The sequence below is a fragment of the Manis pentadactyla genome, chromosome 4 (genome assembly GCF_030020395.1).
Source record: "Manis pentadactyla isolate mManPen7 chromosome 4, mManPen7.hap1, whole genome shotgun sequence".
In the NCBI taxonomy this organism is placed as follows: Eukaryota; Metazoa; Chordata; class Mammalia; order Pholidota; family Manidae; genus Manis; species Manis pentadactyla.
The window spans coordinates 189,988,743-190,049,796 of NC_080022.1; the positions used below are offsets into that span (position 1 = coordinate 189,988,743).

At 57.2% G+C, this 61,054-nt stretch overlaps 4 protein-coding genes and 1 long non-coding RNA gene across 11 annotated transcripts in view; 1 reads left to right on the forward strand and 4 right to left on the reverse strand.

Annotated features, from left to right (window-relative positions):
• Positions 1–2,268, reverse strand: part of CSNK1D (casein kinase 1 delta) — a 32,992-nt gene extending 30,724 nt beyond the window's left edge. For 2 of the 5 annotated variants that reach the window (XR_005029919.2, XR_005029917.2), the window contains exon 1: positions 1,868–2,268. Coding sequence is in view for 2 of the 5 variants with exons in the window: in XM_036910722.2 (XP_036766617.2) it covers positions 1,868–1,943 (76 nt within the window). In the remaining 3 variants the exon portion in view is untranslated. The remainder of the gene's footprint in view (positions 1–1,867) is intronic. The other 3 variants (XM_036910722.2, XM_036910723.2, XR_005029920.2) reach the window with 2 other exon arrangements.
• A 27,632-nt stretch (positions 2,269–29,900) lies between these two features.
• CD7 (CD7 molecule) lies at positions 29,901–33,520 on the reverse strand. The gene is made up of 4 exons (XM_036910734.2): positions 33,347–33,520; positions 32,107–32,421; positions 31,756–31,871; positions 29,901–31,399 (listed from the first exon to the last, which is right to left on the reverse strand). Exons 1-4 carry the CDS (start codon positions 33,417–33,419, stop codon positions 31,286–31,288), a joined length of 618 nt encoding a protein of 205 aa, XP_036766629.1. The 5' UTR covers positions 33,420–33,520; the 3' UTR covers positions 29,901–31,285.
• A 3-nt stretch (positions 33,521–33,523) lies between these two features.
• SECTM1 (secreted and transmembrane 1) lies at positions 33,524–43,969 on the reverse strand (the record flags this gene model as incomplete). The annotated part of the gene is made up of 7 exons (XM_057501883.1): positions 33,524–35,264; positions 35,705–35,896; positions 35,989–36,045; positions 36,788–37,120; positions 37,902–37,972; positions 38,976–39,107; positions 43,842–43,969. Coding segments are annotated over 7 exons (1,095 nt in total), but the record flags the coding sequence as incomplete, so codon positions are not given.
• On the forward strand, positions 43,970–49,269 carry LOC118925156 (uncharacterized). 3 transcript variants are annotated; one of them, XR_008997521.1, is made up of 5 exons: positions 43,970–43,988; positions 44,097–44,218; positions 45,205–45,281; positions 46,856–48,005; positions 48,710–49,269. It is a non-coding gene; the product is annotated as an uncharacterized LOC118925156 (long non-coding RNA). The 3 variants fall into 3 exon arrangements; XR_008997520.1 differs by lacking the exon at positions 43,970–43,988 and having other exon boundaries at positions 43,995–44,218; XR_008997522.1 differs by lacking the exon at positions 43,970–43,988 and having other exon boundaries at positions 43,995–44,218; positions 48,786–49,269.
• Positions 49,270–56,922: 7,653 nt separating this feature from the next.
• LOC118925023 (collagen alpha-1(I) chain) lies at positions 56,923–60,183 on the reverse strand. The gene is given in 3 exon segments (XM_057499548.1): positions 56,923–58,378; positions 58,410–58,992; positions 59,023–60,183. Coding segments are annotated over 3 exon segments (1,557 nt in total). The 5' UTR covers positions 59,213–60,183; the 3' UTR covers positions 56,923–57,594.
• Between the last annotated feature and the right edge of the window lie 871 nt (positions 60,184–61,054).

Sequence of the window (61,054 nt, forward strand, 5' to 3'; positions counted from 1 at the left end):
TACCCATGAGCCAAGAGCCAGAGCTGATGGAAAGACGGGTCATGCCCAACCTCACAGAAGTAACGAGGTGCACCATGATGGGTGGGCCATGGGGGTGCTTACAACAAGGGCCTGAGAGCCACAGCCATTAGAACATTAGAACATGCACAGAGGGGGAGCCTGAGGTCCCCCTGCGTGGTCAGCCAGATGGGTATGAGAGCTACTTAAGTGCCCAGCATGAGGTGAGGCCTGAAGACCCAGCAGTGAATAAGCGGACAGGATCCCACACAAAGTGCCCACTCCCAGTGACAAGAGCTTGTAGCCGGTCCACACGTGACTGTCTGCACCCAGCTTCAGGAAGCAGAGCTGTCTGGCAAGGGCTCTTGGGCTCTCAGACCAGAGGACAGGAAGTTCCAAAATACCTACTTTTTGATGCCTGAGTAAGATGGCTAATGGATTGGCTTTTCAGCGCAGCTCCTAGAGCCTATATTAAAACTTTTGCCAAAATCTATTGTTCTATAAATAAGGCAAACAGCCTGCATTTACTAAACGTTGCTGAGAATGCAGCCAGCTGACTACTGGATATAAATATTTAAACAGTAAAATCCAAACATCTCTAAAGTGTATTTTACTCTGCTGCACAGTAAGGCAGAAGTATAGGTTCAAAGGCATGGTATGGCACGTGACAAGGTTACCCTGCCAGGTAACTAGGTTCCAAAAGCAGTCAGAACTCCCCACACACGTCCACTCCTGCTAAGGCTGTCAGTCCCCGAGGTCTTGCATCCTCTCCAGGTGACAATAAGGAAGGATGGGGTGGTGAGCACACACACCTGGGATCATCTGAAAGGCATAACCAGAAGCATTACTGACATAACCTATTCCTGACCCTCCCTGATGGGTATGTCAGCCAAACAGAGGCACCAGAGCAAGGCTGAGCAACAGAACGTGTTTACCCAAATTGGGCAACAATCCCTCAGCACACACGCGCGTGCCAGGATGGAAGGTCCAAATCCAGGGGTATGGAATAACTTAGGCACTACTCCTCTCAGAAAAGCAGAAAAGTTATTTTAAATTCCCACCTCTGAGGTTCAACCTTCCAACACCCATGAGCATGTGCCACTCTTTCGCTGTAAATGTGAAACAACCAAGAATGTTCTGATCCCAAGCACTTTTTCCAATCTGCCTTGAGAATTTTAATACCCAAAAGGGCGAGCTCGTGAGGAGAGCTTTGCCACTTGATTTGCCTCTAGTTTGGCCAACACCTTAGCACTGACTTCGTCTACGGTCAACTGAACCTCACTCTTGTTGACGTCAGGGTACCCAGGACAAAACTTGGATTCGCACCGTGTATTCAACTCCCACCCGGTCAGGCCGAGGCCCCGGCCCACCCGGGGCGACCCCGCACTCAGTCCTGCGGCCCAGCGGCCCAGGTCCCCGCCCAGAGGGGCTGGTGAGCCGCAGCTGCATCGTCGCAATGGGCGCCCAGGGCCGCGGAAGCCTCGGACAGGCCCTGGGCTCTGCCCGTGAGAACCGCCACCCCACCCCCACGTGCCAGGCCGCGGGGATCGCTCCCGCGCCCCACGGTCTTTGTCTGCCTTCGGGGACACCCAGGCGCCGACACCCGACGGGCGGGCGGCGAGACTCTCGGGCCGCTACTCCCGGCCACTCCCCAGCGGGCAGGGGCGCGCGCTGGGGCAGGTGCCCCCGGGGGCGCGCGCCAGGGCCACGGGGAGGCCGCGAGTCCCCGCCGCCCCAACCCCGCCCGGGTAGTCCGCCCCCAGGCGCCGGCCGGAGACGGAGCCCCGGGCGGGGACCGCAGTGGGTCCCCGAGGCGGGGTCCGCGGGCGGCGGGGGTCCCGGGGCGGGCCCGGGGGGGGGGGCGCCTCACCGAGATAGATGTCTCCAAAGGAGCCGCTGCCGATCTTCCGACCCAGCCGGTACCTGTTCCCGACTCTGAGCTCCATGGCGGCGGCGAGCCCAGTTGACGCCTGCCCTCCCGGCCGCTTCCTGGGTCTGAGCTCGGGGAGGCGGCGCCGCGGCTGCCCTACTGCGGGTCCGACTGCCGGCTCCGCCCCCCTCGCGGCCCGGCTTTCACCATCGCTTTCCGGCCGCCCCGCCGCTCCCAGAGCCTCAATACGCGGCGGATGGGACAGACAGAGCGCCGCCGCCCCTGCTCCAGCTCCTACCGACCCCGCTGGCCTTCTCCCAGCCGCGGATGGACTCGGATCTTCCGGGCCTAATACCCACTTCAGCTGCCTGAAGGAGCCGCCGCCATCGCGTTGTGACGTCACTTCCCTTAGCAACCCGCGGGGCGGGGCCTGACTGCCGGGGGCGGGGCCTAGCGGGAGCGCCCCCGCGCTTTCCTGTCTTTGCCCCCAGTGCCCGTTAGCAGGCCCGGCCTCTTCCGCAAGCAGGCTCCATGTGTCCGCGCAGGTGTCCCGGAAGCCAGTGGCTCCTCGCGACACACCTGGGACGGGCCCTTTGCAGCGGGGAGGGCGGCGAAACCCGACCCCGGGCCCCGCGCCCTCGGGAGGGACTCTCCAGGAGGAGGCCGCCCGTCTGGCCGGCGCCTGAAAGGAGGCGCGCGGCGGGTCCCGAGACGCAGGTGTGCTGCGGGGGTCCCCTCCGGCTTTCCGTGCGGCGTCCCGGGCCTGCGGCGCGGCTGCTCCCGCCGTCTCCACTCTCAGACCTGGAGGGCAAAGGTGCGCCTCCAGCATTCACGGGGTGAGAGGCCCGGCCTCCCTGCCTCTCCAGTCCCATCCTCCTGAAACGGAACCAACGTTTTATCTAAAATGTTCTTCCTTGAAAAAGAAAACAATGTTGCAGCTCAGACCGAGGGCCAGCTTCACAGACCCGACTTGATTCCTATCGCTGGGAAGGGAGTCCTCCAGGGGGGCACCCTCACCGTCATGCTTCTCCCGCCCGTCGCCCACACAGCAGGCTGTCAGTACGGCGTCTAGCAAACACACTGCTTGTGCACAGGAGTGAAAGGGCGTGGGGCAGACAGCAGCCCCCGCTGATGGCTCACGACCCAGTGGTGGACTGCAGACAGCAGCCCTGGGTGAGCGTCTTAGCGCTGCGAGGAGCAGGCGAGTCTCTCCACCCCTCCACTCAGCCTGAGTACTGCAGCCTCCGCCCAGAAAGAGTTAGCTGTCAGGTTGGGGAGGCTACATCAACTGAGCATCCCACAGCGGTGCCTGGAGTCAGAAACAGGCCACAGGGTCAACCAAGACCAGCCCCCCCCCCCCCCGATGAGGGGTGGGCAGCAGGGAATGGCCCTATCTGTGCACAGTGGTCTGCCTAGTTTCTCAGTCTTATGTCTTAGGGAGGCAGGGGGAGGGGATTTTGCCAAACTAGTAAAAATAACCTCATTTTCAGTTTGCCGATGAACAGTGCCTGGTCCCTCCACCAGAGAAAGGCATGCGTGGAAACTGGGTTGGAGGCCCCATTAACCCAGCGCCACACTGCTGGCAGCCTGCTCCAGAGTCTACAGCCAGTCCCTGTGCACACCTCAGTTTCCCAATTGTGACCCACCCGTGCAAGGCCAGGGCTTGCAGAAGCTGTGCCATGACCACTACTTCCCTACCTCTGGAGAGGGCCTCTGGAGAAAGGCTGGCCAGGCGTGCTCTCCAGAGCCAGAGCCCTTCGTGCTCGTGGGCTTCGTTCTGATCCTGCTCTGCCGTGCACTCGTATGCCCCCTGAGAAGGGCCGAGCTCTGGCGTGGGGACCAGGAAAACAGTGGGAAGGCCGGCACTCGGCTCTCCCACGTGTGTGCTCTTGGGAGTGGCTTTCATGTCCTAGCTCATACTGACCTCAAGCAACCCTGGCCCCTGCCACCAGCACACAGCAGGCACTCAGACATGGGCCTTACGAATGGCTCATGGGGATGAATGCCCACCTGCTAGGCCAGGCCGTCCCCAACAGAGCCCTGAAGCTCAGACGCTGCCTTCGCAGCTGGGAAGGCCTCCCTGGGCCTCACCCCCAGCTGGGCTTCACTGCCCCTCCTGGCCTGTGCCATCTCCTTCCTCCACAGACTTCTCACGCCAAGACTCCCCAGGTGAGTTCCCAACAGGGCTAGGGGCCATCCCGTGCCTGGGGTCATTTTTTTTTTTTCATTTTCCAGTTCGTTTATTTTCATTTCTCAATGTATTAAGATTAACATTCAAGATTTGCTTCAATTTCCAAATTGCTTTTGTAACTCCAGTAAGTCCAAATATTTTTCCAATCGTCATTATTTGTATTCTCTCCTTTCAGATAACATTTTTTGGGGGATCATCTTATTTTAATCCAAACTGTAGTAGAAGGAAAGTCTTACCCAAAAGGCTGGGGGTGGGGAATGGAGGCCTTTCTGGCCAGACCCCTCCTCCTCCCACAGACCCACCAGTGTCCCTGATGCGTGCCACACGATTCAACCATTTAGTGTAGAATTCAATGGATTTAGGCAACAAGGTGCACAACCATCCCGCAGTCAATTTTATATTTCCATCACCCCCAGAAAAAGCCTGGACCTACAGCTACTCCCCGCAAGCTCCACAGTTGAGAGACAGGTTGTGCCGTTATTTACTGGCGTGGGCAGGGCTTTGAGGTCGGGCCAGGGCTGGCTTCAAGCCAGTGGCTTGTTTCCCTGCCCCCTGAGGGTACATGGCCACCTCCTCCCATCCCAGCCTCACCATGGGCTCCTGCTCCCTCTGGGGACTAGGGGCAGATACTCAGTTCCCAGAAACAAGATGCAGGTTTGCCTGTGCCCGTGTCCTCGGAAGGACACCGGACCTGGGACTGGACGTGGCCTGGGTCTCCTCGCTGTCTCTCATGGCAGCTCTGCAGGCCCTGGCCACGTAGCTCAGTTCCCCTTCCTCCTCTGGCTTCTGGTACTTTCTGCCCCTGGAGTTCCCAGACCTGCCTACTGTGCCTCCATTCAGCTTCCTGAAAGAAGGTAACTGGCTGGTCCTGGTTGGCCAGTCCTTTTTCTACCCCAGGTCACAGGTCACTGCTAAGCCCAAGGATGACATGCTGGAACCAGTTAAGGGGGGCAGGGGTACAGGGTATTTACACAACAGTAGCGACCTGTGGCTTCCCCTTGGCCAGAGCTTGGGACAGCCCAAGATCACTGGGGAGGGGCCTCGCACCTGAGGCTCACACCCTGGAAAGAAGCCCCCGGCAGCCACCCTCCTCAGCTGGCACCCACGTGAGCTCCCAGGGGGCAAGTGTCCTCGTTTCCACTCCTGCAGTGTATGGACAAACAACAGGACAGCCGACCTGTGGTGTTTCCCTGGAAAAGATCACTGAGAGGTGCAGGAACAGGCGCAGAGAGGCTGTCTGTTTAAGTTTTCTAGATTTTTCCAGGGCAGCAGCAATTTCAAATATTCTGTATGATTTTAACAAAGACTAGCAAAAAGGGGGCCCAGAAGATGGACACAACCCCCAGCATCCATGGACTGATGAATGGATAAGCAGAATGGGGTCCATTCACAGAGTATTTCTCAGTCTTCCAAGGGAAGGCAGTTCTGACACCTGCTACAGCACGGACGGACCTCGGGGACATACACTCAGTGAAGGAGCGAGTCACCAAGGGACAAACGACTGTGATTCCATGAGGACCCCAGAACAGCAAATTCAGAGACAGAAAGTCGAGCAAAAGTTATTGAGGGGGGTGGTGTTTGACAGGACAGAGGTTGGTTTGGGGAGATAAAAGCCCAGAGGTGGGTGATGGGCGGCAGTGCACTGAGTGCGCTTAATGCCCCTGAACTTTATTCTTAGTGGCTAAAATGGTAAACTGTATGTCATACATATTTCACCACAAGTTTAAAAAATCTGTGGAACAAAAAAGCACAAGGGGGTGGGTGGAGAGGCTGGAGCAGCCAGCTCTCTGTCCTCAGGGTTCCGCGAGAGGTGGCTTGGGAGCCTCCCTCCTGGAAACCCTCCCCTCCCGCCGCAGTCCCCCGGGGCTCAGAAGGCCCATGATTCTTGCTGTTCTCATCCAGGGTGTCAAGAGCTTCAGACAACAGTGTCCTGTCATCTGCCTGGGTCTCGTTTGTGCCTCAACTCTTGACACACAACACATGGACCCTGTGGAGGCAGTGAAGTTGGAGGGGGCTGGGAAAAAGCTGGCTGAGGTGAGCTCTGTGCCACCACCAGCCTGAGGGCAAGGTGACCACTCTGTAATTATCCCCAGTGAGGCCTCAGACAGCCAGGCTCCTCTGCCGCCAGACCCGGCACCAACGCTCCGACGAAGGGGCTGCAGGTGGAGCCCAGCAGCCAGAGAGGCCAGGCCACCTGTGGAGGCAGGGTGAACCCCCACGGAGAGAACAAGCACACCCACAGCAGAGAAAGGAGAGTGGGGCACCCTGAGTCCAGCCCAGAAGGGGCCCAGGGAGGCCCACTGGTCCACAGAACACAGAACCCAGATCTCAGTGTGCAGGGAAGGGGAAAGGAGGGCAGTGGTGAACGGTCCCTGCCAGCTCTGCCCCTGTACCCTTACATATGCCTGTGTGCACACTGGTACACACAGATCTTGTGTGTACGTGCATGTATGTCTGTGTCTGCACTACATACCATGTGGGCGTGGTGCACAGCTGCATGCGTTCATGTGCAGGTGTGTGTGCTACACAGGCACCACACACGTGCATACATCTGCACCTGAGGTCACACATGTGCTCAAGGGTGATGCATGTGTACATACATGCATGTGCATGCAGATGACATGTAATGGAAAACAGGAAATAATCATCTGTAGAACTGGGGAAGAATTAAATGTTTCTTGATACAGAATAGGCTGCTGCCAGGATCCTGTCAGTGAACCAGCACCAAAAAAGCTGGAAGCCCAGAGGCCTCATTACTAGCACCACAAAAATCGGAAGGTGGGGAGGGCAGGAGAGAAGAGAAATAAATGTCTCGCACAGGTCTGGTCTTGTTAGTGGCACAGGTGTAAAGAATGGGGTCTTCAGAAGCTCCGTGCTACCAGGGGAGACGCACGTGACTGCTGCCTTCCTGGCGACTTAGGGGCTCTCCAGCACCTCCTGTGGCTCCGCACAGCCAGCAGCAAGAAGTCAGAACTCCCTCATCTGATCGGAGCTCATCCCCAGCAACCGGTCTCACTCCTGTCCAGCCAGTGGCCATAGCACCCTTCAGGAGTCCCACGCAGCCTCAAGCCTGGTGGGAATGCCGAGCGATGCAGGCACTTAGGAAAAGAGTTTGGTGGTTCTTCAAAAAGGCAAAAGTAGAGTCATGGTGTGACCCAACAGCCCCACTCCCAGGTCCCACCCCAAGGACACTGAAAGGGTCAGTCCACACAGAAACTTGCACACAAACGTCCATAGCATTGTTACATTATTGTATTATATGTAATTATATTATTGTAGTCCAAAGTAGAAACAACCCAAATGTCCATAACAGAAGAATAAAGAAAATGTGGTGCATCCACACAGTGGAATGCTCAAAGGGAAGGAAGCCCTGACATGTGCCACAGTGTGGACGGACCTTGAGAACAGCACACGAAGGGAAGAAGGCAGACTCAAGGGGCTGCACACTGTGTGACTGTGTTCATAGGAAGCGTCTGGACCGGCAAATCCATAGGCAGCAGATGAGGGGCTGGGAAGGTGCTGATGGGGCTGGGGTCTCCTTCTCTTCTAGCACAAAGCCATTCCCAGATTATGGTTCTGGTGATGACTGCACAATGTAGTGCATTCACAAAAAGCCACTGTACATTAAAAATGGTTAGAATGGGGAATGTTATGCTGTGCGAATTTTACCTCAAAAAACAGACACAGATTCACCCTGGGTCCAAGACTCCTGGCTAGGGCTAGGGGGTCCTCCCACCCTCTTGCCCCCACAGGAATGGCTCACAGGTCCCTGAGTGCACCCCTGCCCCAGGGCCTTTGCACAGGCTGCCCACCACCTGTTTTTTGTCTCTGGGCCTTGCTCAGCTGAGTTCCCTCTGCCCACCTGTCCCCAGTGAGGGACACTGTTGTGGTGTCCCGGTGGGCTCATGTGACAGATGTGGCCAAACAGGAGCACAGAAGCCGCCACCTTCATAAACAGGGTCTGGGAGGCTGGGCTCAAGGGCCAGGGGCCCAAAATCCATTCCTGCTCTGCCAGCAGCTGTGCAGCCTTGGACAGGTGGCTCACCTCTCTGTTTTTCTGCTTTCCCACCAGTGAAACAGGGTAACAATAGCACTGAGTCCCTGGAGTGTGGAAGTTAACAGGGACCACACACACAGTTTGTAACAGGGTCTGGAACCAAGTAGTCACTGTATCAATAGTACTGTTTATATAATTACTGTTTCCTTGGGAAATAGACTGTCACACAGGCAGTAGGGTGGCATTTGCCAGCAGAGCAGCTGATGGTGCCCAGGCCTGGCAGCTGCCTCCCGCTCAGATCCATGGGTGAGTTGGGACCCCTGCCCACCCCTTGCCCTTTGACCTGTGTCCATGAGCTGAGGAGGTGGGGCCCAGCACTAATGATTATCCCCCTTTAACTAACAAAATTCACCAACTGAGTCCCCACCTGAGGGAGTGAGGAGGGACAGGCCAACCGCTGTACAGTGAGCAGCAGTCACCACCCAGACACGGGGTGTGCAGGTCCAGGTGGGAGCTTGCACAATTGCACGACCTTCCCCAGAGATCTGGAGAAAGAGGGACCTCAGCCTGGGGGAGGGGAGCCAGCCAGGAGGACCTGCATTGGGACCTGAGGGTCTCCCAGGGGCAGGAGGCAGTGTGTGTGTGCGCATACACACGTGAGTGTGCACACGGGCGTGTGTCCTGCACAGCTGGGCCCCAGCTGCTGGTGGAGGGGAGTCCAGAAATGCTGGGTCACCCAGGGCCCCGGCTGGACACAGGCACCTGTGGGCTGGGAAGAGTAGCAGCCAACTCACGACTGGTTGGCAGCCCCAGCCCACCCCAAGAGGAAAAGGGAGGTCAGCTCACACCCCCAACCAACCTGCCCCCATCAGCCTGGGCCCAGATTCTAGCACTGGCCATGCCTGTTGGAAGGGCAGCCACCAGCCACACAACTGCTTAGATTCATTAAAACAAAATACAAGCAAAAGTCTGGCTCGGCAGCTCACGAGCCACATGACAGCTGCTCAGGGACACCTTTCTGAACAGCACAGAATGTTTTCATCATCCCAGGGAGCTCCCCTGGGTAACCTGCTGGAGACCAGAGTGCGCCGACTGCAGTGTGGGGTGGGGACACTTGGCAGTGTCTGGTTGTCACAGTCAGGGGGCTACTGGCACCTCATGGGCATACTAGAGTGGGCAGTCAGGTAGGCGAGCAGGAGGGGAGAAAGGAGGATGGCAGGCTGCCCAGTCCCCACAGAGATACCTCCCTGTCTCCCTTAGACCAGCCCTTTCGCAGTTCAGCACAAACTGATAAGCAAAGTTACAGGTCACGGGGACCTTCCCAATGGAGCATGTGCACCTGAGGACCTTGTCACCGATGACCCCAAGGCCATTATAATGGTGGTGTTGTATCATTTACAGTTGTTTTGGCCCCAACATGGGTTTCACTTAGGCGCTCATGGAAAAAATGACAACACAAAATTGTGCAGAGGCTGAAGGGGAGGGACCAGGGAAGATCCAAAGGATGACGTAAGAATGACAACTGGGAGGGAGGAGACCAAATAAACCCATAGGAGACACAGTGTAAAGCCTGGGCGGATGGCTACCCCCCTCGGGCAGACCTCTCTGTCTCTGGAGCACACTTTCCTTTTGCTTTGCTAAATAAAAAACGCTTTGTGGCTTTATTTCTCTATAGGGTCTCTCGGCTGAATTCTTTCTTTTGAAAAGACGAGAACGGAGGAATTCCCAGCCAGTAACAGGTAGAGGTCGGGGGTACTGCACTACACCCTCCAGTGCACATGGTGACCGCCACACAGAATGATCCCCAGGTGTCAGTGGGGCTGTGGTAGAGAGCCCCTGCCCTAGACCCAGCCGGCGCCTGATGCTTGTCCCGGCCCAGCCGATGGAGGACTCAGGGAACCTGCCTCCTGCAGGCTCATTCACCTGGGCCAGGGGACGGAGTGGGCCAGGAGGCGGCCAGGTGGGGCAAATTACAGATCCAAGGGGCAGAGGGGCCAACAGGGGCCTGAGGCAGCCTGCCCCAGCCTCACTGCGCCTCCGGCAGGACCTGTGTGGAAGCCGGCCAACCCTGACCCTCAACCTCAAGCTCGGCCCCTCTGTGGTTCTGTTTACTCCTCAGCCGCAGGGAGCTGGTCTCCCATCCAAATCCGAGGGCTTGGACAGCCTAAAAACGGCAGGTGTCTTCTGGAGCTTGCCCTGCTGTCACCCATGGCCCGTGGACTCAAGAGGGCCCCAAAGTGACCCCAAAGCCTGCCCTGGCCGGGAAGCAGGCCCCACAGCTGCTTCTGGAGTCTGGGGGCAGCGCCTCTGCCCCCAGCCCTGCTCTGGAAGGATCTCCAGTAGTGGCCCTATCCAGCCCTCCCACAGGAAGCCTTTCTCCTGGCCTCATCCCCTTCACCTCTGCCCTCAGGGATAATGGCCCCTAGTCCAGTCCCCGAGCCCCATGCTCTCTGCCAGCCTCTGACCTCTGGCACCTCCTGCCAGGAGTGGGGCAGGCAGCCCTTTAGTTGGTCTAGACCTGCTCCCACCCACACTGCTCCCCAGAGAGCCCCTTCCTGCATCCCTGGGGTCAGGCCCAGGTGCGGGCACAGTGGCCTGTGAGGAGAGGCGATGCCCTCACAACTGGAGCTTCTGTGGTTCTGGCCTGGCCTGAAGGAGGTCAGGGTGACCCCTGTGTCCCTTCCCTGATGGCTGCTGGCCTCCCAGGGCAAGGCCAGGAGGATCATGCCCATCCCTGACCTCGGGGTAGTCTCTGGCGGCCCAGCCTGTGTGCCCACAGCCAGGCTGGCTGGGAGGGCTGTGTGGCGCCTGGCACTCCTGCTCAGGCCGAGAGCCTGTGTGCCTCTGCATGTCCGGCTGTGCTGCATGACTGGGGAGCAGTCCAGGGCCTACTGGGGGACCCCACCTACCCCAGGCGAGCAGGGCCCTGCAGGTGCCACCCAGCACGCTGGTGGCTACAGGAACCTCTCCAGCACCACTTCCCCTGAGGACTCACAGGTCTTCCCACCCCAGGCAGGCTTGGGGTTCCTACAACACACCCCAAAGGCTCCACAGAGCAGTCCATTGTGGAGTGGGAGCCCAGGCCTCTGAGGACAGAGGGAACCCCGGCAGCCTCCTCCAGTGAGGACACCCCACCATCTCAGCTGACAGAAGGTCGTTGGGTCCAGTGACCCAGCTCTGAGCAAGTTCCCCACTGAAGCCTCTGGGAGGGCGTCCTGGGCATGGGGGCAGGACTGAGGATTTAGGGGTCAAGTCAAGGCAAGACTTGGGGTACTCTCAAGTGGGTAGGCTTGCGGGGCACAGGCAGAGAAGGCAGCCCTGCAGGAGCAGGAGCAGTGGGCGGGGTCAGCTGTCATGATCCAGAAATGACCTTGGTGACAGCGAGAGGGGCGGCTCCTGCAGTGTGCGACTCAAGCCCAGCTCTGCCCCAACAAAGCATGGATTCCAGAGATACAAGTCGATTCGGAGCAAATCCAAAACATGAATAAAAAACAGATTAAAAAGGATAAATCAATGGAGGAAGGAGGAAGGGGCACAGCAAGGTGGTGTGGCTACAACATGCCAGGTGGACAGTGATGACACAGCGCAGACTTCAGAGCTAACAGAATTAGGAACTCTCACATACTAATAAAATTGAACACCTAAACAATGTAGATAAATTCCTGGGAAAATATTCCTGCCTGGGGCCCAGGCTGCTTTGAGCGAGTCCCACCCTGATTCCAGGCACCAGTTCATTCCTGTCTTGAGCAGATGTTCCAGAACGTGGAAAAGAGGCAACAGGCAGTGTCTCCTAACCAGACAAGGACAAGGAGAGAGCAGGAGATGTTGTTTCATGCAGGATCTTACTTAGGTGCAAAAGATCTGAAAAATATTAGGTAATGGGCCCAATTTATTAGAGATAAATAGATCTCATGGTCTGGGTTTCTCTGGTTTAATGTCAAACAATATCAATGAAATTCATCCCATTAATAGACTAAAGAAGACAGACCCTGTGGTTAACTCAACAGGCACAGAAAAGCACTTGATGCTCTGTTGAATACAATAGATTCCATCTATGTTGTTACTGATTAAAAAGGTCTCAGCGTGGTAGAAATAGAACATTTCCTTCAGGTGGTGGTGATAGAGTCCCAGACCTGCAGCACCCGTGTGAGCAGCGGAGAATCGTGGCACCAAGATCGCCACCGTGCCAGGCTGCCTTGTGACGCTCTCCACAGTCCCAGAGGCTCTGCTACTGATTAAAGTCTGTGCCCCTCTGGCTCCTGTGTCAACACCCTGACCCCCATGTGGCGGTGCTGGGAGTCGGTAAGGTCCCGACAGCCGGACCCCGTGACGGGATCAGTGCTGCGTGAGAGGCTGGGAGCCTGCCATCATCGCTCTGCCCTTGAGGACACCGCTGACAAGGCAGGCTGCCGGCTCTCTTCAGGTGCTGGGTCTGCTGGCACCCTGATCTCAGATTTGGGACCCCCAGAGCTGTGAGGAAGAAGGGTCTGTTCTGCAGTGCTTTGCCACGTACCCCTGGCTGACTAATAGACCTCCAAAGGAAGTGCTCAAAACCAAAATGGAACCATATCCACGACATGAAGCTCCAGATGGATGGCTAACACTGGAGTATTTGAGCAATAAAATAATGACAGTGCTGGATCAAAACACAAAGCGTAAAAACACATACCCACGAGTCTGTACAGACATAAAAATGAATAAAGACACAGGTGATGAGACAAGTCCCCCTCACAGGAGGATCCCACGCACTGGGTGCAGACGCTCTGCGTCAGGAGGGGCATAGCCCCCTGAGGGGGCGCTGAGGCCCCAGAGGCTCCGGATGGATGCTGGGCAGGAGGGGGTAACCGTGGCGGAGACACCGCAAGCACACCCCAGTCAGGTGACCAAGGTCACATCACGGTGCTGAGTCGGGCTGAGGGCCCCACCCTGGCTGGATGTGACGGGGGCAGCCCGTTCCCTCCCAAACCCACAGGCCCAGCCCCACCAGGGGAGAAACATCAGGCAGCTCCCAGCAGAGGGACAAGCCGCAGAATCGCTGCCCAGTGCTCCTCAGGCTGCCACGGTCGACCGAGACAAGGTCAGCCTGGGACATGCCACAGCCAAGAGGAGCTGGGGAGACGGAGGACCAGACACCCCGTGGGCCCTGGGACTGGATCCTGGAGCAGGAGAAAGGCATTACATGCAAACCCAGGAAATGTGAACAACATGTGGACTTTGGTTGACAATCAAGTACTGGCTCATGAATTTTAACAAATGCAGCACAGTCATATCAGATGTTAATAACAGGAAAATGGATGTGGGGTATTTGAGAACTCTGGTATCTTTACAGCTTTCTTGAAAACCTAGATCTGTTCTAAAATAAAGTCTATTTGAAAACTAAAAAAAAAAAAATGAGGTGGCGGAAAAATATGGCAGTGTGAGAAGTGAGACAGAAACCTCCTCCCAAAACCACATGTAACATGAAAATACAGCAAATATAACTAATTCTGAAAGAGCAACCAGAAAGAACACTGCAACAGATGGCCTACATCTGGGGAAACAAGAAGACCTCATGGAAAACGGTGAAGGAGCAAAGCCATGATCCAGCAGGACCCAGGCCCTTCCCCGCCCCAGCTCACCGGCAGGAGGAAGAGAGCCGGAGCGGGGGCGGGGTAGAAGCCCAGGACTGCTGAACACCCGGCCCTGGAGATCTGCCCTGGGGGCACGAACCCACATGGTGCTCTGGAGACTACAGGGCTTGGAAAGCAAAGACAAGCAGAAGACTTGGAGAGACTGAGATTCCAGCTGCTTGGGGAGAACAGGTGCCCACAACCAGCCACTCTGGGACAAAAGAAAAGAGGGCACTTTGAAAAACTTCCCAACAGCGAGAGGGCTGTTAAAGGGGCAAGGATTACACAGAGCTTGCTGCTCAGGAGAAAGACAGGTGGGCAAAATCGTCCCAGCACACTCAGCCCAGCAGGTTGGGAACTTTCAGGGGCTTCAGGCGCCCGATCCCCCTGGCTGGCAATGCAGCCCTGAGGCCCCCCACTCCCACGATACGCAGCCTGCTGCTGCTTCCTCCCAGGTGGCACCGGTCTGCACATCTGCTGCCCCCGCCACTGCACCAGGCCAGCCTGAGGGCAGCCCCGCCTACAGCAGCTACAGCGGCATGACACAGAGGCTCCTCCCTGCGCACTTGGCCCACTGGCCCTGGCAGTGCAGGTAGGCACTGCAGCCAGGAAGCAGGAAAGAGCTCTGTCCTCAAGGCAGGTGCTGGTGCCTCTTGTCTGTGACCCCCGCCGTTGCTCCAGGTGCTCCAAAGCTGCAGAGACCAGAGCTCCTGGACACTACAGGGCACCGCCTACACAAAGGTATTCCAGGGTAATCAATACAAATATAAGATGGCAAAAGAACCTGGTACAAATCAAAATCCCTCAAACATGAGAAAGAGGGCTAAGTGAAACTGAAATCACCAATCTTCTTGATAAAGATTTCAAAATAAAAATCGTAAACATGCTCACAGAGCTACAGAGAAATATTCACAATCTCAGGGAGGACTTCAAGAAAGAGATAGAAACTTTGAAAACTACAGTATCTAAAAGGAAACATACAATAGAGGGATTTAAAAGCAGATTAGATGAGGTAGAGGAGAAGGTAAATGAAATAGAGAACAGGAATAAAAAACGCTGAGGCATAGAGAGAAAAAAGATCTCTAGGAATCAAAGAATAATAAGAGACCTGTGTGACCAATCCAAACAGACAATATTCGCTTTATAGGGGTACCAGAAGAAGAAGAGAGGAAAAGGGATAGAAAGTGTCTTTGAGGAAATATTTGCTGAAAACTTCCCCAATCTGGGGAAAGAAAAAGTCTCTGAGACCATGAAGGTGCACAGATCTGATCTCCCAACACACGGGACCCGAGGAGGACAACACCAAGACATATAATAATTAAATAGTAAAGATCAAGGATAAAGACAGACTATTAAAAGCAGCCAGAGAGAGAAAAAAGATCACACACAAAGGAAAACCCATCAGGCTATCATCAGACTTCTCAGCAGAAACCTTACAGGCCAGAAGGGAGTGGCATGATGTATTTAATGCCATGAAGCAGAAGGGCCTGGAACCAAGAATATTCTACCTGGCAAGATTGTCATTTAAATTTGAAGGAGGGATTAAACAATTCCCAGATAGGCAAAACTTGAGGGAATTCACCTCCCACAAACCATCTCTGCAGTGTATTCTGGAGGGACTGCTTCAGATGGAAGTGCTCCTACAGCTAAATATCTGCCACCAGAGAAAATAAAACCACAGTAAAGGAAGCAGACCAAATAAATACTAAGCAAATGCAAAATTAAATCAACAACCCACAAAATCAGTCAAGGGATACACAAAGAGTACAGAATATGATGGTTAATATATAAAAAGAGTGGAGGAGGAAGAAAAAGAAGAAAGAAAGAAAGAAAAAAGAACCTTTAGATTGTGTTTGAAATAGCATAATAAGCAAGTTAAGTTGGATTGTTAGATTGTAAAGAAGCTGCCCTTGAACTTTTTGGTAACCAATCTAAAGCCTGCAATGGCAATAAATACATGTCTATCGATAATCATCCTAAATGTAAATGGACTTAATGCACCAATCACAAGACAGAGTTACAGAATGGATAAGAAAACAAGACCCATCTATATGCTGCCTACAAGAGACTCACCTCAAACCCAAAGACAAATACAGAATAAAAAGAGAGGGATGGAAAAAGATATTTCATGCAACTAATAGGGAGAAAAAAACAGAAGTTGCAGTACTTGTATCAGATGAAATAGACTTCAAAACAAAGAAAGTAACAAGAGACAAAGAAGGACATTACATAATGATAAAGGGGGCAGTCCTACAAGAGGATATAACCACTATAAATATATATGCACCCAACACAGGAGCACCAGCATATGTGAAACAAATACTAACAGACTTAAAGGGAGAAATAGAATGCAATGCATTCATTTTAGGAGACTTTAACACTCCACTCACTCCAAAGGACAAATCAACCAGCAGAAAATAAAGAGACAGAGGCACTGAACAACACATTAGAACAGATGGACCTAACAGACATTTACAGAACACTCCACCCAAAAGCAGCAGGATACACATCCTTCTCAAGTGCACATGGAACATTTTCCAGAATAGATCACACACTAGGCCACAAAAAGAGCCTCAGTAAATTCAAAAACATTGAAATTGAACCAACCAACTTCTCAGACCACAAAGGTATAAAACTAGAAATAAATTATGCAAAGAAAAAAAAGCCCACAAACACATGTAGGCTTAACAACATGCTCCTAAATAATCAATGGATCAATGACCAAATAAAATCAGAGATCAAGCTATATATGGAGACAAATGACAACAATAATTCAACACCACAAAATCTGTGGGACACAACGAAGGCTGTGCTAAGAGGGAAGTATATTGCAATACAGGCCTACCTCAGGAAAGAAGAACAATCCCAAATGAACAGTTTAAACTCACAATTAACGAAACTAGAAAAAGAAGAACAAATGAGGCCCAAAGTCAGTAGAAGGAGGGACATAATAAAGTTCAGAGCAGAAATAAATAAAATTGAGAAGAATCAAACAATAGAGAATTAATGAAACTATAAGCTGGTTCTCTGAGAAAATAAACAAAATAGATAAACCCCTAGCCAGACTTAGCAAGAAAAAGAGAGTCTACACACATAAACAGAATCAGAAATGAGAAATGAAACATCACTGTGGACACCACAGAAATACAAAGAATTATTAGAGAATTCTATGAAAAATTACATGCTAACAAATTGGATAATCTAGAAGAAATGGACAACTTTCTAGAAAAATACAACCTTCCAAGACCGACCCAGAAAGAAACAGAAAATCTGAACAGACCAATTACCAGCAATGAAATTGAACTGGTAATCAAAAAACTACCCAAAAACAAAACCTCTGGAACAGATGGCTTCACCACTGAATTTTATCAAACATTAAGAGAAGACCTAATACCCATCTTCTTTAAAGTTTTCCAAAACATAGAAGAGGAGGGAATACTTCCCAACTCATTCTATGAGGCCATCATCACTCTAATACCAAAACCAGGCAAAGACACCACAAAAAAAGAAAATTACACACCAATATCCCCGATGAACATAGATGCAAATATACTCAACAAAATATTAGCAAACCGAATTCAAAAATACATCAAAAGGATCATCCATCGTGATCAAGTGGGATTCATCCCAGGGATGCAAGGATGGTACAACGTTTGAAAATCCATCAACATCATCCACCACATCAACAAAAAGGAAGGACAAAAATTACTTGATTGTCTCCACAGAAGCTGAAAAAGCGTTTGACAAAATTCAACATCCATTCATGATAAAAACTCTCAACAAAATGGGTATAGAGGGCAAGTACCTCAACATAATAAAGTCCATATATGACAAACCCACAGCCAATATCATACTTAACAGCAAAAAGCTGAAAGCTTTTCCTCTAAGACCGGGAACAAGACAAGGATGCCCATTCTCCCCACTTTTATTCAACATAGTACTGGAGGTCCTAGCCAAGGCAATCAGACAACAAAGAAATAAAAGGCATCCAGACTGGTAAGGAAGAAGTTAAACTGTCACTGTTTGCAGATGACATGATATTGTACATAAAAAACCCTAAAGAATCCACTCCAAAACTACTAGATCTAATATCTGAATTCAGCAAAGCTGCAGGATACAAAATTAATATAAAGAAATGTGTTGCATTCCTATATACTAAGGATGAACTATCAGAAAGAGAAATAGGAAAATAATTCCAATTACAATTGCATTTAAAAGAATAAAATACCTAGGAATAAACCTAACCAAGGAGGTGAAAGACCTATACCCTGAAAACTACAAGACACTCATGAGAGAAATTAAAGAAGACACCAATAAATGGAAATACATCCCGTGCTCTTGGATAGAATTAATATTGTCAAAATGGCCATCCTGCCTAAAGCAATCTACAGATTCAATGCAGTCCCTGTCAAAATACCAACAGCATCCTTCAGTGAACTAGAACAAATAGTTCTAAAATTCATATGGAACCACAAAAGAATTCAAATAGCTAAAGTAATCCTGAAAGGGAGAACAAAGCTGGGGGGATTATGCTCCCTGACTTCAAGCTCTACTACAAAGCCACAGTAATCAAGACAATTTGGTACTAGCACAAGAACAGAGCCATAGATCAATGGAACAGAATAGAGAGCCCAGATATAAACACACACATAAACGGCCAATTAATATGCGATAAAGGACCATGGATATACAATGGGGAAATGACAGCCTCTTCAACAGCTGGTGTTGGCACAACTGGACAGCTACATGTAAGAGAATGAAACTGGATCACTGTCTAACCCCATACACAAAGTAAACTCAAAATGGATCAAAGACCTGAATGTAAGTCATGAAACCATAAAACTCTTAGAAGGAAACATAGGCAAAAATCTCTTGAATATAAACATGAGCAACTTTTTCCTGAATGCATCTCCTTGGGCAAGGGAAACAAAAGCAAAAATGAACAAATGGGACTACATCAAATTAAAAGGCTTCTGTAAAGCAAAGGACACCATCAGTAGAACAAAAAGGCACCCTACAGTATGGGAGAATATATTCGTAAACGACATAACCGACAAGGGGTTAACATCCAAAATATGTAAATAAATCACATGCCTCAACACTCAAAAAACACATAACCTGATTAATAAATGAGTGGAGGATCTAAACACTTCTCCAAAGAAGGAATTCAGATGGCCAACAGGCACATGAAAAGATGCTCCACATCACTAATTATCAGAGAAATGCAAATTAAAACCACAATGAGATATCACCTCACACCAGTTAGGATGGCCAACATCCAAAAGTCTAGATAAACAACAAATGCTGGATGGGGAGTAAGGGGAACCCTCCTATACTGTTGGTGGTAATGTTAAATTAGTTCAACCATTATGGAAAGCAATATGGAGGTTCCTCAAAAAACTAAACATAGAAATACCATTTGACCCAATTATTCCACTCCTAGGAACTTACTCTAGGAAAACAAGATCCCAGATTCAAAAAGACATATGCACCCCTATGTTTATTGCAGCACTATTTACAATAGCCAAGATATGGAAGCAACCTAAGTGTCCATCAGTAGATGAATGGATAAAGAAGAGGTGGTACATATATACAATGGAATATTATTCAGCCATAAGAAGAAAACAAATCCTACCACTTGCAACAACATGGATGGAGCTAGAGGGTGTTATGTTCAGTGAAATAAGCCAGGTGGGGAAAGACAACTACCAAATGATTTCCTTCATTTGTGAAGTATAATAACAAAGTAAAACGGAAGGAACAAAACAACAGCCGACTCAGACTCCAAGAACAGACTAGCAGTTACCAAAGGGAAGTGGGCGGTGAGGGAGGAAGAGGGGGATTAAGGGGGCATTATGATTAACCCATGTATTGTTGAGGGGGCGCATGGGGAAGGCAGTATAGCACAGAGAAGACAAATAGGGACTCTATAGCATCTTACTTACTACACTCATGGACAGTGGCTGCAATGGGGTGTGGGGGGAGGCTTGATAATATGTGTAAATGTAGTAACGACAATGTTGCCCATGTGAAACCTTCAATAGATTGTATATCAATGATACCTTAATTTTAAAAAAGTGAAAAAAAATCTTTGCTGTAAGCTCCTTATTGTTGCCATAACAAGTTAAAGATCTTCCACATTCTTCCTAGCTTAGTAATAATTTAAATGAGTATTTAAGTCTGTCATCCCTGGAGGTGAAAAAAACCACATCTGAAGGGTTGCCTATGGGGTCAAGGGACAGGAAATGAATGAAACATAAATAGATGAAACAAGAGAGGGCCTTGCCCTTGTGAACCCTGATCATATTCTGAGACCTGAGGTGTGCGATGAACTTGACCCTCAGGAGGAGGAGCCGGCTGTGAAACTGGAAGGCCAGCACAGGCCCAGAGCCTCCCTTGCTTTCAGTGAGCTTGGCACAGCCCGCAGGCCTCAGTTTATTCTTCTGTTAAAGGCGGGAGGGATGGGAGCGGTTTTCCAGGTGGAAACAAGTTCTGGGGCTGCCCAGAGACCGGTTCTGCATTACTGCGAAATATGTGGGAAGTGGCTAAAAGCAACCACTGAAATGTGTTGTTATTTAAGAAGCTCACAAATAGAACTAGTTTTAAATATACAGGGAGAATTAGAAAAGTATGGAAAGAGAGGAAAAAACATACCCATGAAATATCTCTGGGGCCTGTTGGACCTAGAATTGCCCTGACTGCCCCTCTCCTGGCTTTTGCACTGCGCCCCTGTACCTCTCACGGAAGGCCACATACGGGCTGTCCCCAAGGCACGGTGCCAAGCCCTGTCCACCTGCTCTGGATGTCCAATTTCTTGGAAGTCTGGGTGGGGTGGGGATTGAGGGCATGTCCCTCGGGCCTCAGTGCCCGGGTGTCCCCTCCCCAGGTGGAGGTACTTGGATGCCCCCCCTAGATGGGCTAATTTCTCAAATAAAAATACAAGACACCCAGTTAAACTTGTATGTCAAATGAGTCAGAAATGATGGTTTAATGGAACCGGGTCGCATGTGACATAGGGTCTATCCACAGGGACCAAAGTAGGTTGGGTTGCCTGGGGCTGGGGTCAGGGCTCTTTCCGGCGTAAATGTGGTAGAACGAGATGGTGGGGAGGCTGCCCCTCTCTGAACGAGCTAACGGCCGCTGAGCCGCACACTCTAAGCGAGTTGTGGTAAGTACACCCTCCCCAGAAAAGACCCCGTACTTGGTCTGGCAACCCCTGTGCTCCTCGCTCGGGGGCCAGGGCCCTGGGCGGGTCCAGGCGCCTGCACCTCCTGTCTCCGGGCCAGGCGGGGTCCCCTGAGTCTCGGGGCCACACGGCCAAGCTCTGGGTGACTGGAGACCCACCCGCACCCACACCGCCGGGGCCGGGGATGCCGGGGCTGACACCACCGAGACCCTGCCCAGGCCTCGGACTCGACCCCGGCCTCCCTCTGGGACGCACGACAACTTCCCACCCGCGTGCTTATTCGGGAGACTCATTCCGAGGCGGTCTTCTGGGAGGCGCAGAGGCGGGCTGGCTGGAGGCCGCGCGGACCGCGGGGGCCACGAAGAGAGGATCCTCGGGGCGCGCCCCCATCTCAGCGGCTGTCGGGTGTCCCCCCCTCTCTCGCCATTTCCGCAGCTGTCAGGTGTACGCGGTATGCCCGCGGGGAACTCTGCGCGTGGCGACGCCATCCCCACCGTAGACTCCCCGCAGCCACACCGAGGAGCCCGGAGCCGGCTCGACAGCGAATGGACAGCCCTGGGCTCCGACTGGCTAGTTAGGATCATGTGCCCACCTCTGGCCCAATCGCCGAGGCCGCGGCTTGTTGTACTGTGATTGGCTAAGCCAGGTCATGTGCCGGGGACTGTGCCGGGCCTCGGCGGGCGTTCACGGCTACAGCAGCCGGGAGGGCCCAGTAGCGGGTCCCCGCTCTAGGATCCCTGGCCAGGGGCCTGGGACTTAGCAACCTCCAGGGCTCGGTCAGTCTGGTTCCGCCCCGAGGCTCGAAGCTGGCCGCCGCCCCGTCCCTCCAGGGAAACTGGTCATCTAGTGTAGACAATACGGGAAGACTAAAAACGCTGCCTTTCGCCTGTCCGGGTTGTGCTACGACCACCTTAAAACGCGTCGGAGCGCCACCCGGCTTTGCTTTCATCGTGGACCAGCCGCCACGGCGCCCGGGCGTTGGGCGTGTAAACGCGCCGCGAACGTGGAGACACAGCGCTGAGGCGCACGCTCTGGGGACGCCCGGACGGCCCTGTAATCGGAATAAAAATGTAGAAAGTAAATGGGACGGGCAAGCCGCGCGTGTCGTGGGGAGCAGGGCCCTCGGTGTGCCGGGGTGTGGGCCTCCTGTCGGCCAGGGCGCTCCTGTGCCTGCGTGTCCTCTGGGGGCAGCGTATCGTCCCAGGAGGTTTCTCTCGACCAGCGGGTTGCCATGAAAGCCGACCCTCTGCTTGGAGACGATGGCTCCAGACCCAGAGTCACGGGGCGCAGCAAACATCAGCCGGACGCCCTTGAGCACTATGCTCCTCGCTGCGTCCCACGCCTCCACACCCCCGCAGGGGCGCCTCATCCCCAGCGGCCCCTTCACGGCCCAGACAGGGTGGCTTTAGTTGAATCTGCCTAGTGTGACCCCCAGCTGTCCCCCGGCCTTTGTCCATGGCAGTGTCCACCCCCAGGAGAGCTGTGAGCAGGCTGTGCAGTGACGGGGAGCTACCCTTGGAGCCCTTTGGGCGTGTCAGCGGTGCCTGGCCTCACAGAGCAATACAGCCACGTGCTGTGACCTTACTGGGCCCGACTGCCTCCTCCGCCTCGGGACTCCTTCCCTCTGTTCCCCCCAGTTCAGCATCACTGGCTCTGGTGTGAGCCTTGCTGTCCTCACAATCCCAGCTTCCCAGGTTGGTCTTTAAAGTTCCCAACCCTCGATCCCCCAAAACACCAGAAAATGTTTTGGCGATGCTTATATCTCTGGGAAAGGTGACAGCCTGGTGAGACCCTGTCACTGGTCTGGGACCTGCACCCAGACCCCTGGGAAGTCTCGCGGCTGGGGGTGCTCCATCGCTTGGCAAAAGCCCCTACGACCTCTAAGCCTCAGTTTCTTCATCCCTCACTGAGGGCCTAGACTCCATGAACGTGCCGCTCTCTCCCAGGCCTGGTGTTGAGCCAGGAGCCCCAGCAGCGCCAGGCCCTTGCCTCCGCCCTGGTCCTGCCGCTAGAGGGCAGGCAGGGCTCGTCAGAGCCCGCGCAGCTGGCCCCGTGCTCTCCGTCACTCGGCAGAAAGGCAGGTGGCTGCTGTGCGGCCTGATGTATTTGGCCTCCTCCACACGGCCCACAAGGCGCTGGGGGCCCCCGCTCAGGACCTGGTTTGGCTATTGTGCCCCGTGAGGCCAGGGGCTGGGACGTTTCTGTGAGGTGTCACCTGCAGGCAGTCAAGGCCATGGGAGGCCTGAGCATTGGGCCTCAAGGACCAGGTAGAGAGGGACCCACTTGGGCAGGCATGGGGTGGTGGGAAAGGCAGGTAGAAGGTCAAGGTGGTCTCTCTTGATGTGCTGAGTATAGCCTGGACCTGCACACCATGTATCGTGCCTGGGAGGGAATGTGGGGTTGGCCTGGATGCCCTGCACCCACGGTTTGGCTCTCTGCCCCACCCCAGGGAGCGCCTCTTTCCAGACCACATGACTCGCCCCACGCCACAGTCAGAGCAGAGGGTCACTTCTTTCTTAGCAGCTTCGCCTCACCTGGTGATATTGCCTCCCTGGGCTTGGAGTCCCTCCAAAGGAGGCCAACCTTCCCGGCTCACCTGCCGGGTGGGGACCAAGGTAGCCCCTAGCAGACAGGGTATCCTCTGGGCCTCCCTCTCCTGGCTTGGACTGCAGGGGGCAGCTGGACTCCAAGCTCAAGGCAGTTGCCGGTGGCTGTTGGGTGCCACAGCCTCTAGGAGAGCAGGGAAGTGCCATCCCCCCATGACAGGGCGGGCTCTTACAGGACGGCTTGGAGAGGGTCCCGGGCAGCAGGGGCCCGTGGTGGAGGCCCCAGGCCAGGGGGGACGGCAGTTTGGGGTATTGAGAGAACAATGTCCTAGAGCTGAGTGTTTTCACAGAAGAAAAAGCGCTCCTGTCCCCCACCCCCAGAGAGACAGGATGTGGCCTCTCTGCTCACCTTCCAGAAACAGGAAGCCTGGCCTCCTGTAGCTTCAACATGCAACCCCCGCACGGTGGGCCTGGCCTTGAGCTGTGGGTCTGGGCAGGCTCCCTGTGGGTGGTGCCCTAGGGCAGGGTCACAGATGGTGTGGGTCATTCCTCCAGCCCCTGGGAGCTGCCCCAGATCCCACCACTGACCCCCCTTTTTCTGTGGGTTGGGGGAGGCATGCAGCTGTGGCTGTGGCCTGGAAGGCTGCTCAAAGACCTCCCAGGGCCCAGCTGGCTGCCCCACCCCGGGTGCCACAGTGACACACAGGAGCCCTCCATGGCCCCCCGTTTCCCGGTGTCCTCCTCTGCGGCCTCTAGCAGGCTTCGATCTCACCAGGAAGCCCCACACTGAGCTGGAGCAGACTGGGGTGCAGGCCACTGCTTCCAGGACCTGCAGGGTCTTGAGCGGTGGGTCCCTCCCAGCCCCCCCCACAGCCTGGGGGTCCTTGTCTGAAGCTGGGGCACAGTTTTCACACTGTTCCTGAAATCCTCGTCCATCTGGGGCCACAGGGCCTGGTGGCAGCACCCCCACTTCCACAGGGCGGGACAGAGTGGCCAGTCCCCAGACTGGCTCCTTCTGCCTCAGGCTTGGTTTTGTTCAGTGGGTGGCAGGTTCCCATGGCCTGGTGACAACTCAATGCATCAAGTGGCCGGTGAAGTCCAGGGCTTGAACCTGAGAGAAAGGCATCCTCGGGTGGGCCTGAGGGACTGTGGTAGCCCCAGGCCGAGAAGCATCACCTGGGCAGGCAGGCCACCTGCCCGTGGCCAGTTTGTACCCTGGGGACCAGGGAGGCCGGAGAGGCCCTGGACACCGTCCACCCCACAGCAGGGCGGGCCATCAGAGAGTCTGCAAAGGGACAGCATCCCTGAGCCAGGGGACTGAGGAGGGGCAGGGGGGACGGAGGCAGGGGGAAGGGGAGGCAGAGGAGGCAGGTGGGGAGGGCTGGCCAAGGGCTCCAGAGACCTGGGCACTGGACAGAGATGGGCAGCACCCAGCATGCATGTGTGGGGTGGGTGGCCCTGACCCACAGCGACCTCAGCTGCCTGGGGCCAGGGCAGGGCACACAGGGGTTGTTGCCCGCGATGGGGCTGAGCCCCCACAGGTGTGGGTCTGAAGCCTGGGCGGTGGGCGTTCGTTTGCTGAGGCGGTGGGGGTCAGCATGTTTTGCTGGCCTCCCAGCACCTGGTTTAGGAGCTGGGTGTGGCAGTGTGGTCACCCTGGGGCTGTAGGACCGCGCAGGGCTGGGGTGGCGCGAGGCCCGCGTGGGCGTGAGAGCCTGGTGGGGACCGCAGGCCGGCAGCTCCTTCTCGCTCCCCGCAGCCACCAGCCGGGCCGCCACGCGTGGGCAGGCAGACGGCGCCTGTGGGCAGCTGCTCACTGGGCCCCTGGCTGGGGCGGTGCAGGGGTCCTGGCGGGGCCTCACCCACAGCCCTGATGCTGCGGCCGGTGTCTGCCTGAGGTCCTCCTCCCCACAGGCTGTCTGCCTGGGTCTGCACCTCGTCTCGGCTCAGGCCAGCCCAGCCCCAGCCCGTCTCGCAGCTCCTGCTGCCCCGCCGCTGCTTCCAGGCCGACCATTCTCACGGTTCCCAGCCTCCCTCTGCTCCGTGTACTGCTGCCCTGGGCAGCCCACTGCCCACCCATGCCCTCCTCCCCAGCCGGGGACCTGCTGTCTCCTCTGTCAGGGCGTGCGCTGCCCCCTGGCCTCCCAGAGTGAATGTGCGGCCCAGCTCCTCCCACCTGTGCCCCTGTCCCTCCCACCTCCTCCCTGCAATCCTGTCTCTCGACTCCTACCAGGTCCCTGGACACACCTGGGCTGCTGCCCAGGCCCCTGCCCTCGCCTGGACACTGTCCCCAGGTGTCCCCTGCAGTCCTGCTCTGCTCCCGGCCCCTCCAGGCTTCTCTCGCACTTTGGCTCCCCAACACCTCAGGTATTTCCGTTTGGACCTCCCTGCTGCCTGCCTTGCCCCCAGCAGGAGCCCCATTTGTTTATTCAAGCTGGCACTGAGTCCTGTGCCCCAAGCAGGGTGGCTTCTCAGTCAGTGTGGTTGGAGGGACTTCACGGTCACTCATTTAGCATAACAGGAACCAGCTCCTGGTTCCACCTTTGCAAATCCCAGCTGGTTCTCGGGGGCTTGGACACTGCGGGCATGGCCCAGCCTGCTCCTCCAGCCAAGTGCCCACCAGCCTTGACTGGGTGTCCCTGTTGGCCCAGAGTGAGCCTCACGGCAGAGGGAGCGTGCGGCAGGGTGGGCGTTCCCGGTGGTGGGCAGGGGCTTCAGGGGCTCTGGCTAGCATCAGCTGTGGAGACCCACAGTGACCCTCAGGGGAGCCTCGGGGTGCGAGCCCAGCAGGCAGTGACCAGGGATCTGTGCTGCCCTTCAAGTGCCCTGGCCCACGTCTCAGGTAACGGAAGTTACCCCCCACTTTCCACGCCTGGCAGTGGCTTAGGCCACTCTGTGTGGGGCGCCCAGTGTGGTCAGCATCCCCCGGAAGCACCCCAGCTGGTGGGCCCCCCTGGGTTTGCTAAGCAGCAACCCTGGTGCTCAGCCCCTGCTGAGGCCTGGAGGGCCAGGTGTGGAGTGAAATGTGCCGAAGATGCTCTGGCCGCAGTGGTCTAGGCCTGCTGCCCTTGGAGGCCAGGCGGCCTCGGGCCGGCTCAGGCCTGACCATGGGGAGGCTGAGCTGAGCGTACATGTAGTTGGGTTAGTGGGGTCTATTCATGGATGTGTGGCGGCTCTGAGGACAATGAGCTTTCTGCTATACGCGGAGGGGTGGCTGAGTGGTGCCCCTGTGAGATTCTTACCCACCTGGAACCTGTGAGTGGGACCTTGTTTGGAGACGGGGTCTTTGTAGATGTATTTAAGATGAGCCCGTTCTGGACAGCCTGACATTCAGTACGACCGAGGTGCTTGTGAGAGGAATACGGACACAGGCACGCAGACACAGGGGAATGACCGCAGGGACAGAGGCAGAGGGCAGCGATGCCCAGAACTGACTGCCGGCTGCCGCCAGGAGCCAGGGGGGTGGGAAGGAGCCGCCCTGCCCTGATGGTGGATTTCTAGCCTCCAAAATTGTGAGAAAATTAATTTCCATTGTTTTAAGACACCAAATTTGTAGCAATTTGTTACGGCAGCCACAGGAAACTAATACAGATTCCTGCCCCTGGGTCAGCTCTTCGAGACAGGAAGATGCGGCGTGGGAACCGGACAGAGAGGCGCCGGCGCCGTCCATGCAGGGCTCAGTGGCTGAGGAACAAGGCCTGAGGTCTACAGAGCATGGAATTGTGGACAGCGGTCTTGGCGAGCACATTTGTGCCCCCAGGATGGTGCTCCTTGAGGCAGCCAGACACAATTGTGTGTACCACCACCCTGCTTTTCTTTTTTGGTAAGAATCTTGAAAAATAGGATTCCCCAGGATCCCTGTGCTTGCAGAGAGCCAAGGCGCACGTTCTGTGCCTCCCCAGCTGGCCGAGCCCTGTGCACTGGCGTGTCTTGTCCTGGCCAAGGCTGGGCTTTCAGAGGGAATGGCGTTTAAGCTCTGTTCTCTCTCCAGAAACCAGCCTCACAGAATCGCGGTCATCACAAGAGGCAACCAGAGCAGGCCACCAACTTACGCAGGAAAAAACAGGATGATTGGTGGTGTCAGTTCATTTAAAAATATGATTTCCTCAGTATTTTGATGCTTGTTAACATTTGGACTTCTTTCTTCGTTCTAAATAAATTTTCTCTTCTGAACCTGATTCTGGGCCCATGAGCTTGCGTTCCTTCCCAGAGAGAGCCCCTCTCAATTTGCAAAGTTCAGGGGCCTCGCTGGGCTGGACCTGCTGCTTTGCCTCAGAGTGCTCTGTGCTGAGGGAACATTCTCCTTGTTTCCCAAGACCATCTGGAAGGCAGATTCCCCTGAACCACACCCTGGGGTGCAGAGGGCAGCCGAGGACTTGGGTCCTGCTGGAAGCATACAGGGCTGTGGCCACAGGGCCCACAGGCTGGGTGCCCGGCAGAGACCCCAACTAAATGGTCGGTTTGCCTGCTTTTCCCAGTGGTCACATCATTTGTGGCCTCACATATTTTTGCCTGTTTATTCTTTAGACTCACGTGTTCATATTGGTTACATATTTTTGCTCTGGCCAGTACTACTATTCTGTTGGAAAATAGACTGATAACTCCAACTTTCTTTTGGTTCATGTTCGCATTTTATATGAGATGTATGTTCCCTATCCTTTTATTTCCAACCTATTATTGTCCTTTGTTTAAATGTGTGTCTCTTGCACACAACCTGTTGTTGAAATTTTTCTTTTAAGTGCAGTTTGAAACTTTTAATCGGTGAGTTTGGCCCACTTACATTTATTGTAAAAGCATTTATTGTGTGATTACTGCAAGTGTAATGACTGTTATTAGGACTAATTGTACTTTCTGTGAAACTAGGAATTTATTTCATCATCTTATTGCATAGTTTCCATTCACTGCACATTCTTTGCATTTATGTTTTTCCCCTTTCCTGCTTCCACTGGGCAGCTTTTTGCTGGTTTAAGTGGTATGTTGTTTGGTTCCCATGGCACCTGCCCTTAAGCCCTCTCCCTGTTCATTCACCCAGATTAACGTCTTAACCTTACTTTCATCTAGTCTTTTTTCTGTTGAGATAAATGCCTCAGCAATTTCTCACTTCCCTTCATCTCCTCCCTCCCTCACTGCTGGCCTGGTATCATCTAGAGTGTGAGTTCTAGATTGTTATGTAGATTGTACATAGATTGTAGATGGTATGTTTATTCTCTTTAGTCATTGTTTTTTGGACAAAAGTCAGCTTCACCAAGTTATTTGGTGGTTCCCATGTCTCGTCTCTTCTTACTTGAACATTGCCTCCAAGAGGGGCTTCAGAGTTGACTCTTGCTGGAGTGTTCTAAGACCTTAGTGGCTGAGAATATCTTTATTACATCTGTAGACTGAAATGACAATTTGACATTTCAGGAGCAAAGTTCTTTTCCTGCAATACTTAAGGGGATTATTACATCGTCTCCTTGAACTCAGAGTTGTCTCGGAGAAGCCTGATGCCATCTGAGTTTCAGGATTTCTCTGCCTTTGCTGCTCTGGCTCCGGATGTCCCCGTGCAGGCCTGCCTCGGACCTTGTGGCCCCCAAGAGCCTGTCGGTCCTCTGTGTTCCCCACCTCTGGGAGCTCTCACCATTCTCTCTCTCAAGCCTTTATTGGGTATGTTTTTCCTTCCATTACCGACGTCCCTGAGGATTTTTCTTTCTCGGTTCCTTCTGGGAGGCTTCTGTCCAGCTGTCCTGTCCCTCTCCGGCTGCTCGCCCCATCTGCTGTCTATTGGGTCAGGGAGCCTAACCAGTGAAGGTCAGGATCGGTGCAGCCCTAACCTTCCCACGTGGATGTTTTGATGACTGTCCCCTGCAGATGTCCGTCATTCTGGCTTTGACCTGCTCCGGCAGGTGTGGCAGTGGCCTGGGTGGCTGTCGTCTCCTGGAGGGGCAGCTGTGCTCAGCATGTTAGCTGTTGGGCCATGAGCCTTAAGGGGGCCCGGGTCTGCTCCAGGGTTTCGGGGTGGGCCAACCTAGCATCGGAGGGGGTGAACCCCGGCTGAGATCCTGCCCTCATAGCCATCCGCCCACCACGCCTTCCCGTCCCTGAGAGCTGCCCCCCTGGCCAGCTCCTGTGGGGGCTTCCCTGGGAGCATCGGCAGCCGGCCTTGGATTTGAGGGGCAGGGTGAGGCACCGTCAGCGTCCCGCTGTGGTTTTGCTGCTCCCACTGTGCACGGCTGCTCTGGGCTGAGCTGGCCTGTTTCTCCAAGTCTAAAAGCTCCCCGCCTCCAGGGAGTCCTCAAAGCTACAGCCTCCACAATTCGCCCCTCACAGCCAAGGCCCTTGTCTCCAGGCTGCCCCAGTCTCAGCCTGCAGCTGCACAGTTGGTGGGGTGTCTGCTCTGCAGAGGGGTGTTTCCCAGTTTCAGGTCCCCAGAGCCGCCCCCAAGGGCGCTGAGATCATGTTCCAAGCTGCCTACCCCAGAGACAACCAGGGTCCACACCTCCTCTGCTCTTCCATGACTTTATTTGTGCAGACAGAAGAACACAGTTGACAGCCACATGCGCCCTTGTACTTGGTAACATGGGGTCACACACACAGGGCACAGTGCACCAGTCGGCATCACTCGTGGTGTCTTGTCAAGGGCCGAGTATGACATTATAGATTCCCCATGGCACCATCTTAACACCTGCTGTCTGCACTGTAATTGTCGTGCACCGCTCCTTCCTGGGTGCCCAGGCCATGCCTCAGTCGTCAGCTGTGTTGAACATGACACTACCATGAATAGCACTGAGATTTCATTTCTGCACCCAGAGATCACCTCCCAGAGCGGGAACTCCGGACGTGGGATTTCCAGGTCAAAGGGACATCCTGCCTTGACATTTTGATCTTTGCAAACCCAGTGGGGGAAGGGCTACGTAATTTCAGTGGATGTTTGGTAATTAGCAATCTGAATGGTGCCCTGTGTTATTGCTTGTTTTCGCTATTTGTACACTTTTGAGTATTCATCTTCTTCCTATTGACTGATAAGGCTCTTTATAAATTATAAGGTATATTAACCCTAATTCTGTGATTTCATTCTCAAACATCTGCCCTGAATTTGTAGACTGCCATTTATTCTTGTTTGTAGTGTTTTTAGACAAAGGTTTTAAGATTTTCCATGCAGTCTACTGTATTAGCCGTGTCTGCAAATTTGATGGAAGATCTGATGGCAGCAGATGGGGTCGGGGTGGGCAGCACGGCTGCTGTCGCTTGGCCCAGAGCCCAGGAGGAAACGGCTACAAGTCACGCTCACACAGAGGCGCCGGTCCCGCCTGGAGGGCAGGCAGGGCTCCCCAACACGGGTGCACGAGGAGGAGCCCTGGGTTGAGACACCCAAGTACCTTTCCCCACCTGATACTGTGATGGCTGCATGTGAGGGTGGGTGAGGGCCCTGCAGGATCTGCCCCGTCTGCAGCCCGTCCAGGACTGGAGCAGGGCAGCGTCCTCCTGTCCCTCTCCTTCCTGGGGGGCTGCACACACACTCCACAAGCGCAAAGTCCTACGAGTAGCTCGCGGTGGGTCTCTCATCCCCACCTCCAGCCCAGGGTGCTTGAGAGGAAATGCTGGAGGCGGGAGGGGCAGAGGAGAAGCACTTTATTTCTATTCCAAGCCTGGGCTGGGAGCTGAGCCTCTCCCAGCCCCTTTGTCAGGCTGCCCACTGTCCCAGACCCACATCTGTCCTACAGAGAAGCCCCTCCTGCCATGGGAGGGGCAGGCGGCAGCTGGCAGGGCAGCCTCAGGGCAGGAGGTGGGCAAGGGCGGCTTCCTGGAGGCGGTGCGAGGAGCCTGCCTGCTGTGGGGGGCTGCCTGTGTGTCCGTACTGGGCTGGCCAGTCCCCTCTGAGCCCTTCCTGGGCAGAGGGAGGCCTGGAGGGCTCACTGGTAGTGGTTGGGGGTGGACACAGACATCATGTTGTGGCGGCTGCAGGACATGTCCTCGTACACCACACACGCCGGGGGCTCATCCCTCACCCAGCAGAACCTCTTGATCTGAAAGATAAAGCCAGCTCGCTCCGGGTGCCCACTTCTCCTGGCACACCCCTCAGCTTTCGGATATGCTGTGCTTCTGGGCAGAGCTCCCCCAGGCTTGGGGGCGGGGAGGGGGAGGACGGAAGCGACCTGGCCCCAGCGGGCACCGCCTCACACCCGTGCTCTCCGGCACACACAGGCCTGGGCGCTGACACTGCAGCCCACGCTACCCCTGCTCTGGCTGCAGTCCTGGGGTCCCCCTACCTCGGACCCCGCCGGACGGGAGGGGTGGGCACTGGGAACTCCCAGGTGGCAGCTTAACCTCCCCCCTTCCCTGCCAGCTGTGAGACGCAGGTGGCGGCTGGGCTCACACTGACCTGTGTCCTCCTCAGCGCACACACAGCCCCCAGCCACAGCCCAGTGAGGAAGCAGCCCACAGCCAGGGCGGCGGGCAGGGAGAGGTGTACCAGCCGGCCCTCCTGGCACGTGTTCGCTGATTGGGACAGTTTGGGAAGAAGGAACAGAGAGAGGCACTTGAGGGCCCACGAGAGCCGTCAGGGCTCAGGGCCGGGAGGGGCTCTAGGGTGGGGGGTCCAGGCGGCTTCCTGGAGGAGGCGGGTTGAGCTAGAGGAACCACTTAGCAAGGGTTGAGGGAGATGCACAGACAGCGGGGTGGAGCCAGGCCTGGCCAGCAGGCAGGTGCAGTGGCCTCAGGGTGGGCTCCCTACCTGTCACCACGACCACGGTGCCAGGGCCCCAGACCTCGCTCTTCAGGATGGCCTGGCAGGCGTAGGCCCCAGTGTCGGCCGGCTGCAGGCGGCTCATGGTGATGGTCAGGTTGTGCTGCAGCCCCGAGAAGGCAATGCGGCCCCAGAACCGCTTGCTCACGGTGGGCTCCTTCCCGTCCTCGTAGTAGGCCACGTTGGCGGGGCTCGGCCACCTCTGCTTCAGGTAGACCCCGTGCAGGGTCCCACTGGCATGGCAGGTGATGTCAGTGTAGCCGCCCTCCGGGGCGATGGTGTACGGGGGGGACTGCCACACCTCTGCAGGGGGCGCCATTGTCACCACCAGCAGAGGGCCACTCCTCTCGGCAGGGGTGCCTTGGGACAGTCCCCTGCTGACATGTCACCATGGATGAAGCCTCTTTTGGGAGCCCTGGAGTAGTGTGGGCGCCAGCATCCCGGTGGCTGCATGAGCTCTGGAGGCGCCCATGGGGCCGGGCCACCTGTGACCCCCTCCCACCACTGTCTGGTGAAGGTTGGAGCTGGGGCTTCTTCCTTCCAAAGCAACTGGCCCTTCGATGGGAAGCTCTGACCACTCCTCCCTGGTTCTGCACCTTCAGCCTCTCAAGTGACAGTCCCTGAGAGCCAGAGGCTCCGTCCTGTTTCCCTCTCTTTCCAACACTGGTTGCCTCAGTTTCCCCACTGTTTCTAGGCACCAGGAGCCGGTGGCTCTATGGGGCAAGTGCATCCTTGTCTGTGGGACACCCAGAGATGTCCCTTGTCCACCAGCCAGGACCCAGCAGAACGTGTCCTGGTGCAAATGCTTCCAGTCTTCAACGTCACCCAAACAGCGTCTCAGCAAACTAAATCCTGCGGCTCTTGTCTTTTTTACTATTGCTGAGAGCCCCCACCCCACCTGCAAAACCGATCTTACTGCAGAACTCCACGCCACCTGCTTTACAAAGCAAACTAAAGGGTAAAGTTCTCTCATGCCAAAGGCAGCCTTGTTAACTGCAGGCAAAAGTCCCCACCCCCAGGTGAAGAGGGAGAGGGAGAGGCCAAGGCCCCTCAGACACCCACCCAGACAGCGCCCCGTTTAGGGGCTGGTTGTTCCGCGACAGGCGTTCAGGGCTCTGAGGGAGGGTCACCTCAGCATCACCCCGACCCCCTTCCAGGAGGGAGCAGCCCGAGCGCGGTCTGGGCTGAGCCTGCCGAGGAGCCAGGGAGGGATGACGGACACACTCACCCTGAGCGGGGGCCCCAGGCAGGGCTGCGGCCAGCGCGAGGAGCATGAGGAGCAGAGGGAAGCCAGGGGCCATACTCACGGACACCCTGCCCCACGCGGGCCCAGCAATGGGGAAAGGCAGCGCCGTACCACTGCCACTGGGACTCCTCCTGCCTGCATGCAACTGCAAGCCCACATCTCAGAGGCTCCGCCCCAGAGCCCACATGAAAGGCCACTCCCGCTGCAGGCTTCCTGGAGGTGGCGCCATGGTGAGGGGAGGCTCTGCAGGCTGGAATGGGATGGGGGCCCTCATCCCCTGCACTGTGGCCCTGAGTGCCTATAGGGTAACCGTTTTCCGGCCCCCCACCCCTGCTGCACCTCCACAGGCCAGGGGATGTCCATGAGAGACACGGGGGACCCCTGGGTGGGGTGGGGCACAGGCTCCAGCCAGCCTGGTCCCCTGGGTCACTTTCTGTTGGGACTCAACTGGCCTGAAATCTGGCCCATCATGTCAGCCACCACCTGCAGCCTGGGACAGGGTCCAGAGAGGGGGGCAAGGCCTCGAAGGCCTTGCAGGGACCCAGAGCCAGGATTTCTTCCTAGGTTTCCTCCGTGCCGCACGGAGGGCAGGATGACTGTCGTGGGCACCCCCACCACAGCATCGGTACTGAAGTGACCTTTGGTGTAGGTCAGCACGCCGACACTTCTGGTCTGCCTTGGGCAGGATGGAGTAGATCTCGTGGCCCCCCAAAGGGTGGGGCCCTGGGTGCCATGGCCACTGTCACACGGGCCTGGTCCTATGAGGCACAAAGCCAGCACTGCGGTGACATGAACCTTACTTCAAGCCCCGAGACCGAGGGGCGGCCGGCTCCCACTGGATCCCGGCTGCTCCCAGATGTCCTTCCTGGAGGCCAGTCACCAGGTGCGACTCAGGGCCTGCAGCTGGGGTTCCCCCTGCGAGTGAGGGCTTCCAGATGTCTGCACCTTTCCGATGCCTTGGGACTTCTTAGCGCGTCTTGACTCAAAGCAGCCGCTTCTAGATTTGTATGTTTTCTTCCACTCAAAAAATGTGTATTTCCCAGCTCCTTTGATTTGTTGATTGGTTCATTTTGCTCATTAGTGTATGGATGTTTTCAAAGCATTGAATGTAGTACTTTTAGAAAGAACCCTGTTTATTCCTATTAAGATCACACCCAACTGAGTTACACAATTTGACATAATCACAACTGATTTGACGACGCGCTGCTTGAATGGGTTTGGGGTGGGGAGGGCCAGCAGGCGGGGCAGGTGCAGGGAGGGGAACCTGGGTAGGAGCGGCCAGCCGCCCGCTGCCACCTGCTGGCCTCCCCCGAGAGCGCGTCTGGGCTGTGCCCCCTGCTGGTGGGGGGGCGGGTGCGCATTTCAGACCCTGAGACTGCGGGCAGGACGGAGCCCCAAACTGGTTCTGGCTCAAGGCTGAGAGAGGAGCGTGCCCACGGCCAACGGGCACCCAGACCTGGGGTGTCTCCAAGGGGACAGCAGGTGCCCTCCTGCACCTGGGGCTGGACACCCAGGGAGAAGGAGCCAGGCCGCAGGGTGGGATGGGGCGGAGGAGGGACAGGGTCCTTTTAGGCCAAGTGATCCAGTCCTTGACATTTCCACACCTTTGGCCACAGGACGAGGGAGCTGAGAGAGCCACTGGGGACTGAGGCAGCACAGACTGGCATGGGGGGCCTGCCCATGAGTCCCCAGTGCCACCCTCCATGCAGGGCAGGGGCTCACCCCCCAGGCTGACGGACCCCACGCACTGAGCAGGAGTCCTGTGCCAGCAGACTGGGGTCGGCTTCCAGGTGGGGGAGAAGGGCCCTGGGGCGGCCGCCCCTGCCAGTGGCCGTGAGTCGGGCTGGGCGCTGGATCTCCCTCACTGGTGGCCCCTGCTCCTCACTCAGAACCAAGTCATCTGTGAGGGCAGGAGCGTGCAGAGGGCTGAGAGCCATGCACATGGACACTCAGGCACACACGCGCACACCAGCTGCGCCACGCCTGCTCACATGCACCCGGGCACACGCCCACTGTGCCCAAGCAAGCACTGGGGTCTCCTGGAAGGAGCAGGAAGTCCTGCCCCTCCATGCTTCCCTTTGGGGTGTCCTGGAGGCAAATGAGGGCTTGGGGACAGTGGAGATCCGGTGGGCCTGGCTGGGAGTGGGGCACTGGGTCCTGGGCCTGCCAGGCCAGCTGGACTCCCCTGGGCAGGGGCACCCACTCTCTGGGACTTGCACTGCACCCACCCTCCCCCAGCTCTGTGGGTGCAAGGCCACAGGGCCCAGTGTCCATGCCAGGTCCAGGACGGCCCCCCCCCCAGCCCCCACCCCACCCCAGACCAGGTGCCAGGCCTCCCACCTGCGGGAGTGTCAATAACTTCAGGAACCTGTGCCTTTGGTGCCAGGCCAACATGCCGGCCACCAGGAAGGAGAGGGTGACAACAAGGATGATGACAAGGACCACCTCGAGCTGGCTCCCAGCTGCGGGCGGGCGGTGCAGCCTCTCCGGGTCTGCAGGGGGTCACGTCACTTAGCAGGAGGCAGGGAGGGGCTGTGGGGGTGGGGGTGCCAGGCGGGAAGGGGTCTGGGGGCATCCTGGTGAGGAGCTCCTCCCCTGTCCCTCCAGATAAGGATGCTACCTACCCTGGGAAGGCGAGAAGGGCCGGGCTCTCCTCTTCTCCGGCTCTTGGGCCTCTGCCCCTGATGCAGCCCCCCAGCCCCACACACACATGAGACTTGGATACCAGGAGTCCACAGAGGGCTCGCTGGGCTCCCCTGACCCAGCAGGGCACCAGTCCCAACTCCCACCACCGCTGCACCCAGAGCCCAGGGTGACCACGACTGGATTAGAATGGGGCCGGGGGAAGGAGTGGAGGCGACAGCTGCATCCCCGGGGCCATGGGCACTGGCTTTACCCAGAGTGTCCTGCAGGGGGCAGGGGGCTGTGACCAGCACCCCAAGAGGAGGGGTGTGGGGGGCCAGTGCAGGGCTGGGGTCTGGGCTGGCAGAGAGCAGGTTGGGGGGGGCCCTGGGCTCTTCAGGTGGACATTTTCCAAGGCGAGGCTGTGGGTGGGGCCCCTCTCTGCAGCCAGTGACTTCACCAAGTGCCAGCACAGAGCCAGCCAGAGGTGAGGAGACCACAAGGCCTCTGCAGGGAGGGCGAAGCTCTGCAAGGGCCTGGACGGGCACTGGGATTTCTGGTGGTGAGTGGGAGCGGGTCTGGGTGGGCAGGAGGGAGGAGCGTGGGCCTCACCTGCCCCCTGAACCAGCAGCCCCCAGCTGTGCCCAGTGGGCCAGGTCCCACTGAGGAGGCATCTGCTTTGCTAGAATCCAGGATGGCTGCACTGGGCTGCATCCTGGGCTCTGGGCGCTTCAGGTGCAGGAGGCTGGTCCTCCCCGGCTGCCCTCAGACAGGACCGCCCTGCCCCAGCCCTCCGCTGACCTGAAACGCTCAGTGTGGTGGTCCTAATGCTTCTCTGGAAGCCTTCCAGATGCCACGTGTACTCCCCGGCTTGCGCATCCTGGGCCCCATCAATCACCAGCTGTGCCACGGCTCCGTGGACCCGGAGCTGCCACCCACCATGGGCGGGGCTTCCAGGGACCTTCCTGCTGACGAGGGGCTGGTTCTTCCCATCAGCACTCAGGCAGACGGGGACCTGGGCACTCAGGCAGACGGTGACGTTGGACAGGGGGTGGGAGATGGTGCAGGACATCACGGCGCATGCGCCCCTGGACACAGTGACCACACCCTCAGTGCAGGTGGGGTCGTCCCAGCCTGTGGGGGGACAGGTCACACGTGTGGGTCAGGGCTGGGCCTCAGGACACACACTGACCCCCTTCCTGGGGCTGGGGCAGGTGACGAGGCCCCAGGGACAGGGGTCCTGTGGGGGCTGCTAAGAACAACTCAGGTGGAAAAATAAAATAGAAGCACAGGGGAGGCTGTGTGTGCACATATCTGTGTGTGTGTGTGCATGCATGTGTGCATGAGCACGTGTGTGGACGCGTGTGTGTTCCCCTACATCCCCAAGCCTGAGACACGGCCCAGAGTCCCTGCCCAGGAACGGGTGGGCCTGCTCCAGATCTGCCTGCTCAGCTGACATTTGGGAGGTGGACCCTGACTGCAGCTGCCCCACCTTACCCAGGCTCTGTGCTGGAGGCTCCACTCCAGGCCAGGTGTGCATGCCAGCTCCAGGAGGAGGGGCCGACCCTCCAGGACACCCGCCTGCCTCTGTCAGAGGCACCCAGCATGCAGCCACCTCCACCTGCCCCTCCTGGCCGTTCGGCCAGTGCCCTCCCAACCTCAGTAGGCAAATCCTGCAGCGAATTGGCCCAAGGTCAGCGTCTGGCACTTCTGGATGAGCTGACTGGCAGCGCCCCGGGGGCTGTCACGAGGCACCCACAGGCATCAGGCAGCCCGGTTTCCATGAGACAGGCTCTAACAACCCAGCCGCCTGGCTGTCCCGCTGGTGACTGGACCGTGTGGACAGAAGTTCGGGCGGCCAGGCAACCTTGGAGCACACAGCGTGCTGGGTGGGGCTGCCATTTTACCCACTTACCAAATACAAAACACGTGGCAGTGCCACGTGCTACCAATGCGCGAGGGTGTGTATGAGGTGGCGATTCCTGCCTGCAAGGGAATTCAGGAGCATTTAGGGACAGTGGGGTCCTCACAGGCCACAAGCACAAGTTTGGACTTGTTCCCGAGAGTGGCCCCCAAGGTAGGTGAGCCAATGGGCACCAGTCAGCAGGCAGTGGAGTGCAGAGGGTGCCGGAGCCGGCAGAAGACTCCCAGTGTTCCAGAAGGGGCTACGGCAGGCAGGCCACCTGGACCGCAAGCCCGTCCATGCGAATCAGACCGAGGAGCCCTGTTCCCCCCTCAGCCACTGGGCTGGGGGCTCTGTTCCCTGTCCAGGTGATGGGTGAGCGCCCACTGCAGGAGGAATCGCCACACTCATGTGGGCGCCACCTGAGGACCGTCAGCGCCCAGGAGAGCTGTGGACGGTGGCCAGGCAGGCTGCCCTGAACACATGACAACCGGTGGAGCTGAGCATTGCTCCCCAGAGGCGGGGCCTCTGCTGATGCCAGATGCACTGACCATCCAGCCCAGGGCCCCAGCGGCTGCTACTGGGAGCTGCCTGGGCAGTTTTCGACTCCAGTGCCTGGGCTTCATGTTACTGGTCGGGAGGTGCCCGGGCCAGCATCTTTCACAAGCCCCTCAGGGATCTCTCTGCACAGCCCAGTGGGGAGCCCCTGACCTGGAGCCATGGGCTAGGGCGTCGCTGGGGGACCCTGCAGAAACCAAGTCCTGATTCTGCGGGGCTGAGGCGGCCTGCGAGTCCGCATTCCTAATGAGCTCCCGGGTGACGCTGAAGCCACCACCGACGGACTGGGACCAGAGCAGGGACAGAAAGCCCTCACCGGTCCTGCCGCCCATCCGCACATCGCCCGCTGACCAGGACCCCGACCCTCGGAACCCGGACATAGTGTTCGTCCCCCACATGCACTGATAGTCACCACCAGATGCAGAGCGGGCACCCACTGTGTGCCATCCGTGGGGGTCAGGGCCATTACCTGGCGCCCGATCTCCATCTGCCCCTCTCACTCCTGCCTCCCCCCACTCTGAGACTTACTTTCTTTCTGAGCACGCAGGGAGGCAGCCAGGAGCAGGAGGGTCCAGAGCATCCTGGGAGCTGGGTGGAGTGATGCTGAGATCAGCATGGCCTCGGGGGTCCTGTGTACTCCACTGGTGCTCGGGACATTCCCTTGAGGAGAGGAAGCAGAAGGTCAGAGGTGCCCCAGGCTGCAGCCTGGTGGGGCGGCGGAGAGGGGCTCCTCCCTGACCAGCTGTGCCCCATGCCAGAATCCCTGCCCCCTGCAGCCTTTGCAAACCCTTCGCCTCTCTCTTGCTGGGGAGGGGGCTTTCTGTCTTCTCCTGTGGGTCTATGAAACTTCCGTGTTTAAAGAAACAAACTGTCAGCAACAAGGCAAACGTGTTTCCTAGACAATCATTTCCGGAATACAGACACTCCACATCTCATGTCGTCCTGCCTGTTTTTTCCTCGAAAGCCTCAAGATTTTGTTTTAAAAGTGTTTTTGTTTGGTGTAGCACAGAGAAGGCACATAGTGGAACTGTGGCATCTTGCTTCACTGATGGACAGTGACTGCACTGGGGTGTGGGGGGAACTTGATAAATGTGGGTAAATGTAGTAACCACATTGTTTTTCCATGTGAAACCTTCATAAGAGTGTATATCAATCATAGCTTAATTTAAAAAAAAGTGTTTTTGTTTGTTTGTTTAAAATGTCCTTTACAAAGGCTTCCCAGACTGTGGAGAATCCCTGGATGGCCACATTTTATTTATTTTTATGTTGAAATCGTGAATCCACCTCAAAGTCATGTTGCAGTGACGCGTGACAGGCTCAGTCTTGCTTTCTCCTGGGGAAGGGCGGCTGCGCCTGGGCACCTGTGGCATGCTGCACCTGGCTGCCGTCGGGGACCTGCCCGGTGTCTCCACCAGGACGTGGCCAGGCCACAACTTCCCTGTTGCTCTCTGGAAGGCAGGTTCTCTGTCACTGCCCTGTTTATTTTTCCCTAGACATTTGTTTTCCCACTAGAACATTAACATAATTTAATTTTTTTTCTTTTAGAAACAGGAATTTGTGATTGTGTGGAGGGGGCAGTGGCCCATCTTGCCCACACCTGCTCAGGATATGGTAGAAGAGGCGGAGATGGGACTGCCAGCCCGACCCACGGACAGCCTTCAGGTCTCGCTGCCTGTCAGCAGCCAGGTAGCTCACCACCACTAAATGTTGCTACATGGACAGAAGGTTCTAGAAGGAAGCGTGGCAACTTCTGTGCTGGGGCACCTCAGACAGGATCTGCTCAATCTTTTTCCTGAATATTTTTACAAAATAACTCTTCTTAAATTGGAAGGTTCTGGCACAGAACATGGTATCCAAAGGCGTCCTTGCTGATGGCAGGTGGCCACTCCCGGCCCTCTGGCCAGGGCCCTCTGTGCCACCGGGCGGGAGACCCCTGTGGGCACTGCCCCACCCCGAGACTGGCCCATTCCCCGAGCGGTGTCCACGGAAGGGCCTGGGATGCCCTCCTGTGCCTCCTCTGGTCCTGCGCAGGCCCAGGGCTGCCGTGTCCTCCCAGCAGTCTCCCGAGTGGGTCCTGCCCCAAGGGACGCCACCCCGCCCTCAGCTGTTGTGGGCTCGCAGCCCTCGGCTCTGCTGCCTCCAGTGCACCATGGGTCCACGTGTCCCCCTCTCGGTGGGGGCAGGCCAAGCTCTTCCCCGGCCGGAGGTGGGGGGACATGCTCCCGGGGGCCTGGCCCTTCCGGGACAGGGGAAGGTGCACCTGAGCTGCTGTGTCACCAGATGCCAGTACACAGACGCGGGGCCCTGAGTCCTCTGTCCGTTGTGAATTTATTTCTACCACACCCCCTCCATGTCACCTCAGGCTTAGCAGGAAGGCTGGGAGGTATCTGGGGTCTGCAGGATCCAGGAGCTTGTGGTACTGTGAAAACCAGAGAGATTGGGAGCTGGTGATTCTGGCGGGGCTGGGCAGCTGGCAGGGGAGCTTCTCTGACAGGCAGACGACAAAATACCTAAGAGCAAAGGTCGGCCAGGCCAGGACTGACGGACCTGGGACGGCCTGCGCCCGCTCCCCCAGAGGGCCATGCCCTGGCTGCTGAAGGCCGCGGTCCTACCAGGACAACCTCTGGGCCCCACCCCAGCTGCTTCGCGTGACAGAGGCCAGGCTACCTCACGCTCACTTTCCTTTGCCTGCCAGCACGCACGCCCTGTCCAAAGCCCAGCCAGCAAGTCACGTGTAGCAGGAACTCCTTCACTGAGCCACCTCTGCTGCACGTCACCTGGTCCAGGTATGGCCCATGCTGACCTCTTACCTGCCCAGGGCCACTGAGGAGCATTGGCAGAGCCCTTCAGTGAGCGGCCCTGGGGTAGGCGTGCTGGCCCAGGGGGACCGAGCACCTGCTGTCCGCAGAGCACGTGGGAGGCCCTGTGGTGTGGCATCTCAGGGCCTCAGCAGGGGCAGGACTGCCTCAGACTCTGCAGACGAGGGGCCTAGCCTGGCTGGGTTGGGCCTCATGGCTGCCCGAGTTGGGCCCAGGGCTGTGACATGGGCACTCGTTTATGCTCAGTCAACACCCCAGGTGTACTGGGACCTTGAAAAGTGACTAAATTTACCAGGAAGGATAAACACGTGACAACAGTCAGGAAAACACGTGATGCAGGCCAGACATAGCAGTGACTGCACCAGATATGGGATCTGGACAAGAGATGGGGAATCAGGACCAGAGACCTAGAGATAGGAGCTGCTTAGAGTTGGAGGCGCCCTGCCCAGCATCCTCGTGGGCCCTGTGCCTTGGGCAGTGGTGGCCACACCTGTTTGGCCCCATGTGGCTCTGTCCAAAGGCCTGGGTTCCCCTTCCACGGACCTGGGCTGAGATCAGAGCCAAGCCCTTGGAGTCGATGCCAACTCTGAACCCAGGCTTATCGTGACCTCACCGCTGCCCACCTGCAGGGCGGAGTGTGTGGGGCCAGGTGTGCTGGGTGGGGGCGGGGCCCCCCCACTGCTCTCTGCACAGTTCCCTGTCACCACCCCCGCTCCTGGGGAATTCTGTCCTGCTGGGAAGCTGGAAGGTCATTTGTTTTGAAAGTGCTTCCAGGGACTTTGCTCACAGGTGACCATTCTCTGGGCACACAGTCAACAGCAGCTGAGGCCCCACAGAGGCCTCTTTCTGAGCCCTGCCACTGGAACGCTGGCTCAGCCTGTCCTTTCGTCCACTAGTGTGAGGGACAGGGCCCAGCTCCGGCCGTGTCTGGACATCATCCCCTGCCCAGCACAGACAGCTCTGCCCTGGCCTTCTCTCCAGTGGAGGGTGGACTTGACACCAGGGAGGCTGGCCCAGCCTCCAGCCAGGGCCAGCTGCAGGCACCAGGCTGAGCCCTTCCTGTCCGGGCGGTGGCTGGGTCCACCTCTCCCCAGCCCCCGACTGACCCAAGTCCCTGCATTTGGTATGAAAAGCACCCAGCCCAGGTCTCCTGGCAGGCACCGTGCTCCCCCGTGAGCAGGAACATTCAGTTATTCCTTGGAATTTGCAGGAGAAAATTCACTTTGCTGAAAGAGGTTCCTCTCTGGGCTTGCCAAGCACAATACAGACACCCAGTGACGTTTGGGTTTCAGATATACGACCCATTTCGTAGTATAAGTATATTCTGTGCAGTACTTGGAACAGTCACATTTAAAAGTGATTCACATTATCTGAAATCAAATGTTTGTGAGTCTGGCGCCCCACTTCCTTTGCCTACGTCCTCTTGTCAACAGCGCTGCCAGGGACAGAAAAACAGGCGAGGGAGGCCAGGGTGTGACTGGCGAGCAGGCAGAAAGGCAGAAGCTCAGGTGTGGGGTGTGGGGGGGACTCGAGCCTCCCCGAGTTGGGGAGAAACAAGGGCAGCGGTTCAGATTTCTCTCAAACCGCCGACACAGGCATGGGCGTCCGCGGACGGGGAAGACGGCAGAGCCGGGGGCTGTGCGCCCGCGGCCCCAGGGTGACTCACAGGTTCAGGAGCTGCTCACACCTGGGAGTCAGTGCCAGCACCTCCCCCTCTCCGGGACCCCGCGTGTGTGAAGGTGGGGGCTTCTACGAGGGGGTCTCCTCCCCACACCCGCATGCAGGGCTCAGGCGAGGCGCGCACGCCGCCCGAGGATGCCGACCCGGCAGGCATTCCGCAGCCGCAGGGAGGGCTGAGCGACACCCGCAGGAGAGCAGCGGCCTGAAGCCGACCTGAGCTCGGGCGAGGGCCCCGTCCAGGCGCTGCTCGCCTTGTCCGGGTCCCGGCTGCTGGGGCTGGGAGGGGACCCCCCCGGGGGCAGTCGGGCCTCCAGGCCCAGGGCGGGGCTGGCGCACCCGCCCGCTTCACAGCCTTGGCACTGGCTGCCTCCCCCGCCCTGCAGCTGGGAGCGTGGAGCCCACCGCCTCCCCTCACCCAGCCCCGGGGGTGGGGGGGCGCCTCCTAAGGCTCCGGCTCCCCCGCCCACAGGGTGGGAAGTGGTTCACGCTGCAGATCGCTGACCAGCAGTGGGTGGTGAGCCGAACTTAGAGATCGCTGCTGCGGTCGCCCCAGAATGAGAGGGGGGCGTGAGAAGGGGCCGGTGAGGCCCGCCTCGGTCAGGGAGGCCGCGGGAGTCTCGTCTGTTTGACGAGTCCTCGTGAGTGTGCGCGCGCCCGAATGCGTCCGGGCTAGTCGACGGCGGGCGGGGCACCGGAGCCGGAGAGGCCACCCGCTGCCCCCCCCCCGACGGCCGAGCTTCAGGGCGCCCACCACGACCCTCAGCCCCTGCCGGCCCCCGTTCCCCGGCGGGCACCCCGCGCCCCCGGGGCCGGTCCTGGGCCCGCGCTCCAGCGCCTCCACCCCCGCCCGCGGCCGATGCCCGAAGCCCTCCGCGAACCGGCGCGCGCCCCTCACCTGGCCGCGCTCCCGGGGCGCGCGTCCTCTTTGTCGCCGGCAGCTGCGGCGCGTCCGCACTCGGCGCGGAGAAATAAGCCCAGCGGCCCGAGGGCGGAGCCAGGGGAAGAGGCGGCGGGAACGAGGATCCGGGTGGGTACCCGCGAGGTGGGCAGCCGCGTCCTGGGCAAAGGAAGGAAACCGGGTTACGGGAAGTCACTCGAGTCTCAGGAACTGCCCTGGGTTCACAGAAACCGTTTATGACTTTCTTGGTAGCGAGTTTATTCTTACACCTTTACGAGAAGCGCTTCGCTCTGAAGAAAAGAATTAAGTAGCAGGCGGCGTCTTCCCCGGAGAGCCCTGCCCGGAGTCCACGTTCTGCCTCTTTGGGGAGCAGGGTGAGTTCACTTCCCCGCACGGATCCGAGGACCCCGAGAGCGTGCCTCCTGCCCAAGTGCTCGGTGCGCACACCGAGCACCAGACGTGCCCACCGAGAACCCACGAGGAGCGTGTTCAGGCTGACAGTTGTGGGCAATGGGGGCGGCAGCAAGAATAGAGACAGTGGTAAAGGTGCAAGGCTTTGCTGCCCTTTGGCAGCCCTTGGGCAGAGAGCCCCTCTTCCCAGCCAGGGTCCTGGGGGCGTGGGGACCCCGGACCGAGGTGGTGTCCTGGCGGTGCGCCTGCGGGAGGTCATTCCCAGAGGCAAAGGCTGATACGTGCTGACCTCGGAGAAGCATCGAAAAGGGGAGATATTCGTTTCTCATGCACAAATGTTGGGGTGATTATAAAAATAACTATAGTGCCAGTGTTTTGGTGGCCCTCACAGGAACGTGACCCCACAGTTAGCATGGAGTTCAGCCTGCCACAGAGGCCCTGGCCTCCACCCAGAGAGCCAGTGTGGCAGGAGAGAGAGACCCTGCAAATTGACAACCCAGTCAGGGACCTAAATGCCACCCTGCTCCCACATCCCGTGCCTGCCCCTTCCTGCTCCCCATGTCCTGCCCCCAGGCTGGAAGAAGGGGCTTGTCCTTGGGGCTACCTCCCAAATCAGCCCACCTTCCCCTTACATCCAGTCCTTCAATCAGCAGGGCTCCTGGGCAGGGAGGGGCTTAGGGCTGCCAAGTCCCCCTGGAGCAGGGGGCTGCTCAGGAGGGTCCCCCACGGTGAGGGGCCTTGGACATCAGCTGAGAGTCAGGCTCAGAGTCTTCAGACCCCATGCGACGAGATGCCACTGGGAGTCGTCCCTGATGGGGGCACTTCCATATCTTGTGAAAGAGGTGTTTATTTTGAAAATAATATAGAAGCCTTAAAAAAACACTCAAATGTTGAGAGAAGAGAGAAAAAAACTGTGTTGTCTCACTGCCACTCCTGTTCCACCTCCCAGATGAAAGGCCTGTGGACACTTCCTTACGTGACTTTCTAGAAACGCTGTGTGTGCACAGAATCACGGTAACGTCTGACGTGAGTCCCCTTCCTGCAACGTCGGGAATTCGTTGGGAGATGGGCAGTTGGCTCTTTCGTTTTCTGCCTTTCACTTCTGTTTCCTTGAATCACAACTGCTGCTGATCTCATGGTCTGTGGTTTCATTTTCTTGCAGTTCTAGGAATTTGTAGACTTCACTTGTGATTTCCTATTTAACTAAACAATTATTCAGCAGCATGTTTTTAATATTCCAGAAATGCTGAAATGTTTATGTTTTTGGTACCAGACTGTAACATCATTTTAGCTTCTGTTTTCATTCTCTGGGTTGGTCACCCCGCCTTTGAAACTTGTTGCAGTTTTGTGTATGACTCAGACGTCCTACACATGGTCACTTGTTGTAAACACCTTGTTTGTCCTTGAGACCTGTGTGTATCTCCAGGTGGCTGAGGTGGTCAGTGGGGTGGGGTGGATCTTTTATGTACCTGCCAATTTTTACCAGCTTGGGCTGCCAGTCATTGAGAGGCGGGCTGGAATCTCTCACTGCAATGGGGGCTTATCAGTTTCCCTCTGCAGTTTTAGCAATCTTTAAATCACATATTGGGAAGCTACTTTATTAGCTGCATACATATTTTAAATTGCTGTATCTTTTAGTAAGTTGAGCCTTTCTCGTTAGTGACCCTCTCCACCCTAATCAGTCATTTATTTTAAAGTCTATTTTGTCTGATTCAGGATAGCAACACCAACTTTCTTTGGTTAGAATATTCCTGATAAATCATCTTCCACACTCATACTTTCAGTGGAACTCATAAGCTTTAGGTGTGTCTCTTAAAGCAGAAAATACCTAGATTTTTATGCAACCTGACAACCTCTGGCTTTTAACTGTCATGGGCTGCTTTCTACCAGATTATTACCAGCATGTCCCATGGTTCCTAAGCTTCTTTGCTAATTTGTTCTTTTTTTTTGGCTCTTTTCAGTTCATTGCACTAAAGGAATTAAACTAGTCCAAGTTAAAAGCAGACCCCAAATGGTTACATTATATAGACTGTGAGGTTTTTAAATGTATGACAAGGGACAGAAGGCAAATTCTACTCATTTGCAGTGAGGAAATCCTCACTTGAGCTCCAGGGGGCCAAAAGCACGTAACACCCATGAGCCTCCCGCTGGCCGTCCTAAGCCGGTCCAGCCTCTGCCAGGAATACGGTCTTGTGCTGGTCACCCTGGGGCGGAATTACTTCTCCATATCCTGGGTGCTCGAGTACAGCACTGTGGCAGGCAAAGTTCTCAAACGCCTTCACTCGTTTCTTTTTATCGTGATCATCCGGGATCCCTTGGACAGTACGAGGACCATCCTCATGTTTCTGTTGAATTCTCACATGGATATAATCCTCAGCGGCAGCAGGAAGCAGATGACCCTTACCCACATCAGCAAAGGGGCCAAGAGTGGCGTTCTGGATAGTGGACATGCCCTGCACCTCCTTTTCTCAGTGGAAACGGCCTGTGGAAGGAGGCAGCGGAAGGAGGCAGGCGGGGGGACAAGAGTCGGGAAGCCAGGGGCCTCACAGGGAGGCTCAGTGACCAGCCCTGTGCTTCCTTCTCTAAACAATGTGATGCAGGGTCTCCCTCGACAAGAGCTGGGGTGCACCGCCCCTCCGTCCTGCCGACACCCACCCCCGGGGACACGAAGTCTTAGACCTCAGCTCCTGCCGCTCCACGGTGTCCGCTGCATCTCCAGGCCCCATGGCCCCCCCGGCTGTATTACAGCCCTAGAATCATGGCTTCTCGTTCCCTTGACTTTGAATCTCTGCCCCCGAGCAGCTGAGGACGACGGATGGCTCTTGTTCCTTTATATGTCATTCTTCCGGGGATGATTTCACACTTCTCTTGCGTTTGGTTTCACGGTGATGCGCGAGGCAGGGGAGGGTTTTCCTTGCGTCCTCTGCTTGGTGCCTGGGCCCTTTCAAACTGAGCCTGTTGTCTTTTTTTTTTTTAATTCCGAGAAGTGTACCTGTCCTTCCCTCTAGTCCTTCCATCTCGGTTTCCAGGTTCTCTCTGGGCCTCCTGCACCCAGATGTCAGCATGGGGGGCCTCCCAGCCCAGTTCTGCCCTTCTGGTCCCAGCCTTTTGGCAGAGACGCTGCCATTCATGCCCCCACGGGGAAGTTCTTCACCTCAGCTCTTTCCCTGTCTTATCTAGGATGTTTTTGCTTGGTTCTTCTTTGCTGTTTTCTTGTTCTCATTTTTCTAATTTAGTCTAATCTAATGTATGTTTTAGAAATTTTTAAACTTTTAAAATTTAAGACTAATTGTAAATTCTTCTGGTGGAATCCACAACTCAGCATGTTGTTTTCCTTATGAAATGGCTGCATTCCTCAAACTTCTGGCTATGTTGTCTGATCCACCTTGGGATTTTACTGTCTTTATAGCTTCATTTCAGAAAGAATCACATTTTTAATATTAATCCTTCCTAGCCAGGACCAAGATCTGCCTTTCCATTGATCTGAATGCTGTTTTCTCTTCTTCGGGAGATTGTACAAGCGCTCCACGTTTCCTGCTAAGGGTGGGGGTGTCGTGTTGCTGTGTGTTAGCGTGGTGACCCGGTCCAGAGCATCTCACGCCTCCAGTGTCTTCCAGGTCCGCGTCAGCCTGCGCGCACTGACCAGACCCATCACCGGAGGCTGATGTCCAGGCGCAGCCCCCACCCACACTCATGCCTGCAGAGTGCTCAGACCACGCTGGCTGCCAGCGTGCTCAGCCTCCCAGGAGCGTGCGTGTGCACGGGCAGGGCGGGCATGGGGGTGTGCGCCAGAAGGGCGCCCCGCAGGCACGTGATTGCGGGGACTCACTGGGAAGGCGCCGCAGCTTCTGGACTACCGGACCCGGTCTGAGGACGCCCACCCCACCGCCCCGGGCGCTGGGACAGGCTGGCCTCGATGTGCCACTCGGTCGCAGGAGGGTCAGCCCGAGCGATGGCGCCACGGGGCCCTGCAGGAGGAAGAAGCCCCGCCCCCTGGCGGCAGAACAAAGCGCGTGCAGCACGTGGGCACTCCGCGTGTGCGCGCACGTGCACTTCCAGCGTGACCCGCACGCCCGGTCCTGCGCCGCGGCCCCGGGCAGTCACGCTTTAATGGCGTCAAGTCATATAAGGCTCTGCCACAGGTTTAGGTTTAAAAACTGGCAGGAGAACTTACTGTTTTTAACATTAGTCACTGCCCCGGGGGCCTGGAAGCTCTGTGTCATAAATACAGGCAACTCTTGGTTTGGGGGCAGCACCGGGTGTGAACGACCCCCGCTCCCACCTGTGCACACCTGGGGCACCTGGTCCTGCTGCGGCTGTTGGCCCGGCAGGGTGGGAAGCTGGGATGCCACGGACCCTCCAGCGCGACTGCTCCTGCACCACGCGGGGCGAGCCGCCTCCCCACCCCAAATCCCCACACACCTTCCCCTTCCTCCCGCTTCTCACCTTTGCAGGAGGCTGGAGGTGGAGAGAGGGGTCCCTGGCTTCCAGGATGGGTGGGAAACCAGAGCTCTTGCCTGTCACCCCCAGGACACGCAGCCCTGCACGGCACAGCACGAGATACCCAAAGGACTTGACCACAGCTTCTCATTCGTCAGATCTGATGGACGCTGACTTCCTGGTTCCATGTTTCCTTCAAGGGCCTCATGTTCTCCTGTCCCACTGTGGGAAGTGGGATTTGGGTGCCTGTTTCATTTCTGGGGCCCAATGGGGGTAGGGATGGACGATGGTAAGGGCCACAAAGCAGGGACCTGCCAGCTGGGAGGAGAGGGGCCGTTCAAGGACAAGGGTCCTGCACAGCGTCCCATGGGACCCCTCCGGGGGCCATCACCTGTATCTCCTTCATCTCCCTCTCCTCCCAAACCCACCACCCTCATTTCTGGTGCATAGTTCTAAAGGTATCTGTTCACTGTCAGTTAGCAAACCAATGCTTTTATTTTTCAAAAAAAAGATACCGTTATTGGTCAATTTAGAGCCATAGTACAAGTGAAATAAATGTGAAATTTCTTCCTTATAGTCAGAAACCCTGAGTTGGAGTTGAGTAGTTAATAAAACAGGCAGACACTAAGCAAACCTCAGCCCAGAGGGTCACCACCGCCCTCCGGGCTCTGGGCCAGCTGCTCTCGGGGTTCCTGCTGGACGCCTGGGGGATGGGGGAGCATTGGTGCTGAGGCTCAGATATGGGAGGGCTTCCTGCTGGCACACCGGTGAACAGTTTGTGTCCCGCGGTTCATGCTGACTCCTAGCCCCCGCGGTGGTGGTGCCAGCAGGGGGGCCTCTGGGAGGTGACAGCCACAAGCATGCAGTCCTCGTGATGGCCTTGGTGCCTATGTGCCCGGAGTGCTTCCACGCCTCCCGCCGCATGCAGACAGTGAGAGGTGCGGCCGCGAGCGGGGAGCTGCCTCGGGAGAGGGCGCCCAGCCGCCTTGGGTCTCAGGCTTCCTGCCTCCAGGACCATGAGAAACCCACTTCTGTCATTTATTGGCCACACAGTCTGCGGCGCTTGGCAAAACATCCTGAACAGACCAAGACACCCAAGGACAAAAAAGTCCAATTTTTAAAAATTCCAAAGGTACATGGTTATTGCAGAAATTTGGCAAATTCAAAGAATAGTGAATGAAGACAAAATATTCAAAATCCCAGTATCTAGACACAGCGTTTTCATTCATTCTTTAAGACGCAAAACAGTGTGAAGTGCACGTCTCGCGTCCTGGCGTTTTCTTGGACTTTCGCTGCCAGGGCATTACACTGTGACATCCTTTTGTATGGCTTCTTTAGGGCTGGCTGTGCTACACATGCAGGAGGGTGGTGTGGGGGCTCTGCCTGTGGGCCGCTGAGAAACCCGGTGACAGCGGCTCTAACCACACAGCATGGAGGGGTTTTGGCAGGAAAGGGGGTGCTTGGGTGCGATCCTTCATTGGAGTAGTTGTGAAAGGGCAGGGCCCGAGCAGAGACGCAGGACTCCGCAGCCTCTTGCAAAAGCATCAGGTTTCTCTCCCTGCCTAACATACAGGGGCCCAGAATCAGTGGAGCAGAAAAACTGGTAATGAGTGTCAGGTGCCCCTGACTCAAATGTGATGGTGCCGCCCACAGTGCCACTGACAGGATGCCATGCTACAGTTCACTGGGAGAGTGGGGTGGACAATAGCAGCCCACATCTTAAGCGTGTGTGTGCTTAAGCCAGTGTGGGTGGGCCTTCTGCCACCTGTGCCAGGTGTTGCCTGTGGCTCCACCGTGGCCTGCCCCACACTGCCCCTCCGTTCTTCCAAACCGACAAGCAGCTGCTCAGCTTTGGCCTTTCCACTGGTGCCTGGGGCCTCCCTGGCTCCCTGTGTCCCATGCTGAGGGACTGGCTTCTCCGCGTCCTCCTCCCTGTGTGGCCACCTCCAGCCCCCACTGGAGCGTCAGACACCTAAAGAAATGTCAGGAGGTGGAACCCCAGGGCAGCTACTGTGGAAAAGTCGAGCATTTCCTCAAAATAGCCAACGTGGGGTCACCACATGATCCAGCAGCCCACTCCCAGCGACAGGCCCAGGGGACCACTCACTGGCACCCGTGCAGCACCCACACACAGGTGTTTACAGCAGCGCTCTCCGCTGTTCCTCCAGGAGGTGGGAAACCTGAACATTCATCAGCCGACAAATGGATAAAGACAACGTGGTCTCTGCACAAGGGGACAGTGCTTAGCCTTAGACAAGAGTGAAGCCCTGACACGCTGCAGCACAGACAGACCCGGAGAACACGGACTCCGTGAAAGACGCTGGTCCCAAAGGCACACCTTGTGCAAGACTACTCATGGGACACGTCCACAGAGACACAAGTGGGCACATGGGTGCCGGGGCTGAGGGAGTGTCTGCTGGTGGGGATGGGGGTTCCTTTTGGGGGGATGGGAGGTGCTGGCCTTCCTCGTGCCTGGGTCTGAGTAGGGGGAGGGCAGAGGCACAAGCCCACCTCTGTGCACACCCCCAGCTCAGGCCGGGGCCACAGCCCTGTGCCTGTCCAGTATCCCTGGGCTCCTGATCCACCTTCAAGCCCACCAGGGAGATGACTGGGTGGCACCGGGGAGGCTGGCCTGCCATGGCGTGTGGGGACCATACCCATCCTCGCCCTGGGGCAGCTGGAGGCGAAGCAGAAGCCTGGGAGAGGCTGTACCCAAAGCAGAGCTTCTGTCATTGAGAAGCGCGGACTTAAACACAAGTACAGAGTGAGGCGATGAACCCAGAGCTGCCTGCCCAGTTCCAGCTCCTGCCCTGACCCTGCCTGGACACAAGGCCAAGGGCTCGGAGCGCAGGGCGCAAAGTCACTGATTCTGATCAGTGAGCGATGCCCTTGCCTCGCGCTGCCCCCCACGGCATTCCTGGTGTCCTTACTGATTTGCATGCAGCTTAGAACTGTAGGACACAGGCACCAGTTAGAGGCATTGTAAAATCAAATGAAATTTTTGTCCCCAACAGTGGTCCCACAAACTAGGCGGCCTGTGCTGTAGAGACCCCAAGTCAGCAGAACAGCTCATGCTGTGCGGAGAAGATGTCATATGCCCATCAGCAAGGTTGCCGCAGACCCCCCCAACCAAAGCGGGCAGAGGAATGGCCTGCAGTGTCGGACAAACTGGAGACAAACTAGAGAAGAGACTGTTCTCACATCCTTGGTAGAAATCCCTGGGGATGAGCGACCACCCTAGCTCTTGCCCGCCCTCACACAGACAGCACCAGCTGGGCACAGTCTGGTCTTCTAAGACATGGACCAGACGCACCCTTGACACCCTGTTTGATGTCCTGATTAATGTCACCTCTTTCCTGACGCATCCCTGCTGTAAGAGAGTATATAAAACTGTTCTCAGACAATGGCTTTGGACCAGACAAGAGCTCCCTGGCTGTCATCCGGGCCGTGGTCCTGAGCCGAACTCCCTGTGTCCTCAGCTGGGCTCTCTGTCATCTGGGTCGTGGTCTTCAGTAAGACTGAATAGACTCTATTCTAATGCAGCAGCCTGTTGATTTCAGCCAGCAGCAACTTTCTTAGAGGTTTTCCTCATTGTAAACTGCTGGAGTCTGGCTAAGGTCTTCTAAGACCCGTCGGTCCTATGTGCCCAGCACTGATACCGAGCACTTTAAAATGTGTTAATTATGTCTGCTGCTGAGAGAATGGCATTAACGTGGATGTGGACTTCCAGCATGTCTGGGACTGAGGATGCCAGGGCCTTTTAGCCCTAATGTCCTGTGACTCAAACACCGAGGGTCCTGCTCTTCAAAGAGGAGCAGGGCTTGTGGCTTTACCCAAGGGCCACGTGTGGGGTGCCTGTCACATGGCATGTCACCTCCTCCTGACCTGGCTTTAGGCACAGTGGGTCACTTTCCCACATTACTTGGCATTTTCAAAAAGCTTGGACATTAAGGGGTTGGTGTTTGAAGCCACACCAGAATGGCCCTGGAGTCAAACCCTTCATCGTGACATATGCGTTGTGTGCAGCACTGAGGGCACCTGGGCACTGCCCTCTTCTCGGGCCTCTGTCCAGGTCTCCAGGACAGAGAGTGCGGTTTTCAGGACAAGATGCCCAGGGCATGGGCCAGGCACTGTCAGGCCCTGAACAGGTGCCCGGAAGGCCCTGCAGGTGAGGGTGGTCTTTGGCCTGCGATGCAGGGCCCTGGACTCCAGCACGGCCCCACGGGCTTCTCTGGGCCTCAGGGGAACCCCCCAGGCAGGAGCCCAGACAAGGGGCTTGATGTGCACTCAACTGTCCTGAGGCCGGAGACCCCTGGGGAGCTGCCAGGACTCTCAGCCCTGACCTCTCCCTGTCTCAGGTTGAATGCGTCTGTGTGTGGACACGCATGTAATCTGGGCTTGGCACAGGGCAGGCTCCAGACAAAGGGGACCGTGCCTGGAGCTTTGTTACAAAGATCAGCCCCGGGGTCTGACTCAGAGCCCCCAGGCAGCCTCACTGGGAGCGTTGTGGGGTCAGTGCCGCAGCCGTGGCCTGTTTATTGGGGGAACTCTTAGCTGTCACAGAAAATGGTAAAATAAGTGAAGGTGGGTGGGCTAGTAGCCCCCCATGACAGCGCAGTGGCTAGGGCCTCACGTCAGTCCTGGCTGGGCAGCCTCAGCCCCCAGGGTGGAGCCCAGCACAGGGGCCCGCGCCAGTCTCAGCTTTCCATCTGCACGGGAAGGGTGGACAGGCCACCCCCTTGGCCATTCTGGGTACTCCCCAGTGGCTCACCCGGCTGGGCAGAGGACATAGGGCTGCAGCGTGAGGATGTGACCGTCGTTTGGTTTCCTGTTCCTGCAGCAGGTCAAGTTCACTTTAGAGGTCATGGAAGCACAGATGAACAGAAAATGTGAATGTCCCGTGTCGTCCCATCCACAAAGGTGGCCTTTGCCAGCTCTGGTCTCGGTCCTCTGACTTGTGATCCCTGCCTTTGGGGCCGGGCCCTCCACACTCAAGGTCCCGAGGTCATTAATTGCCTCTTCCTGGTGATTCCAGTTCACTATGCATGGCCTGCCTGGGATGGGCCCCAGAAACCAGGGCACCTGCTCCCAGGGGCCCCATCACACACTGAGGCACCGCCCACCCACACTCCCAAGTGCGTGCTCAGGCCCACACCACACACACCACAGGCACGCACAAGTGCACATGCTCGGTGGGTCTCCGGGCTGGGGAGGGGAGCTCACACATGCCACTTGCCCTCACCTGAGTCCACCAGCCGCGGTCTCTGCCGGGAAGGGACTTGGGATGCCACGTCCAATGTCCTGACTTCACAGATCAGAAAACAGAGTCCAGAGCAGATTGTACAGCTGGGGGCTCTCAGGAAATTTTTAAGGACTGGCTATTGGTTCTGCTGTTTTCAGGAGCCAGGCTGGGGACTGGTGAGTAGCCGCAGGGACATGACTGGGGCAGGGAGCACCAGAGTCGTGCTGCCTGAAGTGACCACCAGGGGGAGCCACTGGTAAACAGTGAGCCTGAGCACCCGAGGAAATGGGTGCTCCCCCCGCTGGGCTGCTCTGCAGTGTCTCCGGGATCCCCAGGTCACGTGCGCCTGGAAACCCCCGGTTTCCATGACCTTCATGTCACTTCCCGAAGACACGTGGACTTGATTCAGGCCTGTGCTTCTGTGCCTGGTTTTCTCCAGTTGCACATCTTTAAACAACACGCAGGGACAGGGAGACACGTGAGATCCTTACGCCCAAGGGGCTATCACACCCATGCCCCCCCTTCCACTGTGCGTGGTTCTGCTCTTACTTCAACATGAACAGGTTACACTGAAATACATACATAAAGCTGCTTTTAGGTGGAAAAATGTGTTTCTCATCACGTGACAGGTGATGGGCCTGCCTCCCGAGGGTGGCCACCCAGTGGCTGAGGACCAGGGTGGTGGGACATCACTCTGATCTGCCCAGAATGTTTAGTCCTTGGCATTTTCCCCTTAGCTTCATTTAATGTGTGTTCTCATGGAGATGCTGTTTTTGAGGGTGATGGGGAAGGAGGGAAGTCGATCGAAAGGGTCCCAGGTTTACACCTTCTATGTAGGGTATATTTAAACAAAGGTGCCTGTGGCTAGCAGACCCTGCGGGGTCCACAGAGCCTGCCCCCCCTTCCTCACGGGGCCAGAGGAGAGGGCATCACCCAGATCAGTACGGCTCAGGCACGTAGAATCGGGACCCTCAAATCCATGCAACCCAGAAAAATGAACCCTCAGTCAGCTCTGGAGGCCTGGTGGCAGGGAGAGGGCGGCTTCCCTCAGGACCCCTGTGTGACCTGAGGGAGCCCCGGGGAACCCCACCCCAGCCAGAGTTCCTGCAGGCTGTGACAGGGAGGACACAGGCCTGGAAGCCAGGGCTGAGTGTGTACACGCCCTTCCCTCTCCCACCCCGCGTGATGAGGGGGAGCCACCAGGGAGTCGGGGAGCGCGTGACCTGGATGGGGGGTGCTGCCTCCCACTCAGGAATCTTCCAGCAAGGGAGCCTGCAGCCCCCACCCCAAAGGCACCCAGGCCTCCAGGTGTCTCTGGAGAAAGCTGCACAGGAAGCTGAGTGCTATGGACCCAGTGGGGTGGGGAGTCCCTACATTCCCAGGGGACACACTGGGCTGTGGCAGAGGTGACAGCCCCAGACAGCTCCCCACTCTTCCTGGCAGCGACTATTGGGCCTCCTGCCACCAGCAGGAGTGGGGAGGTGAGGCTGGCAAACGAGGCTGTGACTCCAAAGGGCAGCTTCCGACACTGTTAGTGAAAAAAGCTGCCCCAGGGTGGTGGGGATCTGCTTCTTGGGGTCCCACACCCCACTCCTAACTTGGGCCTCAGCTGCCTGGAAACCTGCCCTTACGTGTTAGGCTACCTGCAGATGTGCGTGCACTACCGAGCACCGGGCCCTTTGTGTGGTCCCCAGCACCCTTCTGCGCCTGTCCTGTTTGGGACCGTTGTCTGCACACCCCTGGGGCCTGGAGAACTCAGGCTCTGGATCCAGGGGAGACGCTGGGCCTCGACCAGGCTCTGGACCTGCCCACGGAGATGGCAGCTCAGCTCACCCAGACCCCGGAGGGCGCTCCTCTGCTGGGGCTGCTCTTCCCACTGAAGCTAATGCACAGAGACCACAGTGCCCAAACTCTCCACAAAATCTCCTAGGTGTCCACAGAGAGAAGACTAGAGCAATGCACACTAAGTGGCGGCCCCCTCCCGCCGAGGACTGTGTTACCGGCGATGTTAATCTTGCCCTTATTTGCTTATCTGTTTTCTAAATTTTGGACCATGTGCATACTTTGAAATGAGCAAACACAGAAGTTACTTTGAAAAGGATGGTCTCTGAGCGCCCTGGGACCCAGAGGTTGAGAACGGTGGCTGCCTGGCTCCTACGGCCCAGCCACAGCTTGCAGGCTCACTTCCCCGCTGCAGCTCCCTGGTCCCTTCTCAGGACAGAGGCCGCCCACAGGTCCTGAAGCTCAGCAAACGAGACGAGGTGAGGCTGAAGAGGCAGAGGCTGGCCGGGGTCCCGACAGTGTCTATTTTAGAATGGCCCCACCTTCCTGGCACGCCTGGCTCTCCTCATTCACGGCGGTCTGACCCTCAGCCGCATCTTTTATCATCTGCCTCCTTGCTCGAGCTGACCTCCACTCTTGCGGCCTGCCTCCTGTTTTGTGACGTATCCCCAGTGCCTGGAACAGTACTCGGTCCACGGGAAGTGATGTTTACTGATGGTTTTCGGCACCAGTCACGGAACTGTCATCACATGATGTGAAACATCCACATTCCGACTTGTTGACATTCTATGCACCCCGGGTCTGTACGGCTCGGGCCTAGTCACACAGGACACTGGGTGAGTTCCTGTGAGCGTGACTGTACTTGTGAGTGTTGGGTCCCAAGGTCACAGACTGCACCTGGGGTTCTGGCTGGCTGTTCATTCAGTTGTGCGTGGTGGTGGTGGGGGGAAAGTTACTGCCCCCTGTGGCCTTCACTCCTCAGGGACGCATTCTCTGTCCTTCCCCAGAACTAGACTGGGAAGGCCCAGACCCTGTCACCCTAGGCTTCCTAACCATCAATAACCTGGAAGCTATAATTTCATAGCATCCTGGTTCCCTGGGACTGGTGACACTGGTGTTGCCAGGATTGCTCTGTCCAGAGAAGGAGGAAAAGAGGCAAACCAACTGGGGCATTCTGAGGGGTGCAGAGGACAAGAATTTGGTGCAAAAATAATACAGCTTTATTTCATTAAAAACAACGTCCAAAGAAACGGGAACTAGACGGCCAACCATATAAAACGGCCTGCATGTGAAACCAGGTGTCCCCAACTGCAGACCGCAGTGCCGGTGCTGCCGACAGGGGCCTGTGGCGTCCCAGAGCCCTTCAGGCCACCACGCGGCCCCTGGGCTCCAGCATGTTCCTGGGAGTGTGTCCCACATGGCATCTCTCCCCGCATCCAGGGCGGGGTTCTCCGCACTCTGTACGGCATGTGTTCACGCAGCGCGTCCTGGAGAGCGTCACGTGCCTGACTGTGACCTCTGACGGGGAGGAACGTGTCCCCGTGATGGGCATGAAGCCCTTCCCAAGGAGGACGAGGTGGGTCCCCCGCTCAGTCTCCAGGCCGCTCAGCATTCCTCCTCCTCAGGGGCAAGTCCCCATCCTTCGCCACCTGTTCCCTTGGCTCCTGTGGGGGGGCAGCCAGGACCAGCAGGCAGGGGACAGGTGGGCCTGCCTCCGTCCCTCAGTTCTGGGGCCCGGGGCTGAAGGGCTGGAAACGGGGCAGCTCCCCCAGAGCCGAGGCTCCCAGGGCAGCCAGGCTCTCCCCAGGCGCCCTGGGCCCGCCGCTCTAGCTCCCCGTGGTGCTGGGACCCCGTGCTGGCGGGGAGGACTGTGGCCTAGAGGCTGAGCCCCCCGCCTGCCTCGCTTCCAGGCCAGGGCGAGTGGGGGAGGATGGCGAGCCCCCTCTCAAGCAGGGCTGAGTGCGCCGGGACCAGCTCTCGGCTCTGCCCTGGGCAAGAGGGTTCCAGAATGCTCGGCTTCCACCTCTGCGGCTCCTGCACCTGCGGGGCATCGTGGAGGCTCACCACCCACACCTCCTCGGGCCCCAGCAGCAGCTTCCAACACTGGCCCGAGGGCCTCAGGGCCCGGCCCGGCGTCCCCTTCCGCAGGCAGGTGGCACCGTAGCAGCCCTCCATGGGGACGCCCTGCAGGTCCAGTAACCAGGCCTCGGCCGCGGTCGGGTCCACTGCCCGGGTGGTGCCCAGTTCCAGCGCCATGGGCTCCCCGGGGGGCAGGCCCACCTTGAGGAACCCCTGCCACGGAGGAGGGGGCCTCGGCCAGTGCGAGCAGGCAGGGGGCGCCCCGAGTCTCCAGGGGAGGCCTTGGGTCCAGTCAGCGCCCTCGGGACCCAGGCCCAGGGGGCCGCATCCTGAGGCTGCAGCTCGGTGGGCACGGGGCGGCGGTCCAGGCCCACCCGTCCGGCCCCGCGGCGGCTGACTGCGGAAAGCCCGGCCCCGCCTCGGCGGAGCCCGTCAGCTCGGGGCCCCAGCGGTCGTCCGCCAGTCCTCGAGCTCCAGCGCTTCTTTCAGTTCCAGGAAGGCCGCCTTGAAGCAGGCGAAGCAAAGCCCATACGTCCAGGCTGCGTGGAGGCCGGACGCGCCCTCGGCCCCACGCGGCACGCTGACCGGGGGCACATGGCAGGGTGCAGGCAGAAGCGGGGCTGGGGGCAGGCGGGCAGGTGGAGGCCGGACGCTGCGTCCTGGGGGCGCCTGGGGCCGGGGGGCCGGGCCAGCTCCGCGGGGCCTGGATCGCAGGCCCGGCTTCGGCTGCTGCCCCCGCTCTGTGCCGGGGGCGGGCTGCGGAGGTAAGGCCGTGGGTTAGGCGTCCCCGGCGGGTGGGCAGCGGACCTGGGTTCACACCGCCCAAGGCCGCCCCACCCCTCACCCCCACACTCCACACAGCTGCCTCTGGGCTGGGGGAGGGGTCACCAGCCCCGCCCCCATATGCACCCCGAGTCCTGGGCCGCCTGCCTGGGGGCCCTGAGAAACGCGGGGAACCTGACGGGACCAATGGAACCTGACGGAACTGAGGGAACTTGACGGAACCCGATGGAACCTGGAAGAACCCGATGGAACCTGATGGAACCTGACAGAACTGAGAGAACCTGGCGGAACCCGACAGAACCTGGTGGAACTTGAGGGAACCCAACAGAACGCAATGGAACCCGGCAGAACCCGGCGGAACCCGACGGAACCCGACGAAACCCAATGGAACCTGGCGGTACCCAGTGGAACCTGGCAGAACCTGAGAGAAATGGCGGGAACCTGGCGGAAACTGGCAGCGTCTCCACCGCCCGAGCTGACCCTCGTGGCCCAAGGGGGTCACCTCAGCCCCGGCCCCACCGCGCAGGGCCAGCTCGTGTATCCCCAGCCCTCTCCTCGCAGCGCCAGGGGCTCTCACCGCCTGGCGCCTGGGTCCCGCGGGCGCCTGGGAATATAAAGGCTTGTTTCCCATGGTGCCCTGGGCTCATCTGCATATCTCCCATGAGCCTCAGCCCGCCGGGAAGCAGAACTGCTGAGTCACCCGCCCCCCCCACAGGAGAGCCTGGGCAGCCGCCCCGGGGGTGGGGGCAGGGCTGTCCCTGTCCCCCGGTGTCCCCGGTGTCCCCAGCGTACTCGCGCCCGCGCGCTTGCGCCTCTCAGGGTGAGGAAGCTGTTCTCAGCTGCCTTCCAAGCTGCAGGTTTCCGAAACTGGCGCGGGAGCGTCCCTGCTGTGGGTGTGTCCGCCCGTGGCTGGGCCCGGGGTGACCTGCCTGGTCACGACGGGTCCTGTCCTTCCGTGGCTTCAAGTCGATTCCGTCTGCGTTGTGTCCTGGGTAAGGCTCTTCATGGGTCGCAGAAGATGGTCATGTGCCAGTCATTCACGATTTAAACACGTTTCCTCTCTTTGGCTCTTTCACGTTTAAAATAAAAACTTTAAACGAACATTTTTGGAAAATAGAGCAGTTTGGGTTCACAGCAAAACTGAGCAGAAGGCACCCCTGCCCCACACGCGAACCGTACCCCCACTCAACCCCCGCCCGACAGTGCACGGGTGACCACCGACGGACCCGCGTTGACAGGTCAGTGTCCTCCCACGCCCACGCTTCCATAGGGTCACTCCTGGGTTGTGTATGCTATGGTTTTCTACAGAAGTACAAATGCCATGTATCCACCATTATAATATCCTTCAGAGTAGTTTCTCCGCCCTAAAACCCTCTGTACTCTGCCTGCTCACCGGTCTCTCCTCTTAGCCCTGGCGACCGCCCGTTTTTTTACTGCCTCCATAGTTCCGCCTTTTCCAGAATGTCACATAGCTGGAGTCATATACTGTGTAGCTTTATCAGATTGTCTTCTTTCACTTAGTCAGAGAGAGACCAGAGAAGGAAGCCACGTCCCTCGGGTTCTGCAGGCCGCCCTGGCGCCCCTCGCTGGCAGATCACAGCATCCACGCGTGCTGGGGCCCTTCCCTGGAAATCCTGCAACCAGGTTCTCACTATGAGGTGTTCAGCAATATAATTCACTTCATGCTGGTAAAACGCAAAACTTTCATCCCCAAACCTGACCCTGGCAGGTAGAACTGGCGCAGCATTTCTGTCCCCACCATGTCCAGGTCCCACTGCAATGGCACACACAGGATGTCAGACCCAACTGGACCATCCTCTCGAACTCATACAGGCCATGCAACCATCTATCTGTCACCCCACCTGACGCACACCCACCTGGTGCCAGTCCTGGGCTCGGGATTCAAGGTTTAAAAGAGAACCGTTCCCAGCCCTGGAGGCCCCATTTAGTGGGGAGAGGCCGACCGGATCTCCTCCACGGTGAACACCATACTTCAGACAGCGGCAAGTGCTAGACTGAAACCGAACAGGGCCACGTCAGCAGTGTGTGGCGACATTGTAGGGCTTGCTTCTGCCGTGCGTGCGGTGGCAGAGGAAGCCCTGGAGCTCGGGAAAGAGGCTGGGAAGGGCAACAGGCCTCGGGAGGGTGTCCTTGGAGGCCGTACCTCCAATTGCGAGTGACTGGAGGCAGAAGGGCTGACGGGGCCATGAAGGTGGAGCAGGGGAGCCAGATGTGAGGCTGGCCAGAGGAGGACAGAGGACAGAGGCAGCTGAATGGTTCAGGTCCATGGCCTCCAAACGGGAAGAAGAAGATAAAGGAAGACACAGGCACATAATATGGAAGTGGAATCCAAGACGCTTGCTGTACTTCAGACTTGGTGTGGCATTCAGAGCTCAGTGTCCCTTAGAGGCACATGCCTTTGTGGGAACGAGGACGTGGTGCTGGGCCACTTGTGTGTGACCTCCACGTGGGT

Coding starts and splice junctions, on each gene's coding strand:
- CD7 (XM_036910734.2), bottom strand. CDS start 33,419: ATGGCCCCTGGCTTCCCTCTGCTCCTCATGCTCCTCGCGCTGGCCGCA. Junction 32,422..33,346: donor GCCTGGGGCCCCCGCTCAGG/GTGAGTGTGTCC, acceptor CGCCCCCTGCAG/AGGTGTGGCAGTCCCCCCCG. Junction 31,872..32,106: donor CACCGTGGTCGTGGTGACAG/GTAGGGAGCCCA, acceptor TGTCCCAATCAG/CGAACACGTGCCAGGAGGGC.